The sequence below is a fragment of the Colias croceus genome, chromosome 6 (genome assembly GCF_905220415.1).
Source record: "Colias croceus chromosome 6, ilColCroc2.1".
In the NCBI taxonomy this organism is placed as follows: Eukaryota; Metazoa; Arthropoda; class Insecta; order Lepidoptera; family Pieridae; genus Colias; species Colias croceus.
Genome location: NC_059542.1, coordinates 6,533,212 through 6,605,300, shown reverse-complemented (window position 1 = coordinate 6,605,300; position 72,089 = coordinate 6,533,212). Strand labels below are relative to the sequence as shown.

The following is a 72,089-nucleotide window of genomic DNA, read 5'->3' as shown; positions in this document are numbered from 1 at the left end:
AGAAATTCATTAGTTTAGTTAACTATAAATTATGTAATAGGTGGAATATTGGTGTTAAGTGGAGGAATATTTTAAATTGTAATATTTTATCAGGTACAACTCATCCTTAAAAGCAATTAAAACTGGTATTAACTTTATATTTCAATTTATAATTTTTAATTTGCTTGAAAAAGAACTATTATTGAATCTTCACAAAGACAATGTAATTCAAAAGACTAATCTCGCCGTCTGCAGTAAAGGGAATCCTTGGTTGCAATTTATGTCTGAAATTGCTTGCAATTGTTTGATAAGCTTCCTTCAACTTGTGCCGAGATTTAATGCGAACACGATAGACAGAATAATATTAATTAGTAAGAATATTGTTGGGGTTTGTTTTTAATGATTGTGTTCTTTATGTAAAACATGGTACGAATAATTATAAGGAATATGATCATTTCATAACTTGAAAAACTTTAAGGGTGCTTTTCCACTAATAATGCTAGGATGTACCTATAGCGAGGAATGTGCTTGTAAATAACCAATAGTATCACTGCAAACGCTAAACGCTTCAAACTATGCTGAAAACTGCAAACTAAATGAAGCGATATGATTGTTTTTTTCGAAAGTACCCTAAAACGGAATAGAATATGAACTAGGTATATCGGTGAGTAACAATAAATTTTTATTGATTATTTATAGTTCAATAAAGGCACTATTTTAATAGTAAACATCACCCTGATGCCCTTGATGTGATGTGACGCGGAGTACTGAAGCGTCATGACATCTACTGTGTTCATAATGCATTGTAGTATCGATTACATAATTTAAATTCTTCAATCTAGGGCTCACAGCTTCCCTCATATAAAAGTGGTAGCCTCCCTAAAGTGGTAGCACAGATAATATAATACTATAGGACATAGGTGGTAAGTAGTATGTATTCTATCAAATTTCCTTTAAACAGATATTTTTGCGTGAAAGTGGCTCAAAAATCGTAGTCTTGCTTTAAAACTTGTACCTTAAGAAAAAATTTAAAGTAAGGAAAGGAAGTAAATTGTAGATACCTATGTTTATTTTTAGCCCATTCTTTGATTTGATTCTTTTGTAACTCTCGATATATCATTTTTGGCAATTAATTCTTGATTATCAATACAAAGCCGATAATATCTTTTCAAGGACTCACTCAACATCAGTAGGTGCTTATATTAATACACGAAAATCTCATTAATTTAAACAATTGAGATAAAAACGTTAAATAGACAATTTATCGGATAATGAAATTCCTGATTTTCTCATTACGAAATTTCAGGTATTTACAATTTTCTAATTTTCCTTATTTAACTAATCAAAGGCAGTAGAGATTTTTTCCACGCAACGCTTTTGTATAGCTATACAGTTTTCTGCAAGACTTCCTTACATTTTGATTGTTCGGTTTAAAAATTTACCGACTTATTTATTCCCCGCTATGGTTTATTGACGTTATTTGGCGCGGAAAATATGAAAAGGATTACTAGAGCAATGTAATGGAACAACGACCGTATTATTATCCATCAGGTGTGGTTGTACGCTTAATTGTACGGATGATTGCTTTATTTCTCGTGAAACATTACTCTTTTATAATTGCATTGGTTCGCAGTAATATAACTGATTGTACAGAACACTTTCAACCTTCTGTTATATAAAATAACTTGATATCTTATAATCTTCTGAAGATTTTAGGTAGACCCGTTTGATTCAGTGGTCCTGTATATTTATATTTGTGGTAGAAACATTTGTGCCAAACAAACTCGTTGTGGGTTCGATCCCCATTACACGTTCATCCAAAGAACATCTCTTTATATGTTCTGTGCGTTCATCGTTATGGCAGGTTTTTTAATTATTATATTACCTACGTGAATATTAACAAAATTAATATTCACATAATATAATAATAATTAATTTAAAATTAATATTAAAGGATGGACTATTGAAATTCTGTATCTGCCGAAAGTTATAGAAGAGTGTCATCAACTCAATATATCCCATAATAACAAAATATCAGTAAATTTATCAACATACAGACACATTTAGGTAAATACTTTATATATTTTTTATGAGTATGTAATTGGAAAGCTAAATTACTTGAGGTTTTAATTATGTGTTTAAAAATTTACTGACAATCATAATATGATGGAATGTCGAGTATAATTAAGTTGGCCAATCTGCTTCCACCGCAGGGGTCTGCAAATATAATTATTTAAGTTAGGTAAGGTAGTTTAAAACTAATTTTCAATCATTCTAAAGATACAATCTACATAAAATTTAAATCTTATAACAACGAAATGTTCTTTGTCAATGATAAAAAATAGTGACCATCCAAGATTACTAAAATGTCTTTTTCTTTATATACTGATAAAAAAAACCTTTTAAAATAAACTAAAATGTTCAATTACGAATTCATAAACAAAAAAATGTTCAGATATTACAATGTATCAGTAGTTATATGTTCAATCAAAATATAAATACAAAAACATAGTGATAATGTTTTTCGAGCTTTTAAATACCATGTATGTATATCAATGTATTTAAATATAAATTAGCATGGCAGGCCTGTACTATGTTCTATTTCCGTAAAGCAACATGGGTGGCTGAGTCATAAATCAACACAATTTGTTCCGAGAATCTGACTGACGCTTCGTAAATTATGAAAATATGGTATGAAATTAAAAGAGCGGATACTGTCGATTCCCTCCATGTTGAAGACATAAATATTTCACCATTGTAAACATTCCCTTTATCCAAATGACATTATTTGTAATTTATAACACATTTTAGTTGTGTCATATCCTTCTTAAAATGTTTATACCTAATAATAGGTGTATTATAATGTCATTGAGAATAAGATATTTCAAAATAATAAAAACAATCTTCTCGTCCTTTATAATAATTAATACAAGTATTAATCAATGTCTAAGTAATTATTTTTATATTAGCTTAACTTAACAGGAGACATACCTAGACGGTCAACAAGACCCACTTCAAGCGTCAGATATTACTTACCTAGATCAAGTCAGCACTTCAGTGTTCTATTGGACCGTGTGTATCTAGCGTTGCTTTATTTGCACTCATTTATTTTTACGTAGGTAACGAACCTCAATAATTAAGAAAAATATCGCAGTTGTAAACGTGTTCCTGTCAGTCCATTTTCTTCAACAGATTAGTCCTTCTGGAACTATTCACACGCTCGTTAACGTAATGGACTAGAGCCTGAGATAAATACTTTCCACTACGACAACCCTTAAATTAGAAATACGACCGGTTGTAAAATTTGTACTTGATTTACTTCACTTCCCACCGAGTACATATTATAGAAAGTAGAACCCACTTGCAAAAATTTTAGACTCTATCGTAGGGTAGAGATAATAAAAGCTTTCAAAGTTATCGTCCTCGAGCGGCTAAGTTCCAAGAATTTCCCTAATCTCATCTGCATTTAGACAATTTGGTAACTTAAAAAGATCTCAATCTTCGTAATTCAATCTGTACTGGATTTTTTGTATCTGGCGGTCGGTCATGTCATCCCTAGAGTGGAATCAATTATAAAAATACGTTTCCAAGCAAATGCGGGAAACCAATGAGGTCACGCTGAGAATTTCATATTCTTTTCGGTTATTAAAATTTTCGTGTTCATTATTACTAAGTAAAATACTTCGTTAAATTTTGCCTTTGCTTCGTACGTCTATATTTCATAACTTGCTGAAAGAACTTACAATGTGAAATTTTTCATAAACATTTATCCACTCAAATTAATACTTCTGAACATCTCTTATGAACGTGTGTTGAACATTCTTCGAAACAACACAAATTGAAAGTGAAAATATTACTTTTAATTGGTGTGCATATAATATTATCATATTATAATAGTATCATATCAACTATGATGTTTATATATTATCAATAATTTGAAGAAAGAGTTAAATAAATTTACAAAAGATTGATTGAAGACATGTCTTAACGTAACATTTTAGAATCACGAAAATATAAGAAGAAAATATGAAAAAATACCTTGATAATATAAACGGTTCAAAATTATCTGAAAAAGTATCAGGTAAATTAATAGATGGTGAGTCCTTCTATTTCCGCAGCTCACATAAAAACAGCATTAATAGCGTCATAAATTACGACCTATTTTCGATATACTTCATATTATTATGGTTGGGGATGTCTCTATAGTAAATGCCAGATAATAAAATAAGAACACATGTTCGTGATTTAGTAATGATCTCGTGAGACCTAGAATTGCTTTTTTCTTTATGGAATTATGACATTATGCTATAATGATCGCTCAAGGTAATGAGAACACATAGGCGCTCTATTTCGGTACCTATGACCTATGCCTATTGATTGCCTATTAGTTAAAACAAATCAAATTGTGGAAGTAAACAAAGTAAGTACCTAACTTATAATTTTTTATCACAATGATAAACTTTATTTTTAGATATTTTTTTTTGTATATTGCGTAAAAATGTTTTATGGTAGAGAGAAAATATAAATATATTTCAGATCTTTCTTTACCTTTTATCATTTATGAGTACAGACTAAACTATATTGTATGGTAACCCAAAATAACAAAATATAAACATGTATCACAAACAAATACCAATGCAAACAATTTGCTACGAATTGAGAACCTTCGTCATTTTAGGGAATGTCCGTTGAACGAATTTCCGTTTTTGCTTTGGTAAACAGAAAAACGCCTGCATAATTACCTCTCACTTACAGTTTAATTGGAGAAACTAATCTTTGTTTTATACTCGTTTTCCATTCGTAGCGTAGTAGGATAAACTTTTTATTACTTTATTCGCCACTATAAAGGCAATCTTGTTTAACGCGTTCATTTGATATAATAATAACTTCAATACGTATTCCGCACCTTCAGGTTAAATCTTGAATTAAATACACAAGTGCCACTTTTGATATCCAATTTATTCTAGCTTAGCTCAAGCCAAGATTTCTAGGTAGATATTACATTTTAAAGAGTTTTCTCGGGGACTAATAGCTTCTCAAACACCTCAATTTGCACTTTAAGATAGCGTTGGAGATAACTCCTTAAACTATTTTGTAAAATGAAATTTAACGTATGATGTATTTATAAATAACACACACCCATAATTGTTAGTGTGTGTATCTATATCATTTAAAGTTTATTCATTTCTTTACAATAACCATTTTTGCACCAAAATTACCTACTTTATTGTCTAATTTTTGCACCAAAATTACTTTGTAATTTATTTGTCTGTAATCATTTTGCAAAATTGGTTGACTTTACACATACCTACAAAACTGCTCCTCTATGAATAAAATTTTTACACAGTACACGTCACTACTGGACTATTGTTATATCCGACTATCCACATGATTTATAAGCAAATAATATTTCAAAAACTATTAATGCATTTTTATTTAAGAAATTCTGCTATTTTATGCTAGACTACGAACTAAATTATCGTGATTAAACTATAGTATTGGATATCGTACACGTATCGGTAATATTGGTTATTGGCTCTATGAACAATATTTTTACTATATTTGTACTACCAACTGCAGAAAATATCATGTGTTTTAAGAATTTATTTTTTAAAGTATGATGAAATTGGCGGATTAGAAAAAAACAATCTACTGGTATTATAATATAGGTAAATGCTGTGGGTAAATGCATTGGGGAAATGTCAAATACTATAGGTATGTATCCTTTAAACCACGATAAGGCCATTGTTGGGCATAGCCTCACCACAGAAATGTACTTACCACAGAATAACTTGTACATATTTATTTAAAATTGACTTTATAATTTTTTAATTTTTGCTTATCAAACTTCATGGAATAAATGTTAACTTATGTTATGCTATCCTCACAATATCAAAGTAAATAAAATGGAGCTCAATTCATGTATAAAAGCTTAAGTTACCGTGATGTACATCATCCGCTTTCCATTCATCGTATTTCTTTCGTGTTTTATAAAACCGTCAATCCCCAACAAATGCGTAATCAATGGGCTTCGTGATATATCGCCAAACATTTGTCCGCTCATCGCGGCTGAATGGATATGGGAGCTATTTAGGCTGATAGGTTGATTATATTGTATGTATAATCCCAAGAAAGCGGTCACCACGCAGCTATAATAAAATCAGTGTTCGTGTTCCCACAGGAGATTAACATAACGAGAGAACGAGTTAGGGAAAGTTACAGTATTCTGGAATCCCACGGGATGGGCTGAGTCGGAAATAATGAGGAACACACCAACTTTTATCGCTTACTGAGATTAAGGCCTTTGAGATTTGCCTGTACTTGGGCCTTGGCCATTGAATTAAAAAACATGCCGCATTAATATTTATGTGACAGTTCAGGTTATTATATTTTTTCAACTCAAACTCAAACATTTATTCATTAAACTAGACTTTCTTACTTTCTCTAATGAAGAGCTTTTGATTCATCAAAAGAATACAACACTGCACATAATATGAGGATTTAGAATATAATTCTTATGGCTCTTTTTTGTATAATAACTTTACATTTACGGCTATAAAACACAATGTTTTGTTTATTACTAGCATAAAAGCGGTGCGACACATTATTATCTATTCAGTATAATATACTGATCGGAACAATACCAATGTGCTTAAAACGATCTCTTGAATCTCGAACTTTCAAATAACTAACAACTAATAATAATACATACTCGTAAATCGTAATACTCGTATATAGAGTGCTCTGGTCTCTATTGTAGCACAAATATTGTTTCAATATAGCTAGGTCTAACCACAGAGAATAATGCCGTATGACGTGGGCTTATACTAAAAATTGCAAAAGTAAGCTAATGCACACTACGTTTTCCAACTAAAGATGGGCTTTGAATTTATTTTATAGATTTATCATCTTTCAAACATCAGATTGCTTGGCGATTTTGCACTTCAAAATGATTACTGTACAAAAAATTAAATACTGTCAATAAGTACATAAATTTAGATGATATTAAATTCGTTAGATAGGTACCTACCTTTCCCATAACAATAAATTAATTCGTCTTGTAATATTGTAATGCATTCAAGCGATACAATAAAATCGGAAAATAAAAATGTTTGTAAGTTTACAAATATATCAGACCTAAGTGACAATGAATGAAATTTAATTTAATTAAGCCGCTACTAAAATACGCAATTAAACAATGAAAGCATTTTTAAAGAGTCGTCCTAACTGGCACTAAGATTGAAACATTGCTAATTGCACGTAATTAAACTAAATGATAGCATTGCAGGAGCTAAATAAGGTGTTAATGAACGTCTTGATTTTCCTTCTCGAAACAAAAAGTGCCTGCAGTATTTCACAAATGTTATATTTAAGGATATTTTAAAACACTTTGTGTACTCGTAGTCTATTTTATTACACAGACACTAGAGCAGAGTAGAAAATGATTACCCTTGTAAAGGCACGGGACTAAAAGAGAGGTGCATTTTTACTCGTGTAATTCAATTTTGTTTCAGTAATATGCAATGCAAAAATATTAAACCACAATAATGCCTATAGCTTATGAATGTAAATATCTCGCCGCTATAAGCCCGTTCTTATCTTATAAGTATATAGCAAAGTTTTAAGACATAATATATTCAAGTATGCATATCCCGTATTGCTTATACAAGAGATTACAGATCAACACATTGAAATTTAATTTTCTCGTAGCAACTACGCTTCTCTCCATAATTTGAGTGCGAAGTCACTAATAAGTAATGTAGTACCATTGTAGTAGGTACGCATAATAATGAAACATTTACCTGTCGCCGAGACGCAGGTGACTGACGCAATACATTGCCTCCTTTATTTCATGACTGCTATTTGAAATCTCATCATCCCCGGTAATATAGAGCAAGTTTTTACTTAACGATTTTTTAACGACATTGGAAGGTATAAAGTCTGTACTTATATACGCGTAATATATAATGTGCTAGATGAAAGACTTTAATGGAGTACTCTTTGTGGCATTACAATGTTCACTGGTTGAAAAGGAATATTATTTTATAGAACTGTCTAATATGCGATTTTTATCTCATGCTCATGCTTATGTGGTACAAATATTACCTATATTACGATATATTATAGAGAGAGATAATAGGGAAATAAGTATTTTTTAATATTTATGCTTATAAATAAAGATACAACACAACCTATCTGTAATACAACAGTACAATACTACACACTTTACAACAGTAAAAATAAATTCTTATCGTATTATTACCGAAATTGCACAGAGCAAGTAAAAAAATCTATAAGTTTAGCTCACCGAAGCGCCATTTGTCAAATCAAAGGTAATTATTTCCTTCATACTCGAGTTATCATGCCTCATGGTTGATTTACGATTATTCAATGCCTCTTAACTACCACCATAAATAATTAAGTTTATTATCCTTGCTCTATCTTTTATTTTATTGCCCTGTTCCGTGAATCTAATATTATATCTAAGATCTCTCAAGGGAAAATTGTAATAACATCAAAAGTAAGGATTAAAACTTGATAGTCGAATAAGGATATTGGAAACCATCAAACTGTGAATAAACCGTTGATTGCCACTTCGGTTTTTAATGAAAATATATAATTATGGGTTCATATTTTCAGTAATAAAATTTGAAAAATATATTTTAAAATAGGAAATCTTTATCATATTATACTTTAGTAACTATAATAGTCAATAAGTATTTCATATTCTTCGGGCTACAATACAACTTCGATATCAGTTTAAACGAAATATTGACGTTTACTCATTCGCAAGTCTTTAAAATAATTTGTGACACTGGAATTTTCAATTTTCTTTGTGCAATTATTATAAAGATTCCATGTAAGACTTCAATGAATAAGGGCTCAGTAATGTTTCATAACATCTCCCCTACCTAAACATTCCAATTAATATTAACCTCACATAACGCTCTTAGAAGTAAAGTACGAAAAATAAATAAGAATAAGAACGGAGATTATTTCTGGAGACGACATAGCGACGACGTTGAGGATTGTTTTTCATACTAAGCTCCACTAGCGAGTGGGACGTCCCTTTGTCCACACAACAAAAAGCACTGCATTCCGACGCCACTACATTACATGTAATATCTTCCTGAGCTCGTCACCATAATAGTGTATAACCGCTTTGTAGCTTCCTCACACGTTAGTTTCTAAAGAAATTGTTTTGCATTTACCCAGGTATGAGGCAAGCTCACATTGAAATTTACATTCCACATCCAAGACGAAATTGTACTTTATCTTTCATAAATTACAATGTTAAGAATAAACTATCGAATACTGGAAAGTTCTTTAATACATCAAATATGAGATGGTAATTTTTCAATATAAATTATATGAATCATTCATACGGATGGCTGAGGATTTAAATGCGGATATTCAATTTCAAAAGTCAGTCGTAAATTAATAAATCGCTCTATAATATTTTGATAACATATTTACGACATAGAGAGGCGAGTTTTATTGGTAGGTAGGTACACTAACAATTAACTAGGTTTGATCAAGTGGAATAATTTATTTATGAAATACAAGTAGATATTAAACTTAATTTTGATTCACGTGGGCTTCAAATCTTCAACCCAGATTCAAAACTTATAATGTAGTTTACCCAGCAAAGGCTCCAAGACGGTTAGTTTAGATTAAAACCTTTCACCAATATCCATTCCTGTAACAAATATTAAAACAATTATTTGAATAATAGGTAATTAATTCATAACTGAACGTAACACATAAATGCAATTAAATAAATGTAAAATAAGACGCACTAATGTACTACGCTTACATAATGTAGCTATGTTCATAATATTTTATGACTGGCAACACAGAATTTGTAGCGGCGACCGGTCGTATTGTTTAAGCTTTGGGGAGTTCTGTTGTTCTGTTTTTCGTGGATAATTGGAGCGGATAAAATTTATATAGATTAATGTTTCCACCCTTGCCAATTGCTGACGTGTTTCGTTAGTTTTGTCTGAACGTGAAAGTTGATAATAATAAATTGCTTGCCAATAGATATACCCACGGCCGGATGATGGGATCAATAAAGAATCGAATCATGCTTTGCTGCGAGTTAATAAAAGAAACAATAACACAATATCATTCGGTGTAGCTATTTTTATCGATGAAATGGAAAATAGAATAGGTCATCGAAAATCTGTATAAATAATAAAGATTTTTAAGGTCAATAGAAGGATCTCAATGTGTTTTATTAGTTTCTTTAAATTTAAATATATAAGTGCTTTTTATTTCATAATTGTGTGCGGTAGATATCTTTTATTTAAATTTATAGTAAATTTTTCCATTTTCTCTAAATGCTAATAAAACTTTCAAGACAACAAATATCTCTACCAACATATTTGAAAGTTAGACACATATTATGAGGTAGCTTCCCAAGGATAGCTTGTTATTACGGTACCTTGTCATAAATTAAGCAATTTAGTTTATTATAATCGTATAGGAGGTAGCAACGTTGACAAGTGAGCATTTTAGTATAGTTGGTTCTTTGATATGCTGTTCCTCTTGCTATTTCGGTTACAGTCCGGGCTGTGTGGCTAGCCGCAGTGGTTGCGTTTATTAGTGCGCATCTTATCTGCACAGGAAAATATCCTTAATTTAAAGTCATTTTTAACGCGTAATTTTTAATCTTTTGCCTTTAGATAGATCAATTAGACATACATTTTTTATTGCAAGACGTTTTTTTCGTTGTTAAATAGATGCCAGACGCAATTTTTATTTCAAAATAATTAAAATATCATCGAAGTAAGTGAAATTCCATCAACATGAGTCCCAGTGAAGGATAAGTAATCACTGTGTTACTTATACTATATATAATATTAATTTTACTATTTACAGTTTTTTTGCAACAATCTACCATATTGCCTCCTTTTCCCAACGAACCTTAAATAGGACGTTAATGTAAACTTGATAAAAACCAAATATCATCAAGAAATTAAAGACTTTTTAACGGATTTTAAACGCGATTTATTCATTGTATTATTTTCCCAAGTCTTTAATTTCAAAATGTATAATACTCGCGTAAAATCAAACACTAGAAAATACAAATATCATCAAATTCATATTTATACCCAAAAATGTAATAAATATGAAACCATCTATTAAAAATATTAGTTTACTAATTATTCAATATAAGTATTAAAAAAGGATAATACAATATAAATAATAAAGTTATTACTTACCTTTTAAGCGGACTCATGTTGATGTAATTTCACTTATTTCGATGACATTTTAGTTATTTTGAAATAAAAATTGCGTATGGCACCTATTTTACAACGAAAAAAACGTCTTGCAATAAAAAAATTATGTCTGATGGATCTATCTAAAGGCAAAAGATTAAAAATTACGCGTTAAAAAATGACTTTAAATTAAGGATATTTTCCTGTGCAGATAAGATGCGCACTAATAAACGCAACCACTGCGGCCAGCCAGACAGCCCGGACTCTAACCGAAATAGCAAGAGAAACAGTATATCAAAAACCCAACTATACTAAAATGACTTTTTTTTAAACGTTGCTAGCTCCCGTACCATAAGGCCGAATGACCATAAATCCTGAAACCCGCCATAAACAAGCAGTTCTCCAGCGACTGTCAATCGAAATGCGAAACATACGAATATTGTTTCAGGTACGAGCGTATTTCGTATTTCTATATTCATTGCAAAACGAAATCGTCCATCATCGCGTCTGACATTTTTAGATCGAACGATTCCAATGGAGATACAAATGAGGGCAAATTGGTAACATCAAACCAAAACTCCAAATCAATCAAACAATTTAAGCGACAATTTTTGTCTCGGAACATTTTGAACTAGCTGGATTTGGGTGTATTTTCAAAGAAGTTCGTTATTAATCACGGTAACGAGTAGATAATTTAAAAAGGTTTTATTTATCCAAATATTTGGATAAGCAATTTAGCAAAGAATTCATAGTGTATAACTGAAATTAAAAAGTGCAATGTTTCTCAAGCGTTTGGAATTAAACTGCACTTTGCAGTTTTCACAAAGAAATTCTTAGAACCCAAGCAATATTCTGCTTTTTTTTGCACAATATATAATTTATATATTCGTGTAATGTTTTAATAATAATCACATAGTTCGACTTGAAAAATCTTAATTGAAATGGCTATTATGTACTTATTTGCTTATTGCCTACTTTTATAACAAAATGTATAAAATGGTTTTAATCCACGTTTAATATTATGCCTTCAATGTTTGCATTTAATGCGAGAGGAGAGTACCTACGACATGCTACAATATATTTGTTGGCGGAACAAACATACGAGTCCACAGGTTATCATTGCCATCTATAAATACTAGAGGTATTGCAGTTGTGTACATTATTTGCCTGTAGATATATGAATATATGTATATTGACGTGCAAACTCCTTGCTAATGCTTAGAATTGTGCGAGTTGATATTATAAATACAAAATCAATATTGTGAATCAATATTGTGCCACAATATACAGATATATCTGTCAACTGTGATTGTGCTGAGAACCATTGTTGAGACTTATGAGATTATGAAAACTTAGATGTATAGATGTATATATATGTAGATGTAGAAACTAAAAATTCAGCTTCACTCACAACGAAATACTCTTTTTGCTTGACGCTTTTTTGAGAAAGTAGATCTAGTGAATCGTAAATTCGTTAAATACAACTTTAGTATTATATTGCTTAAGTTAGCTACAGGTGATTAATTAACAACAATTGAAATAATGGCACAAGTTATGGTAATTATAATGTGGTGTCAATTATTGCATAATTTATATTCACTATTAAACATTCGGTTAGTCCGTCCCAGGGGTCGACAGTCTGCGCTCTGACCGCTCATTAGTCACTGTTCCCAGCCAACCCGTTGGTGTACCAGCGTGGCCGAACTTTAATGCAACTATTTAAAAGTTACGAAATTAAATTATTGTTATTATTGCTTTTGATTCTGTCCTGAAATAAAACTTTGCAAGCTATAAAATACTTGATAATATATTTTTATATGTATATTATATTTTATTAGATTGTACCCGCATCAACCGCTCATCTACCGCTTCTCTTTTTTTTGATTCTTCATAATGTTTAAAACTCGAAATAAATTGTTACAATTGTATTTAACGAATTTATTATCATTATCCGGGCCAATATTAAATTATACAACTGGTAAGAATTGTTTAACTTTTCAATTAAGTAATGGCCGAGTATAGGGACAACGAACCCATCTTCTAGAATAATATTAAGCTCACGAAAAACCTGTTAAAGATTTTTGATATACTTATTTCCTCCTCCATAAGAATCTACATCTCACGACATTAAATATTAAGTATACATAGATACAAAAATGAATGATGATGCAAATTGCAGGAAATAAAGAATGTTTTTCATAATCATCTCATGCCGACGCGCGGCGAGCCGTTGACTCTCTCAATTTCCGGATAAATCCCGTCGGAAGCGATCACTGAATCGGTCACAGCTCGCGACAGCGTTCTTGTAAACAATTACTGATAAATCTTTTTAATGGGACGCCACTTAATAAAATTGGGTTAACCATCCTAAAGGTACTACGCGGTAAATATCAAATTTTTATCTTCTTATACGGATATAATAATTATTCGATGCATCGAGTAAGTCTATGCAAATGTCGTGTAGCAAACAGAAACATTGCGGTAACGTCTGGACTCTGAATCAACCTCTTTTTATAAAGTGAATCCGAATGAATAGAATATCCTGTTAACGTGTGCGAGAAGCTCTAAATTTCAGCTTGGTGACATCCGGTGTCGGTGAGATTCTTTGTGTTCTGACAGTTTATTATGAGAACAAAGGATGTCGCTTTTAAACAGGTCTATTTAGAATCTTTCTAAGTTCATTTGGATTTATATGGCAGATAGAATTAGATTTACCTTGTACATGAAATTATTGTTCGATAATTTTTTTTTCTTTTTGTTTGAACCATACAATAAAAAACAGTAGCACTAAGTTGATTGCTTAAAGTGTTTATACGCCCTAAAATATATTTAGGAAATATGTGTAGGTATGTAGCACCAAATGAAGTAAAGTTGTTATGCAATATTTGTTCTGGGAGTCTCATATTTTGTCCTTATGAACATCAAATGTTTTGGGTGTGAGTAAGGATCACCCTGAATTTAAACCGCGTTCGTTAATTATTTACTACAATATATTTCGGACAGGCTTCGGCGGTAGTAAAGGAAGCGGAGCCGTCGTAATTACTTGAGCCTTCACTTTGTAACCATCAACACTAATAGCTCTCCTCAACATAATACCTTGCTCACCTAACCCATTCAAATATTATTATGCCGTCCGTCCTGATTGCGAACAACCGATAACCCTATCTAGTGAAGGATATTAACATAAGGGGACGGACAAATTGTTTATGGTTAATATGATTTGAAGACAACCCACTTGATTAAGGAATGTTGGCATGTTCGGGAACACGTTCATCGAAGTTTTGTTTATAGGTTTCACATGTGTCAAGTTATTAATTACTTACCCGAACGTCAAAATTGAAGCTTTTGCTAATAAAGCTTCGAGCAAAAAAAACGGTTTGCAAAATTTGTCATATTTTGTTCTCGCCTACAAGCTCTACTTCTTTGCAAACAGCACTTGAAGATGATGGCATCGTTAAGTTAAAACGTGTTTGTGAACATCCAGTTTTGCACTTCGTATGTTTAGTTTTATTGCAGCCTGAAAATCCGGTTCGAGTGCCAAGTGACTACTACATGAAGTCTGCAAAATAACCTCTATTTTTGTCAATCGTTTCGAACAAAAAGGGGACAAGGCTGGAAATATTGTGTTATGGAGCGTTAATACGTTGTACGTATTGAACGCGTTACAATATAGCATACAGTTGGATAACAAACGAGTGCTGTCATTCTCACACAGCGCGCTGGGCACTGTTTGCAGAGAATTAATGAGTCGGAGTCGGCTGCCGGACGCACGAGCCCGACTTTCGCTGGCCACCCGTCGCCCGCCGCTGCTCACTAGCTACGCTTCACTAATAATAGTCAACATCCTATTACACTCAAGGAAATTGAAATATCCACTTTGAAGAGAAACATTTATTGAGCTTTTTGTATTCGCTACTTCACTTATAAGCTGCCCTCGCTGTTTTTAATTAAAACAAAAGCAATTATTGTTTTAAACTAATCCATCAAACGTTGTTTAATTAATTAATTAATTTAAAATGTTTGTTAGATTAGCTCTGACGTACAGGCAAAACTAACGACGGATAACGTTTTTAATCAAAAAAGAGGCTGCTATTTACCAGTATAAGACTATATATTTCTATTTATCTTCACTCTTTGGTGGTAGAGGTCAAAAAATATGAATACATATAAGTATGAAGCATATGAAATTAACATTCAGCTTTAGTCTCCTTATTCCAGCATTATACCTATTCTATATGTTATTACATCATTCATCACTATGGTAGCTTTTCAACTTACCGATTTTTTTTAGCCTGTCAATATACAATACCTTTAAAAATACCGTGTTCAACATTAAATAATATGTTACCTATAAGTTACCTATCTATTAAGTAAGCTATTTAATATAAATATGTTTATTTGAAGTACAATTATTTCTTTTATCTATACATATATTAAATCTGTAGAAGGGTCAATTCTGTACATTGAAAATATTGAAAAAATAACTAGCAGGGGGTGTTACTGGATCGATACCAAACCCAAATATGTGATTAAAAAAATTTTTGTCTGTCTGTCTGTCTGTCTGTCTGTCTGTCTGTATGTGAAGACATCACGTGAAAACTACCGGTTCGATTTCGATGAAACTTGGTATAATTATACCTTATTATCCTGGGCGTAAAATAGGATACTTTTTATCCTGGAAAAATACGTAGAAAAAAAATTAATCTCAATTTTTCAGTTATCCATAGACGTTGTTCTGTAGTAGGTACCGCGAACACACGTTGCGTATTATTATAGACCTAGCCGTATTTGGGTCCATAGATACTTATAACATGTCATTGTCCGAGTTACTCAAAATGGAGAAATAAACCATCCACGCAAAGACCGACATCCGCGCGGACGGAGTCGCGGGCGGAAGCTAGTATAAAATACGTGTAGATAATAGATGAGCAATAGAAAGTCCGCAGAGGCAGATATATCTCAAATTGTTTTCAATATCTTTTACGAGCATTTGACAGTACAGTGAAAAATTACCAAGGAATTCCATTCGATATTTTCATTTCACACTGATGTTATTTATTTGGCTAGCCCAACTGAATTATATTAAGTTCAATTTATTTAGTGAAATATTTAAGAAAAACCTAAGTATAATAGTACATGTAGGTATTTATTTATTTATAATACATGCTTTATTGTACAAAACAATGTGGGAAATGTAGTACAATCTAATAAGGTACAAAAATTTTGCACAATAGGCGGCCGTATTGCTACACAGCAATCTAAACTCAAACTCAAACATTTATTTATTCAATTAGACTTCTTTTAGAAGCACTTTCGAATCGTCATTACATATTTTTAATATTTACCACCGATTTGGAAAACAGTCTAGTTTAACTATATTATTTTAATTAATAAAAAAAATAGTTTATTTCGTTACTGCTGAATATCTAAACTAATATTATAAAAAGGAAAACTTTGTTTGTTCGTTTGTTTGTTTGTAATGAATAGGCTCATAAACTACAGGACCGATTTTAAAAATTATTTCACCATTTGAAAGCTACATTATCCACGAGTAATATAGGCTAGGTTTTATCCCAGAAATCCCACGGGAACGGGAACTATGCGGGTTTTTCTTTGAAAACGCGGGCGAAGCCGCAGGCGGAAAGCTAGTATTGAATATTTTTACATACGAGTATTTGTAAGGGTAATCTATGTAATTGATATTAATCAATTAACTTCAATAAGAAATGAAAACGAATTTTTATTTTTTTCACAGAAAAAAACAGTATAAGCTAACAACAGGATTGTATACAAGCATAAGAAACGGTGTAACAAAATAGTTTATGCATTATTATTCGTGGAGAGAGTAACGCGCTCTGTATTTGCTGCCCGTATGGGAGCTCTGAATTTCATCGGCTCCTGTAAAACTTACCTACCTACATCCTGCTGATGTAGCAGCGCAACTAGCAAATAGTCATTTGCTCACAATTTAGTTTGGTTTTAGCACTAGGTTACTAACCTGCCTCTGCAGTCATCTCCTTATAATATCGTAATAATATATATCGTAAAATTGAAACAATAACATAACTACTTATTAATTATTGTAACTTAAATAACAGTTATGAACATAATTATCGATCACCTTGTTACTTTACACGGACTTTAAGAGAACAAGCAAAAACAGCAAATAATTTAAATTTACAATAGTTAATACTTATAAATAAAGGAAGAGAATTTTTTATATAGGTATATCAGTTATTTGATCCTTCAAAGAAAAGGGAGGGCAGTAAGTCATCCTTTTAATAAAAAGTTTTTATTGCCCCTTTGTTATTTCAATAGATTGTACCTAATAAATATATTTTTTTCGGAAAAGGGCCGGTAATTATGTAAGAATACAAATGAACCGCTTTTAACAATAAATTAAAGTCATTTTCATTAAACATGAAATAGGAAACTCATAATAAGAATACGAATAATATAGCAATATGGAATAACTCTCTGTGGAATTTATGTGAACATGTTGAAGACTTACAAATTATACAGTGTTACAAACATTTAGAAATAGAAATATAACAGAGAGGTGAGAATAGTTTCATAAAAGGCCTGCATACAACATCTTTTCGAAAAATATATATTAATTAAATTATGAGGTAGCATCATACATTCTCGCAATTATCATATTTTTTTTCCTTTTATAATTCTATAATGTAATAATAACGTAATAATGAGAGCTACTTACCATCAAAGCAGCATTTCACGTACTCACTTAATCCCTACTTTCTTTCTAATATAAGCTTTAAGCGTGTTTGTTTGTAGTTTTATTCAGTTGTGGGAAATTCCAAACAATACAAAATGTATTTTCGTTCAAATAAGAGCAAATCAAATCATAGATTGTGTAGCTTTCATATTATATATCTTACTGGCTAAAAAGGTACAGTGGGTAGTTTTCATATACGGCAGTAATGGCCCATAACAGAAAGCTCACGATAAATGAGCCCGTCTGATTCGTCTAGCGATGTTGCACTGACTCCGCGCCAAACCGCACACAAACCCAAACAAATTGTAAGAACTGTTCCCTATTTATGATTCTTTATTCATACTACAAGCCTGGTACTAGTGTATAATATAGTAGCAGTAAATAAAATCTGTCCACCGACATGCAATGAATTTAATAATCATACCGTAACTTTAAAAAGTGTTAATATCTTATGAATAAGACCATAATGCTTGGCCATAATCTTCTTGGACTAGCATTTAGCAAATACAAAGGCAAATAATTGAACAATTTTAAAAGGCTTGATATGCTATGTTTTAAACTAATTATCAGAGCAAAAATAAATAAAATTGATCGTTTCTGAATACCACTCATACATTTAATGCTTATTTTAGAATATGGTTTTAACCACAAATAGATTTCAAATAGTTACAGGAAGGAATAGTTGATATTCTGCGTGGATGTGGCAAAGTTGGGAGCATGACCTAATTCATGAGAAATCGTGCTATGCTTCGTTCCAAATTGTCATCAGCTCACTAGCTACTCAGCAAACTGCGGTATAGTTTCTAAAATGTACAAAGTATTGCGTAGTTTCAAGTAGAACCCAACTAAACATAGCTATACATTATATTAAATTATACTGATCGATATTCTCAAAACATTGCATCGTAAGACTTTCTAACATAAATAATGTTATATTAACGTTATCATATTCATAGAGTTTCAGGTTGAGCAGTAGGTACCTACATTTTTATGTGTTAGCATAGTTGCTGCATGTTTCATAGATAGCCAAAGTTTTAAACAAACAATTTTTTATTGAAATTTGTTCAACGGATACATTACATTATAGTAAGTATAGAAACATTAAATAAACTTAACAATTTGTTAAAAACTAAATATTCATTGCAAAATGAATATTTTTCTTTTAGTTTGTTCGTACATAGATATATTTAATATCAAGATGATTATTTGAAATTTTGAGAATACGATACAAAATGCTTTTAATTAACTTTTATATTAAAGGAATGATTTAACACTAATTGATGTTCAGCCTGCTGCAGAGATATTCAGTCGGCTAACCTTAATCAACTGGGTAACTGGTCGGGATAGTGGTTTTGATTGGGTATTGCTTTAGTAATAGAATAAATGATACTACTGCGATAATAGGTTTATCACAGCATATTAATACTAAGCAACTAAGCATGTGGTGGTGCTTAGTGCTTTAGCTTAAGGCACACTTTAGGTCCGTTGTAGCTTTAGCCTCATTGAAGAGTTGTTAATACTTTATTGACAACCATTTATTAGGTTTTATAGTTCCGAATAGTGATACTTTACTAAACTTGCACATCTTTTTATGTAATAATCAATTTTTACTCTATCTAGATTATTTTTATTTTCGTGGTTGACTTTAGATATCTAAAAGATCTAAAGAAGATGTATCTTCTTTAGATCCAGATGAGTTTCTAGTAGCTTAAATAATAGAGTCATAACAATCCTTATATAGACAAGAAAATAATAATGAAACTGTGATATTTATACGGAAACCTTTAAAGAAGTTGGTATCACAGCTTAAACTCAGTTTAGTTATGAAGTTTCAAATGTCAACAGATTATCGTCGCTCAAAGAAACGCAAAGTTTTAACAAAGCATAATCCTTTTTAGCAGTTTGTACAGGTAACAATTACTCGTACTTACAATAAGAAAACATACTTAGAATCTAGAATTCTAGACTATGAACAATAATACTTTTCATGTGAATGCTGTTTGAATGCATTTTGTTGTTGTAAAATACAATTCGAAGTTTTATCTTTTATATTTTAAACTACAAATTTCTTTATATAAGAAATAAAACAAGCTTTTAGCTACCCATCAAGTTATAAAAAATGATCAAATTTATACTTTACTAGCTGTGCTGCGCGGTTTCACCTGCATTGCTCCGCTCCTGTTGGTCTTAGCGTGATTATATTATATAGCATAGCCTTCCTCGATAAATGGGCTATCTAACACCGAAAGAATTTTTGAAATCGGTCAAGTTATTCCCGAGATTAGCACGTTCAAACAAACAAACAAACCCTTCAGCTTTATAACATTAGTAGTTATAGTAATAAAAAACTATATATATATTTCAATAATTTTTCTGTCAATTTTTTTTGAGGTTGAACAGAGCTCTATAATGCGAAAACAACGAGGAGACCTTTCCTAATCTGGTCTGCCCCATACATTTGTCGAGAAATAAATGAAATAAACATTCCTTCACTATATAGGTAGGTATTAGGTACCCTTCCTTTGTTAGATAATTGGTTGATGCGACGCTTCAAAAGAGTTTCTTTTGATTTAAATATCTTTAAATGAACTATCCCTTTTTAACCGACTTCAAAAAAAAGGAGGAGGTTATCAATTCGGCCAGTATGTTTTTTTTATTTTTTATGTATGTACACCGATTAATCCAAGGTTTCTGAACCGATTTACGTGATTCTTTTTTTGTTCGATGCGGGATGGTGTCGAATTGGTCCCATAAAAATTTTATTCGGATAGCCCCAGTAGTTTTTATTTTATGAGCATTTTTGTCTGTATTTGTAAATGTTGCAAGTGCAAGTTTGAAGTCGGTTGTTTTTAACGCAGTTATCACTTGTTATCTCTTAAGTTTTTTTCGGAATGTTTCCTCACGATTTAATATATTGTATGATACGCTGGAATATAATTGATTTCAATGTAATCCACTCCTGTTGACCGTAGCATGATGTTATACTTATAGCCTATAACCTCGATAAATGGGCTATCTAACACCGAAATAATTTTTCAAATCGGACCACTAGTTCCCGAGATTAGCACGTTCAATCAAACAGACAAACAAACAAACTCTTCAGCTTTATAATATTAGTATAGATTTTTTATTATGATAACTTCAACAGCAATTTAAATATTACGTGACATTTGCTTGAAAATTTATTTAACGAAAATTCGTCCAAATTCCGAAACTATAATGGCATTCATAAATAACATGACGTGTTATCATTCCAATATAAATATATGCCAGTATAATTAAAATATTACTCGACGCATAATTTAAAACGTCTGCTCGCAGCAAATTTAGACTTTCACAAAATTAATAAAACATATTTATCTTAATTCATGTAAATATAGCAGTGACATCGCAGTTGAGTGCTATGATTTAAAAACTTGTTCACAATAGACGGTATAGGTCGGTATAGCAATAGTACTTGGCAATCCAACAGTTGAATAATGAAAGTTGCCCTAGAAATAAAAATAGCCTTTCTTATCTGTGCAAATTGAATTTATTCATAACAATATAAAACATTGTACTTATTGTATAATTCCATACAAAAACCAACAATCTTGTTTGCTTGTTTTATTGTGTCAACTATGATATACTTCTGAAAATAGAAATTATAGGTAACTAATATAACATACCTACCTACCTTTTATCCTGATTACTCATTACCTACAATTAAAAAATCTTTAAATCTAGGTTTGCATGCATTTTGATATTTCAATGCCTTGAATGGAATCGATTTTATCATAACATACTATAGACCTACATAATCAAGAGGGATACATACCCCCCTTACATAAACACATTTACTTTTAACTTTAAATTTATGCGCTACTTCGTCAAAACGTTCTGTTATATTTTATTAACAAATTCATACTATTTTCTCGCAATAGCACTCTTCACTGTAAGCACTGATTCCACCGCTTCTCCGACAACATTCAGGCATTGAAGTCATGGGCGTAGCCACGGTGGGGCAGGGCAGGCTGGCTTTGACCTGGAAGGTACCTTAACAAATGTAAAAACTGAATTATCTAGGTACTATCTACTAAACTTAATATCCGTAAGAAAATTCACACTCGATTCTCGAAAGTCGACACAGAATTATAAACATTATTATTTACATAATTATTTACCTCTAAATTGACTGATTAACAAATTGTCATACGCCCAGCGACCAAACGGCTGAAGATAGGGACAAATTTTGGATCTATTTCATGGTACAAATGCCATCGCGAATGCCATCGCGAATGCCGTCGCGAATGCCGTCGCGAATACCATCGCGAATGCCATCGCGAATGCGATCGCGAATGCCATCGCGAATGCCATAGCGAATGCCATCGCAAATGCCATCGCAAATGCTATCGTGAATGCCATCGCGAATGCCATCGCGAATGTCATCGCGAATGCCATCGCGACCCTTTATCTCAGGAACATTTGCTGTTAGCTTGTAAGCTTTTCTAAAATTCAGATCGACTGCCGTCCCTTGAAGCACTGAAAAAATTAAACTACTCACAAGTCTTATATTGCATTTTGATTCCTTGTGACATGCGAATGTCACAAAAGCGGCTGTATTTTTTGATTGTGTTGGTTTGATTTTTGCATTTCTTCAAGAGACAGTAGATTTTAGTATTCAGCTTGATACCGTATTATTAATTTCAGCTTGATACCGTCACGCGTTCCTGAGAACTTTTTGGGTCTTTTTAGACAGACAGACGAACAACAAAATGACAACAAACCTTTATGGGATTCCTTTTTTCCTTTAGAGGTTCGAAGACCGGGTATAACTTTCGGTATAGTTGGTAGCTTAGGTTGTTAGTAACATATTATTTTTTATTGTTTCCCACCTTGAGCCCATGGCTAGCTACGTCCATGATTGAAGTGCCTAAAATATAGAGGTAATATTGTGTAATGGAAAAAATTAACTGCGTTAAAAACAACCGACTTCAAAAACGGAAAAGTAAAAAATAAAAAAGATTTGATATTATTAATTGCTACATATTATTTAGATGTGCTATTTATTAAATAGGTTTGATGTCGGTGCACGGGCTTTCCGTTTTTGAAGTCGGTTGTTTTTAAGGCAGTTAATTTTATTTAATACTTTTTAGTGTAATTTTCAACACGAATCAAACGAGCCCAAACTCGATAAAGTTGAGTCAATATATTACTGAGTTCCTATGGCCACCTTCCGATTCCATCATCAAATCAGCTCTATGTCATGATAATGTTTCATCGCTATCCAATTTACACACTTATACAAAATTTCAGCTCAATCGGTTACCGGGAAGTGAATCAAAGTTACTTGCTACATTCCAATTAAGTCATCGAGTACAGACAAAAATGCTCATAAAATAAAAACTACTGGGCCTAGCCGAATAAAATTTTTATGGGACCAATTCGACACCATCCTGCATCGAACAAAAAAAAATCACGTAAATCGGTTCAGAAACCTCGGAGTAATCGGTGTACATACATAAAAAAAAAAAAAAAAAAATATACCGGCCGAATTGATAACCTCCTCCTTTTTTTGAAGTCGGTTAAAAAGACTAGACTTACGCACGTTAAATTTTCTTTATAAAAACTCTGTATCATATTCTCCTACGCGGAAAAGTAACCCAAGTAAACAAATACAGGCTTATTTTATTTTGCTTAGTAACGAGCACATATTTCAGCACAATCTGTTATGTAGAGTACGGACTATGGTTATTATGATAACATAAATATCTCTTAAGACAAGCACGGGTAAATGCGACGAGATATGACAAAAGGACCTTGACGAAGTAGTGGCGCCTGTGCGCGGTTCACATGAAGCATAACGGGTAATAATATTGTTATAGCGACAAGAATTTTGCATCACATTTTTCTTTCTTGGGAAAACTTGTCATTACAAGAAAACGGTAAGGTTATTCAAAAGTTAGTTGGTACACATTTTCAGCTAAGATTAAAAATATTATTTGTTGATGTAGACGTTATAATATTATAGTATGGATTAGTCTTTTATACGATGATCAAAATCTTGTTTTATCTAAAAAGATATATATATAACCAACATGGCTTTTAAGCGGCATATGGAAGTAGTCCTTACATTTAAGTTCAAAAATAAAAATATGAATTACCTACTAGCTTTCCGCCGCCCAGCGGCTCCGCCCGCGGTTTCAAAGAAAAACTCGTTCCCGTTACCGTTCCCGTAGAATTTCCGGGATAAAACCTATCCTATATTACTCGTGGATAATGTAGCTTTCGAATGGTGAAATAATTTTTAAAATCGGTCCAGTAGTTTATGAGCATATTTATAGTTATGTGTGCATGTTTGTTACTCTTTCACGCAAATTCTACTGAACCGATTACAATGAAATTTATCACACATATAGAGGGTAACTTGGATTAACACATAGGATAGGTTTTATCCCGGAAGTCCCACGGGACCAGGAACTATGCGGGTTTTCCTTTGAAAACGCGGGCGAAGCCGCGGGCGGAAATCTAGTGAATTATAAAACGGTGAACATTGACCAATGACCACGCTCATTCTGAACTCTGTAGTTCAGAGTTTAAAAAATCGACGCCAATTAAAGTAATAAATTACTTAAGTTTTAAAACCCATTCCAGGAAGTACTAACCTACTCGTTTAAAGTATTCTGTGTCCACTCGCAGTGTCGGCGTTAGGGGGGGGCGAGAGGGGGCGATGGCCCAGGGCGACAAATTCTGGCGGGCGCCAAGGTCTGAAGTTGGAGTATCTTGCCTCTCCTGGTGCAAACCTCCAGAACACCTCAAGTGGGCGCCACAATATTTTCGCCCGGGGTGTCAGTGGCCCTTACACCGGCACTGTCCACTCGAACTCGATAAATTACTCTTTTGCGTATATTTATCAGATTCTATTAAATCAATTTATGCCAAACTATCTGTACAAATAAACATAAATCATCTAAGCAAAGTAAAGCTCCGAACGACTGCAATATAATGGTTAGTTATCTATTATTTTAGATCTGATAATATAAAATGTACGAACTGAAAATTTCAACCCAACCAAATCAAAGGCTAGTTAATAATTTTTAATTATAATGTAATATATTATGTTACAATACATACAAGAAACAATGCTATTACATATTTACAATCTACTTCAATTTTCATGATGAGATTTTCAGACACTTTTCTTAATAGCATTGCGTCGACGTACCTAGGTTTTATTTTTTTTCAGCCGCGTTCAATGTAAATTGCATTGGTCTCTTGAGACGCACAAAGCTTGACAGACGTCTTAGAAGCTCTGTCTCTGATGGAGATTTTTGCAATAAAGCGTTTCTTTGTCGAATGCCTCAGATTTGATTTTCCCTTATCACCTGTAAATATGTGGTAAATATACTGTATATATTGAAGATAAATTTCATAATGTTTATAAAAATTTACACACTAGGTACAGTAAGTTTTATTGGTTTTTAATGTGATTACTGGACTTCATGTTATGTTCATTCTATAAAAATATTTCCCTACAAAATAGGTAATAATAACGAGAATATTGTGTAGGTATATCACACAATAAACGTTGTTATACCTACCTATTTTATAAGTATTTGCGATAACAAACATAATTTCTCTAACTCCTAATATTATTACAGTGTTAATATTTCAAATCATTAATCTCAATCACCCGTCTAAAAGCTTTGCTTGTTTTGTAATTCTTTCAAAGCTTCTGATCCAATTTTGGGATTACAGTACGGCGTAAAATAATAAAAAATACCTTATGCGTTTACTGGAAGTGTAAAACAATACTTAGCGATGCTATAGTCAAGTTATGTTAAAACAAGTTAAACGGTGCTTTAACTTGAGGCAATATTATTGACCTCATTTTCTCGGAACAAACAGTTCATGTCGAGCATGCATAATTGAAACTTTGTTTTTAAAAACAAACGCTTCCGCAACTTTTCATGTTGAAAAACTATTTTTAAAATTTTTGAATAATTTGAAAGTAAATAAATTATACCAACCATAACGTCTAATATAGGTACATACCAGAATTTGCATTATTTTTAGTATAATACCTATAATAAATTATACTAAATCTACAATCTAACTACATAATATAGGTAAATTATTCCCAAATTTTAACAGCAATTACATCGGTGTACCTACCTAAAAGATACCCAGTAGGTACCTAGTACTAGTACTAGTACTTTAAATTTCATAATAAATAAAAAATCAGGTAAAATCTGGGTAATATTTACCTACTCATTTACAAAATAGAGTCAACTTTGTGGGTATAATTATTATAATCAAGTGAATTACAATTTTAAAATTGCCTAATACAGGCTTTCGGTAGGTATCTATCTAATTGATAGTACCTAGACATAATATCACTTGCGAAGAACTTGTCGATTTGCCTGTCTTGAAAAATCGTTTATAATAATTATATGGCCTAAATAATATTATAATAGACTGTGATCATGATAAACAAAAAATAAAATAAACCTAACATATTCAGCTGTTTTGTATTTTGTCCCAAAAATTACTTTATTTTTATGTATCAGATAGAATAGCGGTTCTCATAGGAAAAACGCTAAAACAGAAATGAAAATTTCCACAAACCGACAAAATTCACGGAACACGATGCCGAGGGGATGGTTTTTAAATTACGTTACGTACCAATTTGGTATTTACGGGCTGTAAAAATTAATGCGCCTATTTGAGTATTGGACGATAAATCAAGAAAAGCCGCTCATCAAAATGTTAAATATTCCATTTATATTATTTTTTGTGGTAGGTATACCGTATTTATAAGCAACTATGTATCTTTCTAAGTTCTTTCTTCAAAATAAAAGTAATTTATGAATGGGAATGTGTTGCATATTATGTAATAATTAAGACGTAACTTTATACCGCATTCAAAGATACTTATTATAAAAGATCTTATTCAACTCAAAATATAATCTTGACGTTGATAAATGAAAAAACCCCATTTATTAAAGTAGGTACGTGGCATGATTAATGCCGTGTTTCTATAAATCGTCATACATCTCAGCATGACACTCTTAATAAACATTATTCAATTTCTCACTTATTTGTTTTTAAATATTGTAGCCCTTGGATTATACTGATAATAATTATTATTATTGTATGATGAGAACTATATTATAATAGAAATCAATTAACTAAAGGGCTATCAAGCCCGTGCCTAGTGGGCTAATTTCGTAGTGCGGTCCCTTTATTATAATCTGGAATAAGGGTACTTTTCCACTAGAGATATGCTAAGCTACGTTGCTAAGAACCATTTTTAGCTTAGAATTGGTGAAAACGGTGAAAACGGATACAGTTAAGCTACGCTTTTTATATGCAAGGATGCTGTATTCTATAGATTGCGTGCTTTCACGAGTGGTTTAGCTATGTGCGGGGCCTACTATTTGATACATTACATAGGTTGAGCTGCGCATCTTCGACGCACAGCTTCTTTGGGGCGGCGCATCTTCATAGCAGTTCTTACTCGCACCGCTACATAGCTTAGCATTGGTGGAAACGGTTACACTACAGATATTACATTTTCGCAGCATAGCTGCATAGCCACGCACATCTCTGGTGGATAAGCACCCTAACTCATACACAACTTATATATTTTTTACTTATGAATTAGTTTTATAAAAAAAATATTTTGTTTGGGCTTTTCAGCAAAAATATACAATGTCACGAACAAACATATTTTTTAATTAATTTCGTGCGATTTCAAGCAGTAATAATTCTTCTCGGTTGACGGTTCTCGGAGAATGAACATGTCGGTCTGTGAATGGGTAACTTTATTTTATTAGTCTGTACGACAGAAAGAGAATGACGTTTCGGCCATTGACATTGACATTTTTTTTTGTGTCAAAATACAAAATATAGGTGTCGAATTTTGTTCATTTTTTAATCAAAATAAGCATAATAATTAGAAGTTCAAGGTATAATTACAGCTGCGAAAATGAGTATGAGACCGGATGATCATCGTAGAAAATGGGATAAAGATGAGTTTGAGAAAATTGCTGTCGAGAGACTACAAGCGGAATTGGAGGAAGAAGAACGCTCAAAGAAAAAGGGTAAGATTATAGGTAATTATTTAATTATGGCACAATAATGTATTATTAATGATCAAACATCAAAACAAATTTTATTGTTCCAGCTCCACCAGTTAAACGAGAACTTCTCAAACAACGTGATTATAAAGTTGACTTAGATTCAAAACTAGGAAAAAGTGTTGTAATAACAAAAAACACACCTACCTCACAAACTGGTGGCTATTACTGCAATGTATGCGACTGTGTTGTCAAGGACTCTATTAACTTTCTTGATCACATTAATGGCAAAAAACATCAAAGGAATCTTGGTATGTCCATGAAAATTGAACGAAGCTCATTGGATCAGGTAAATTTCAATGTTTGTATGTTTATGTTTAAAATGTGAATTTTATTAAATTGGTACAATAAGCTTATTTATTTTATGAACAATAAATAAATCCTATTGTTATAACTACAAACTTTAGTATCTTTTATATTTATTATTATACAGTAAAACCTGTTTAAGACGATTTTCCAGGGACTCAATCAAAAACGCGTCTTAAGCGGGAAAGCGTAATAAGCGGGAAATAAAAAACGGACTACTACATACATATTATGCATTAATATTTATTATGGTTTTTCGGATGTATGTATATTGTACATTTAAACATAATGTACCTACGTTATACAAAATGTCGTGTATTTAAAGAAGTTACATCGCGTCTTAAATTATTAACTGCTGATAATGCCGATGGGCGTGTGTCAATATCGGAGTTGACACATCTTCTTCTTGATCATTACCACTTTGAGCCTCTTCTTGAGTGTTATTCACACTCTCAATAAGATCTTCAATAGATTGAATTTCTTATGATGATACATTATCATCGATAAATATCCAGGAAACCACTGCAAGCAGTCATCGCGTCAGTTCAGTCAGTTGGGTTTGAGTCGGCCGCAGGGACTGATGCAAAATGGCGTATTATACGAGAAATCGTATTAAGCGTGATCGTATTAAACGGGTTCTACTGTAATTACAAAAAAAAATAGATCTGATTTGAGACACATTTTATGTCTTTATGGTGTTATATTTCCATATCTTTCAAATACATACACAATTATTTACTTACAATAAAAACAACATTTCAGGTTAAAGCACGGTTTGCACTAAACAAACGTAAACTAGAAGAGAAGAAAAAGGAATATGAACTGGACACTCGGCTAAAAGAAGCTGCAGAAGAGGAGGCAAGACTGAAAGAACTCAGACGCGAACGTCGCCGAGACAAAAAACGTAAACTACAGGAAGACGATGACACTGAAGACACTCCCGCACAGTCGGAATTAGCTCAGATCATGGGATTTTCTGGTTTTGGGGCGACAAAAAAATGATCCCTTAATTTTATTAGAATAAGATATATTCAGTATGATGAATAAACAAATTCTCTTTGGCTTTTACTCTATCATTGGGTGATATCCTCATAGCTGATAGGGGTGATCCTGGGTGAACCTAATTTAAAAAAAATTAAGATGATATAAATATTAAATTATCTGATGAATAAGCATGGAAATGTTGTTGGAGCTCTCTAATATATTTCTCATAAGTCATAATGATTCATAATTTGTATCAAGCTTCACCTTTTTAGTCAAAACTGCTTTTCTCATGCCATTAATGTTATTATTTATATACCATTATTAGTTTCATACCCGGTAAAACGCGACCTCGTTACAAGACTTCGCAATTTTGTCTGTCACCAGGCGAAGAACGAAAAACGACGTTAAGCATTGGTTTGCGCGGTCTTAAATTGGATGGGTCCCATCCAATTTAAGACCGCGCAAACCTGCGCACCCATCCGGTGGGTGTAGATTCTTTTAATGCTAAGACCCTGAATGAACACTGCGAGATACACAAGCCAATTAATAAAATATTAGTAACATTTTCAGTTGCATGTCGACTTCTGAATGCAAGTTTGCAATCAGAAGTTGGATCATACAATTAGTGATAACTGCGTTAAAAACAACCGACTTCAAACTTGCACTTGCAAAATTTACAAATACCTACAGACAAAAATGCTCATAAAATAAAAACTACTGGTCCTATCCGAATAAAATTTTTATGGGACCAATTCGACACCATCCCGCATAGAACAAAAAAAGAATCACGTAAATCGGTTCAGAAACCTCGGGAGTAATCGGTGTACATACATAAAAAAAAAAAAAAACATACCGGCCGAATTGATAACCTCCTCCTTTTTTTTGAAGTCGGTTAAAAATGTAAATTTTGCAATATTGAAGTAGTTACTTACTATCTGTATACATATTATATGCACGCTATGAGTAACCTACCCCTTCGTTTTATGGAACGCCGCGTTTACTCAGTTGCTTTCAAACAAACATCTTAATCTTAATTTCTCATATCGGTCTAATTTTCTGTGAGACCAGATTAATCTTAAAAACGGCTAAACAGATTTTAATGAGACATACACAAGAGGGCGTTATAGTACTATTTTTTCCACAAAATCAAGATATACGAGACAATAAATATACCTAGGCACAAACGAATGCATGACGTCTGTGTTTGCAGCCTTATGCAATGTTTCTGACTAATCTCTTTAAATAAACTCTAGTGCTTTTCACAGTTTGTTTTGATAGTCATCAGCATAACTAGCCACCTATTGTGCAGAAGCTATCATGTGTAACAAAGGTCACTACTATTCACTATTCAAATATCCGTTATGCATTCATACTTCATACTAGTACTTGTATGACTATTCTAACCACATAAGTTTTTTTATACATAATATATTTATCGTTATACCTAGTTAATATTCTTATCACCAGGAATTCCTAAATGATAAATACCTAGTTGCTTACAAAATGCAATACTTACGTACTTACTTAATTTTAGTTTTATTCTTCTACGTAGTTAGGTACCTGCTACCGTTATTTTTAAAAATTAATAGACGTACCAAGTTTAAAATCAAATACATACCTATAACGCCATATAATATTGTTAATCCTCAGTCTGTAATCTATTAATATTATAAAGCTGAAGAGTTTGTTTGTTTGAACGCGCTAATCTCAGGAACTACTGGTCCGATTTGAAAAATTCTTTCGGTGTTAGATAGCCTAGCTAGCCATTTATCTAGGAAGGTTATAGGCTATATTATTAATTATTATATCATCAAGCTAAGGCCAACAGGAGCTGAGCAGGAGCGGGTGAAACCGCGGGGAACAGCTAGTGAGTGATAAAAATACTTATGTTCTAAGTTTTAACTCCTTATTAAATGTATTTTAAGTATAAAATTTGAATGAATGAATCGTAATGAATTTGATTGGAATAAAATATTTAAGCACTTTGACATTCAAAATATTATATTAAAATTTAAAATTATTATTATATACTTAATAAAATAGTTTAAAATTATATAACTATTATTTTTCAGCAAATTGACATAGGGTGTTGCTCAGATTACAAAATAAAAGATTTGTAATCTAAGGGGTGTTGTATTTTCCTGTTATTGGAGGTGACCATTTTGTATTCAATTGTAAGCTATGTAGGTAAGTAAAATAATATATATAGACTGTATCCGTTGTTGGAAAATCATAAATATAAATAAATAAATATATTTTACTTTCATAGTGTTGGGTTTTCATGGCAAAAAAAATTAGGAAACTCGGTAACTACCTACCTAGTCCTTTTCCAAGGCTTTGTCTATCAAATCACAAATATCATCAAAATCGGTACAGTAGTTCAGGCACAGGTTCAGGTTTAAAAATAGTCTCCGACTTACTTTTTACTTATTAATTAATAGAACAAAACTGTAGTTATATTTTTATTGTAAAGGCTTTTTAATTTTTTACGTTAAGGTAGCTAGGAGTTTGGTGCCGAATGTTTTTTTTTTTTAAGTTTTACTGCAGCTGCTACGAGAATTAAATAGGTAACACAACAAAATTTTGAGCCACAGTAATACATACAATGGTAATATCTAAATATATGTAACCAGTGATTACAAGTCATGATTTCCGCTACGATCGTGTAACCACGCCTTCCTATAAAACGCAAGTTCAAAGTCAGGAGGGCTGTTGTGGTAAATGTGAGTGTCACCATTAAGGTCGACCATAATGAAGTACATACTTGTGATTTTAGGATTGCTATATTTCTTTTGCATCAGTTCTGCGTTTCAAGTAAGTAAGATTTTTAATCTGGTAAATATCTATGTATTTCCAATGCAATCTGAATAAACTGACTCCTTTAATCTGAGTTATCTAATTATAGGTAAGTAGGTAGTTACCTACTGTTACTTAAATAAAAAATGAAATTAATCACTGAAATGTTACTAATTAGTTGTTAATTACATAAACGCATACTATATACTTAGGTACTTACTTATTATATTGTTATTATCGATATATCAAATCTGCTGAAAAAAAACAATGTTTTAATTTATTATCCTCTTTTGTATTGAATTCCTATTTTATTTTTTCAGATATCATACGATTCTCCAAGTAAGTATTAATCTATGAGCTGAAGAGTTTGTTTGTTTGTTTGAACGCGCTAATCTCGGGAACTACTGGTCCGATTTGAAAAATTCATTCGGTGTTAAGGCTGGTTCACACTTTGATTAGTGCGAGTGCAGGTGATTAGTGCAGGTGTTTAGTAACTACGTGTGGACAGCGACTGTTTAGTGCAAGTGTTTAGTAGGCTGTGTAGTAAAGTGAATAGAAGCGTGTTCTATTTTTTTGCGAGTGGACTGCGAGTAGCCACGTCCCGCGCGCCCTCCCTTCCCCCTCACTCGCAGTGTGCCTGCCTAAACACGTCTGGACACGAGTGTTTAGTGTTTAGTGTTTAGCGTAGTGTGTAGCGTCGCGAATTGCACCATTGACCTGCACTCCCACTAATCACCTGCACTCGCAGTTGAATTGGACACTACTCGCACTACACACCTGCACTCGCACTAATCACCTGCACTCACACTAATCAAAGTGTGAACCAGCCATTAGATAGCCCATTTATCGAGGAAGGTTATAAGCTATATATCACCACGCTACGACCAACAGGAGTGGAGCCAAGGGGGTGAAAATATGATTCTTGAGTCTGGTATTAGTTGCGAGGCCAGAGAGTGACATAGGCTACAATCCCATGGGGATTTCATTTGACCACGGATTATTTTTTTAGTTTCAGTTGGAATGCCTGTAACTTCAAAGTAGCTGCGTGTCTGTCGGCTGAATCTAACTAAACAGAACGATAAATCTTATCATCATAATATTACCTATTAACTACGCTGTTTCATGAACTTACGAAAATTGTGATAGTCCTACTTATTTAAATACATAATAATATTTTCAGACAATTTTGGAAATTCCTTAGCTCGGGAAAAAAGACAATTGGAAGATTTAGATGCTGATGAATTTTCATCTGGACTAACAAAAGATGCCCAAGAAGAACCAAGTTTTTGGGATAGAGTTGTCAAAGTAGCTTTGAGATTATTTAACAAATTTATAGAATGGCTTAATACATAAAAATATGTTGGATACTAATAAACTTTATCCAGTAATAACCAGTATTGTTAAATCAAACCAGTTATAATTCTGACTGAAATTGAAAGATAAAATATAAATGTTGGCGATTTATTATAATATTATTGAATAAAAAAAATGTTTTCTTACCCAATACCAGAGATAATATAATACTACATATATTATTACCCAATACTAATTTCTAAGTCAGTTTTATATAATATATTATGCAGTATTGTAGTGTGGTAGAACATAATTACCTATGTGGAAAAGCTTCATGAGGTCACAGAATAATAACTAGTAGTACCTACTACTAATGAGGTGTTAAAATAAACAACTTGTTGGTTAATACATTATATTTAATTTTCTTAAATTACCTACTATCACAAATTACTTATAGCTTATACTATTTTATAATATGCATGTTCTGCAATATCACATCTAATTATTAATTTGAATACAAAAAATATACCGGCCGAATTGATAACTTCCTCCTTTTTTTTAAGCCGGTTAAAGAAATAACTATTTCCTGTGTTTTACAATAAATAGATCAGAACAATCATATTTTTATAAGTTTATTTACCAATAATAATCACGAAGAACTATGTAATGATTTTAAATACTGCTCCTCAATATTTAGTGGATTATACTGCCCTTGATTAGCCAAGTATTTAATAGTTGTAAACTCAGTACTATTGGAAGCTTGTGAATTAATTTTTATCCCTTGATCAAATAAATTCATATCTTTAATTAGTTTTTTGAGTGTCTGAGGTTTTAGAAAAGATTTACTTGCAACGGCGATATCATAGAGGCATTTTTCAAAGATAGCTTTGATAAACTTATTTTCTGGTAATGGCTTTCCTTCCAAGGCATTTGCCAAGTAACTGTAAGCTGCTTTAAAATCAACTTTATTAGTACAAACCACAGGCGGTTTATCTTCGAATTCAGCAATTAAACGCAATGCAAGAGCTATTTCAGTATTTAATTCATCAAACGATTTTGTATCCGTTAGTAATTTCGCCCAACTTGCGATAGGTGCTATAGATGCATTTGCTGTTCGTTTCTTTTTCTTACTTAGCACCGCAGGGTTCTGTAATGCTTTCCGATTGTAAAATTTGATTGCGTCTTTTATTTCTTTTGTAGTTTTAGAACATATAAAACTTTGAATCTGATCTATGTCCGAACACCCATATTCGTTTAAAGCTTGCAATAATTGGAATTTTTCTTCCTTTGTCCAACCCTCCAATGTCCTAGATTCAGTATCAGAATTATTATCCATCTTCAAATAATTATATTGACTATTTAATTTTATGAAAAATTACAAAGAAACCACAAACTGTAAATAGAAAAAGTTTATTTTTCTCAAAAATTGTTAGTTGACAATTTCACAAATAAAGCACAGATTATACATCGCTGAATGCTGATTTGACAGAACTTGATATAGATTATTAATTAAACCTGACTTTGACTAAAGCTACCCATCAACGAAGGTACAAAAATCACATTTTTATAGTCTTATTGCAAGTTGTTAAATTATCACAGTTCGTGGTTCATTAGAAATAGGAAGTTACTAAATGGGTTTTTTGGTAACTGGTTAGTGATAATGGCACTTCCAGATACTAACGTGGAGTTTAATGAACGTGAATTAAAATGTGGACAGCTTTCGCGTTGTTCACGTGCATTCCCGTGTTCCCTGACTAGTCGGTAGGTATTTATTCCCACGACAGGTTTCGCGTTTACGCATACAAACCCACATTTGCAATCGTCCATTTTACGACGGATGATTTCGAGCATCAAGAGTAGTATAGGATAGGAAAAGTCTTCTCTAATCGGTCAAAACGAAATTTTTAAGGATTTCAATTTTTAGGCAGTATTTTCTAATAATAACTAGATTTCGTCGATCGTCGATATAAATTTGAAAAAAAAAAGCATAAAATATATTTCTTCTACCAGTTTAATACAGAAGCTAGTATTATACAGTTTTAATTTTTAATCTTTACATTAATATTTATAAAACAGATACATACATTGTCTAATAAGTAAATAGCATTAACTAATATTTACAAAAGTCATAAAACAACTATACATTTTATTAAATTAAAAATAATTTAATAGTGGGTAAAGTGGACAGACAACTGTTTAAAATTCATTCTTTTTAAACTTTTTACTAGTTTCAGTCACTAAATCTTCAAGTTTATTAAATCTTCTTGCTTTTAGAAATGAGTTCTCACTTTCACTAACACTCTGACGAACACAATTTACATTGGATACATTCTGATTATGTACACCATGTTTTTTATCACCCATAGTTTTATTCTTATTAACTATTAAAGTATTTTGAATGTCTTTAACAAAATCACCGGAGTGCAATTTTATTGTTATTTGATTATCATTATCACCCTTTTTTATAAATTCTGGTTTAAATTGAACCACGGATCTATTTTCGGAGTCACTCGAAAGCCTTATTGTTTTTCTTAAATGAATTGTATCTGATGAATCAGCAAAGTTCCTCTTTAACAAAATATCTCCAGTAGGCATTTGTTTTAAAAAAGTTAATGTAGCGCCTTCTGAGTTTCTTGTTTCAATTTTTTGTTCTTTACTTGACCCTCCCTTTTCATTCTCAGGACCATCTTCTTGTTGCTCTTCATTTTCAATCAATTTACCTGGATAAAGTAAGGCAAATGTTAAATTGAATCAAATATAAAAAAATGTTGTGTGGTTTTATGAAACCATCGTATTTGTACGATAATTATCGTACGTATCGTGCGTCACGCGACATGCGCTACACAGACCAAAAAGTTTGAGACAATGTAATAAAAGTTTCACTTTAATAAATAAATATTTCGGGACTATTTTCACACATGGCACGATCTGATCCCATACTAAGCTTTTGCTTGTGTTATGGAAACCAGATGGCTGATAAACATACATATATAATTTTAAATAAATACTTATATAGATATAATTATTAACACCCAGACACAGAGCAAACATCTATGTTCATATTCTATAAATACTACAAACATTAATTTTATGCAATAATCATAATTATTTATATCTTACCATTTAAAGTAGGGAATGTGATATCAGGTAATGTTAAATGCGAATCTGGATTGTATGTATGCATTAAGGATTTGAGCAGATTTGAGATTTCTTCTCGTTTCCTTGTTACAACAATTTCATCAAACCAATTTGCCAATTGTTTTATGGGTAAAGCATAATCCAATATTGGATCCTGCAAAAGAAAAAAATCAATTTAAGTCCATATTATTCCTCCATACAAAAGTATTCCTAAATTATATAGAAAAAAATATCAACATACCTTAAAAAAATGTTCAACATATTGTAAAAGATATAAACCACAGTCTGTAAAGTTATTTTGTTGGGGAATTTTAGGACAGCTACCTTTAATATTGTCTTTATTAAAAATTTTTTGTTTTGACATCTGAAAAAGACGAAAAGGCATTAAAATTTATCATAATATATAATATTGTTAAATATAATAATATACATATATCTAATAATACAAGATAATATAATACCTTTGCTTGATATTCACAAGTCAGGTAATCGCGCAAAGTAGCCACAACCCTTGATCTTGAAGCTCCAGCAAGTGAATCAAAAATTAAAATACAGGGGCTGAAAACAAACATTACATTTATATTATGATTATGTCAAACAAACAAAAAAAACTATAATAACAACTAAAATATATATAGTAATAAACATACTGTTTTATTGGTTCATTCTTTCTGACAACAGGTAGATCTGGTTTCTTTTCCACCGTCTTTTCTGCTTCATCTTCATCTGAATCACACTGCATGTCTAAGTCACTTTCCTGATAATTGAAATTATTTAATATATTATTAAGATTATTATAAATTATTCATTTTAAATATTTACTATTTCTTTTCTTATCTACTGTGTCAGTATTTATTGAAAGGAAACACTTCACAAATTTCAAGTTACCAAAACTTTCTAACTTTATTGATAATCTATTTTCCTATAGATTCAACTTGGTACTCTATGATGAATTAACAATTTAAAAATCAGATACACAAATAAGTGCACTGTAGTACTACAATTATTTTTGATAGTTTTGATAGCTGTCCTACTAAAATTATTTATCTCGAGTTTTCAAAGATAATAGTAACTTTCTAGCACTTACATCTCCCTCAGCCTCATCTCGCTCACTTAAATTATCTGAGTCACAATTTAAAGTCAGTTGTTCCTGTTTTACTAGAGGTGTAATTGTTGTGCTTCCTATCTGCATAGATGATTTACGTTCTGCAAAATGATAATAAAACAATTAAGTTTCATATTTACATAACACTGTTAGCTAAATAGTATAAAGACGAATTGCTTACCTTTTCGCCTTATCGCCTGTGGAGCTACAATTCTATTATCAATCATACTACGACATCCATCTAAACTTGGAAAACATATGATCGCCACAAACCAATGGCAGTTTTCATTTATAGGAACTACAATGAAGTCTTTCTCAAAAATGTTTACATTCTTTGTCCACGTTTTGACTCTGGCATGTCGCTTTTGTGCTGGTGACAAACTGCTGTCCCATTCATGTGGATTTGAACTTCTATTTACTTTGCTTGGTTTTGTAGTTAATCTTTTATAAAAGAAAGTACTAAAAATATGAGTCTTTTCTCTCTGACTGGCGGTTAATACATCATGAACTAAGTGTTTCAAATAGAAATCAATTATAACATCATTTAAGAATTGATCTTGGGCTAAACACATGTAGTCTTCTGTATTTATAGGAATACCACCTTTACCTGGAGGGTATATTAAAATTTGTCTGATCTCAGCTGGATTTGAACTGAAAATGTAATGAATATTAGTAACCTTGCAAGCAATTTAATATGAAAACAATAAAAATACAGCAAATCTTTAAATTATATTCACCTTTTCCCGCCAGAAACATTGGAAGCACTTGCAGATCTTGTTGTCATTTTTGAAATATTATTGCTTTCTTGTGGACATGTTCGCACTAGAATCTCATTAGCTTCTTTTGCGTTCAACTCATCCATAACCTTGCCAAATAAATTTTTTAAAGCAGCCTTAGTGTCATCAGTAATAACATTGGGTAGTAAGGTTATCCTTTTGTAGGGGTCTATCTTTGACATTGGATTGTAATATGGACCTAGAGTATAAAAATACATATTAATACATTTAGCCACTCATTCCTTATTATTTCACTAAACTATTGTCATTGCATACATTTTGGTTATGTAATATTGGGCAAACTATGACAAAGGATAATTTGGATTACTTACCTAGGTCCTCAACCATGTCCAACATTTTTCTTATATAAACGCCACATTTGCTTTTAGTATATAGAAAAATAACTGGTAGTCCTTTTCCAAAATGAATCAATATCCGGACTACTTCTTTTAATTGTATTTGGAGAGCTACTTCTTTTGATTCATTTTTTAATGAAGGTGCAACAATCTTTATGCCCCTAGATGATATGTAAACCTTTTCTTTTGGTGTATATCTATATGAGCCAATTCTAATAGTCCTACAGTTTAGAGAAGCCACAATGCCTGATACATTTTGACTTATTTCTTCCCTGCTCTCATCTGTAACAAAAATAAAATAATAGATTCTCTGATGTTGATTTTACATATTGATATAATATACATACAGGATACAAGCAGGATTCCAACAATAGTTTTGCAGGGCAGTGTCGGAGTATCAAATTTGTTGGATTATAGAGTGCTGCCTAGAGATCCCCCTATAGTCCGGATGTTTTAAGCAAAAGCATCTTGTAATTGGACATAATAAATTATAGACCTAATGATAAGATGTAATGGTTCAGTCTGTTTCAGAAGTAGGTACAAATCATACTTCATTGTATATGTGTATGTAAAACAATATCTTCAACCCGTCCGACTATGGCCCTTCTGGCCTCCTCCACTCAAGCGACAGCCCAAGCCGAGTTTCGAGATCCCCGTAAAGGGGGGACGCCCTTGCACATGTCACTACCATTCGGTTCACCCACATGTCCGCGTTAAAATGTAGAAGCCCTGCTGGCTAACATTGAGAGACACCACACAAAAAAAAAATCTTCAAGTAGAGCACAGTAGTGACGGCTCATTATTTTTGTACATGTTGTACATTGTTCAATAATGCATTATCGGTGGGAAATTTGTCAAAAAACAGGTATTCAATCATCATAGACATGACGGATTACAGGAGGCAACGTTAGGCCAGGGGCCGGAGTAATGCAGGCTGTATATTGTTTTAATTGTACCTAAGTCTATCATAAAAATACAGTCAAAACCGTTTATGGCGACATCGTTTAGAACAACATACCGGTTAAATTGACCAAAATCAAAGGTCCTGGATGAATTTTATATGACCGCCTTATCGAAAACATTGGTTTTTACGACATTGTTTACTACGACATACCGCATTAAGCGACCACATTTGGTTAATATTTTCGGAGTATTATATCTGTAGAACGACCGGCTCAGCTGTATTGTAAAAAATTTGAATAGGTAACTGTATCCACATCTGGCACGGTATAAGAGTCAATGGCTATTATCGTAAAAGTAATCAAAGTTTAAGGTCTTTTGTAATTAGAAACAAAGCACATGCATGCAGTAGCCTCAAGGCCCGCTTCTTCATCTCTTAAGTCAGTTTGTTACTTATCTTTACACAAGGCACACCAAAACATATTGTTGAGTTTACTGTGAAAATTGTAACATGTCGCAAAAAAGAAAACAAATCAATATCGAAGAAAATCGCGTATTATTTAAAGCTAGAGAAAGGATTTCCAAACAAACACTTGACAATTTTAACCGTTTGGAAAGAAAGGGAGAAAATTAAAATCCGGTTGTTACAACTATCGGTTTTTACGAATCAATATGAGTAGTCCCTTCGATGTCGTTATAACAGATTTTGACTGTATACTACAATATATCATATAGATATAGATATGTCGCGGCTAATTACAAAACACATACTTAAATATAAGAAAAGTCAAAATTTATTTAATATGTATACATTTTAATTGAAAGTAAAATATTGCACATCTGTAATAAATGTTATATATAAAATATATACATATATATACCTATTAAGCATAAAATGGAATTATTTTTTTATCCTCATATTCAAAATTTCAAGAAAATTTGGAGTACTGTGATCTGGTAACTATTTAACCATATAACTTAAATAATAATATAGTAGGTATAAGATTAAATAATAATAAATCCAGATTTGTACCAAATCCCAAATGTAATAGTGCAATTGTACAGTGTAGATACAATTATAATTTTAAGAATTCCTAGTTATTAATTACGTTATTACATCCTTTAATATCCAGATTTTCTCATGGTACATAAGAGCTCATACTTTATAGGTTAAATGGCGGTTGGCAACAAATTTTCTCTACGAATTGTAGTCGTGTTCTTATGGTAGAGTTTTAAAACAAAAAATACGGATACATAATTCATGATAAAATGCTATAATGATTATTTATTTAAAAACGCGTTGTTTATTGATTTTTGCATTTACTTTTTATTTCAAAAACATATTTGTTCGTTTATCACAATATTGCATACCTCTATTACTACGACTGTTTTTATTATACATCTTCATTAGATTCTATTGATTTGGACTTGATTGATACTTATTTTATCATCACAAAGTCGTTTTACACTATTTTACAACATGTACGCACTTTTCAACATATCAAATTATCAAGGCAAAATTTGACAGCTGCACACTGCCAGTGTTGAGCAGCTTTTTCACAGATTAAAAATTTTATCGGTACAAAGTGACTGGCGTCTAGGAAGTCTATGGATTAAATAAAGAATAGTTCACACTATGTGTGGTAAAACAAATATTACTTAGCAGAAAACGTGATATTTAAGATATTTATTTTTACATCAGTCAGTATCGACATTCGAAATTCAAAATTTAACAATAATTCCAAAAGTTTTCAAACTTCAGTCAAGTTTAAAGCCCGGCATTCACTACGTGACTACACGCACCGCGAGCCGAGCCCCGAGCCGTACCAATCCGTGGACAAATCCGTCATCGCCCACTTACTACACGAGCGCCGAGTTGCAGTCCAGTCGACTGTGAACTTTGGTGAGCCTTGCACGTATCTATCCTACCACGAAAAAAAGCTCTCTGGCTCTAGTAGTCGGTGCAATGCTTACGCAGAAAAAAAGCCGCGTGTGGGCAAAGGAATAGCTGAAACAACGAAGATGATTTAAAGAACTGAAACTTTTTAACGTGACAACGTCTTATAATTCGATAGAGCCGGCTGCACGCTCGAAAAAACATGACTCATGCGGCGTTACCTCGCTCTGAGGCGTTCCAGTGCAAGCGAGAGCGTGGAACGAGCGACAAAGAAGCACAATCGTTGTCACGTTCAACTATCGTCAGTAAACCGACTTTACAAACCAATTTTTTTCTTTTTAAATACTTACTAGAGACGTTACTCTAAAAATCGAAATCTGTTATCTAGAATCCACCATAAATAAATAAATGCGTTGTGATTTATGAATTCTTTTAATCCATACTAATATTATAAATGCGAAAGTAACCTTGTCTGTCTGTCTGTTACTCAATCACGCCTTAACTACTGAAGCAATTTGCATGAAATTTGGTAAAGAGATATTTTGATACCCGAGAAAGGACATAGGCTACTTTTTATCCCGGGAAATAGGATAGGTTTTATCCCGGCAATCCCACGGGAACGGGAATTATGCGGGTTTTTCTTTGACTGCGCGGGCGAAGCTGCGCGTGGAAAGCTAGTTATTTATAAAATTAATTATGTATATATGGCGAATGACTGACAAGTTCACCGACAAATCCGCGCGCGCACACACACGTACGGATTTGTCCGGCGCGGCTCGGGTGCGGCGCGGCGCTCGCGTCTCCAGATGGCGATCCCGCGCCGAGCCGCGAGCCGCGCACAACTACACATACACACGCAGATTGGTCCGCGGACTTGTAGCCAGCTACAAATCCAGCGGATGGGTGCGCCTGTGAATGGTACCCATAATGGTTCATTGGGACGACAATAAAGCGCGTCACACACGGTGAAGATACTATAATATTTTATGTTAAGATTCTCTAATATAAAACGTTATAGTATCTTAAGGTATCCGGTATCAGCGTTCTAACCATCATTTTTCTTTTTGTCATTGCGTACTAAGACCCCTGTAGAACGGAGAACCACCATCCTGTTACAAATGACCTGAAATCTTCTGGGTCATTTTGCAACCTTGTCCGCAGTCCGGAACATTGTTAAAATTGCAATTAAATTATTTTTTTGCTGTATGGTCGTGAAAAAAATTCCAAAAGTTCTGCAAACTTGGGGAAGTTTTCGATATAATATTTCATAGCAACCAATCTAAGTGTTATTACGTTTATAGAATTCCACGTATCTCGATGACTTTTTAGTTATTGTGTCAATGAGATACGTGAAATTTTATACACCTTTACTACCTGTTTCCTGCCAGTAACCACAACCCAAACTTGATAATCGCAAGTCGTTCTTATCTGTATCGGAGACATATACAGAGAAACTTTCAACTTTTCTAAAATAAGGATTGTCTGGCCGTCGTGGGCTCTTGGGTTATAACACCCATATTTAAAAAAATATCACAGCCAATTAACACTGTCTTTGACATCTGTTATAAGACGGATATTTTGAAAATTTCAAGAATATACTGTATGTGTAATTATATGAAGCAGGTAGGTATAATGTTTCCTATTTGTTTGGTTATAAACTCCTTTACCTCTCCTCGCCCCAATATTGGTTGAACAAGTTTTCATACATTTTCCTTTGATTTCGCGTCCAGTGGTTGATTCATCCAAGCTAATTAGTAATTTTTACTGCACTGGGCACTGGCCTTTAATCTGGCACACACACATGGATGTGTCGCCGCCATTACTAGGCTTCACTCAATGTTTATGCGATATTCCGTCCGTCTCTTTTTTTAGGCCCATGATTATTATTAGGGATGTAACGATACCAATACCGATACCGATATAATCGGCAAGCCGATATATCGGTATCGACGATATTAAAACAACCGATACCGATATCAAACAATTCAAAAAACCGCGCCCAATGAACGATGCGGGAGGCCGACCGCGCGTGCGCTCTTTGTTTTTTGAAAAAACTCTACCAATAGTAAACTTTTATTAGGTACTGATTGTATGTGTATTACTTAAAGTTTAACTGACTTTGTAAAATAATAATACTAAAATAAATGGTTTTGTTGTTTTTCGATTTGGCATTTTTATTTAAAAAAATACGATTAACAGTTGAGTCTCTGTTAAATGTTGGTACCTACATATATAACTTTTTATGTATAATTCACTATTTATTTTTCTACCAAGCCACGATATCGGTATCGGTATCGCCGATACATTACTACAAATATCGGTATCGGTATCGTATCGGCAAAATCATGTATCGTTACATCCCTAATTATTATAATAAAAAAGGTTCATTACGGCAGATTCTTCACAGCATAGTATAAAAAACAATTGTATTCTGCTATTTGTTTGTTCTTTGTATTTTTAAATCTTTAAAAGTATACATATCTACAATAGTAGCACCCTGCTAAATTAACACATTTCGGCGGCTATTTCTATTCAGTATCAATATTCAATATATTTTTATTCAGTATGTATCCAATAATCAAAACAGGATACTAGGGAACTATTTTTTGGACACTGTTAGGTAAACATAAATACCTATGTTGAATGCGTTGGTTGAATAGTTTCCTTTAGAAGTTCATTCATTTGACAAACAAGTTAATGAAATAGTTTTTATTACATATATGAAGTTTTTTTCTACGGCAACCCTATTAGTATTCATTCATAAATACGTTCCTATATTAATAGAACTTTATATTCACTTATATCGGATATTAATCCGATATAAGTGAATATAAAGTGAATAATAAGAGAAAAGAATATAAAGTGAATAATAAGATGCACCGGTGTATGTCGACAATCACCAATTACCCTATTAGTATTCATTCATAAATACGTTCCTATATTAATAGAACTTTATATCACGTATATCGGATATTAATCCGATATAAGTGAATATAAAGTGAATAATAAGAGAAAAGAATATAAAGTGAATAATAAGATGCACCGGTGTATGTCGACAATCACCAATTACCCAAACACTGTAACTGCTCTGAATTTACTTGAATGAGAAATACAGCGGTGAATGTTAATTTAATTGATACAAAGATGATACAGTTAATCTTAGATTTAGATTTTTACAATTTGTGTTAATGTTAACAAACATTGACCAAGTCACAGTATTACCATATTTCCTACAGTATGGCGACGAATGTACGTGTGCAGAGAAACGGAGGGGAACTGGCGGGGGGTCGGGCGACGCGGGCCGCTTAATGCAATCACGCTGAGTTTGCATTAACTATCGCGAAAGGACGACGTAGTCGTATTTTTTGTGTACCTAATAATTTTATTATACATAGGTACTCACATATTCTATTATGGCGCCAAAAAGTGTTCCGTTTACGGAAGTATCTACATTGAAATCCCAGAAGGAAACAATATTTCAGAAAGATTGTATTAATTGTATCTGTTGAATTAAAATCCCAATGCGAATGCATTACTTAGTTAAATGGTATAATATACAATTAAGAACATCCAAAAATAAAGTGTCCACGTAAAAAATATTTAGCAGTGCTGTACTGTGACCAAGTCGTCCTGGTCTATGATAACAGTCACCAGTGAATGACCGATGTCGTCACGAAAAGGATTAATAGCGACCATTCACCAATAACACAGAACAGTAAGAACATAATAGAAGTGCTATAATGTCATAATTCGTATGAAAACCAGTGTCGCCAAACCCACACATTTAAACCGATAGTTATACAGTACACTACAAGTAAACTATGCCTTTGATTGGACAGCTTAATTTGAGTAAAAACTGACTTAGGTTATAAATTCAGCATTTCAATATGTACCCTAACGAACGAAGTTACGGTTTATTTTAGTATAACATCCCTAGGTATATTAGCTGTTTTGTTTCTCTTTGCTCAGAAATTCCAAATTCGAAAACATTCAGCTATTCCACAACAGAGGGCGTTGGTTTTCAATACATATAACTTTGAACCTCAACACATAAAGATAAGGTTGAAATTTGTGTCACTCTAAATTAATGACATTAACTTGACATTAACCTGATGCTATGCTCTAAGGGATGTCAGCCTTGTTATCGATAATTCACAAATAAATATATTTTTGTGCATTTTTTTTTCTTTCTATTATATGAGTACAGGAGTATAGGTGTCACATTTTGGAGTATGTTTATTACTACTAAGTACGTCTTTTCATATTATTATATTTAAATAAAAAACGGAATAGAATAGTATAAATCTATATTTACAAAACAAACAGAAAATATGCATTATTTTAAATCTTGGAACTGCCGTAGGTTTGATGTATCGGTGGCCTTTGTTAGACTGCTTATTGCTGTTCGGCATCCAGTTAACTCGTCATGTTGCATTTATTATCCATTTCTCTTTTAAATTAGGCTCTTTCGAAAATCTATAAATAAATAGGACAAATGAAAGCTAAGGAAAAATAGAATAAAATTTAATATTTATAATGTTTGTCTTTTCTAAAGTATCGATAGTGTCGATATGCGCTACAACCATCACTAAACCGACATTCGTTTGTTTATTGCAATAATATTCCAGAAAGTCTTGTTTGCTGTTCAATCTATATTAGTACTTATTTCTTATGGATTAAGGTTCATTTTGACTTAATATTTTTATAAATTTTTGACAAATTACGACAAGCGAAGTTGTAACATAAAATATATTTAAAATAAATTAAATAAGACTTACCGATGGTATGAAATGCCTCCATTGCTGATATTATTTCGTCTGCTATCATTTTTCCACTCTAATACCGAACAACACGCCCTAATTAATGAATAAATACGGAAAAAAGGTTTGACAGCTGACAACCGACTCGAATATTTTTTCTGCGCACAACTGAGAGCGAGTTAGGTGATCTTACCTTACTAGTGACACGTGGGCCACGCCCACATCGCACTTCTATTATGTTCTTACTGTTCTGTGACCAATAACTTTAGTGAAAGATCTGTCATCAGTGCATCTTTAGATAAACTGCATTTCGTATAGTCACGGTAACATTATTATTTGTTATAAAAAAATGTTTTACTTTTTTCTGTTTCTTGGTTAAAGTTTCAATAAAATTTTAATAATAACCAACAAACAATTTACTATGACAATTAAATTCACAAAGTAAAAGGAAAGGTTAAGTATTTTGTTGAGAGGAATGCTATGAAATGCAATCAAATGTATGGTTTGAAAATCTCTATTTGCCTTTGAAAATAAGATATCAATAAAAATACACTTACCATCCATATTATCAAATCCAATGCCGCTGTCTGGTGTTCCACCTTCTATTTCACTTAGTGATGGTTCCTTCATGGTTGCCGACTGTTCCATCTGGTTAATAATACACACTATTGTATTAATATTTCAGTATTATTGTGTCATAAAATTATAATGAAAAGTTAAATTATCCTTCAATGTTTGATATCATTTTCTTATAGTGATCGGAAATTGATATAAAAAGTAGTATTTATTACCTGATTACTTAACATTGAACTATTCGAGTCTTCTTCATCAGAACTTAATGTTAATATAACCGGTTCAGGATCAGGCTGTTTTCCTCTTGGCTTTCTTACTCTTCCCGGCTTTTTCTCTTGTACAATCTATTTGAAATATTCACAATAATCAGTAAAAAGAAAATTGAGTCCACTTATTATATTGTATATTATGATCTGGAAACCTTTGGTTAGATAATAAAAAAAGAAAAAATTCTAGAGAATACAATATTATTTTCATGTTAGCAAATCCATATATTATGTAAATAAATTAGGTCTATTCATGACCATGAGTTGTCTGAGTTAACTTACCATAAAAAATTATTGTAACCAAGTTTTCACATAATTATTTCATAAGATTATAATGCATGTTAATTTTGAATACTTACAGTTTTATTATTAAATGTTTTGATGGAAGGTTTTAGCAAGTTCAGCTTAAAGCTTTCACTGCATGTTCTGAAAGAAAATATTAATTTGAATTAATGTGGATACTCTGTGCATATTTTCAACACAAATACTTTTTTGTGTAGTATATTACATTTGTTTTTCTTGGTGAGTTTTTTCAGCTTCTTTCTTCTTTTGTTCTACGTTTTTACTTGCTAATGGAACACTTTTCGGTTCTTCTGTGAAAACTCGTTTACACCTGTAACAAAAATATACATTCATTAAAATAATCATCTTTGATAAAAAGAGTAAAAATCGATAAAATAATTAAGAGAAAATAATTACACCAATCATCATAATGAATATTGACAATTGGGTTTGTGTTAAAAATATTGCACTTCTCTCTCACTTGTTTTTAACCGACTTCAAAAAAAAGGAGGTTATCAATTCGGCCGGTATTTTTTTTTACAATGATTACATTAGATTACGTCTGATACGTTAAAAGCACAATATACAGATACCAGTAGGGAAATTTCGTATGGTGTATTGGCCGATTAAGGAAAGCTGGCATCTTCACAGTACTCACACTTATGCAATTTTACTATACAGTATGTTCAAAAATAAATGGGACTCTAGTTTAAGTGTAGACTTGCATTATTTATTCTCATAATCAATTGTAATATAGTATTGATAATCATTCAATTGTCAAATAATAATTAAATTTCATGTCATATTCAAAATAACAATACAAATAACACGTGCGCTCACTACCAAGAAACAATACAAGCGAAACCCTAGCACGTAAGAGATAAGGCTACATTACAATAAGAGCTGTATTGTTCAGCTATGTATGAAAATTTTAACTTACGGCGTTTACATTTTGTTAACAAAACTTATAAAATGATTACATAATTTTACCTAGGTAAAGTAAAAAAATATTCTAATCCGCGTGCCGCGAAGTATCTCATAGAATACAGTAAGTAGTAGATATACCTAACGTCTTTGTTTAAATTACATCACCCTGTATTTAAAAACAAATGCAAAATAAAAGCAATAATTGTCCCCTTCATCCTCATAAGCTAGTCTGCGCGCGAGAGAGACGGATAGACTTTTCATGATGCGTATGCAGTATGACGTCACGCCGCGCGCGTCTTCACAGACACTACACATGTGCAATGTGTTGACGTTCCAGCTCTTCTTAATCGGCCAATATAATATGTCGTGGCCATATCGTAGATTTGCTCATTTAATGAAATGATCGATCATTTCGTGAAAAGCGGCCGCTGAAGAAAATTTAATTATTCGCAGTTAAAAACATTTAATAATTTAATCGCACGCGCGCGTATCGGTCGACCGGGTCAATTCGTTTCAGTTTACACATCGACTAGTCGAAGATTTTAATTAGTTGAACGACTATAGTCGAGCCAATTTAATAGGCAACATTTGACGTCTATCAATTTTATCTTCATAGGGTGGTAAACTGCTTAAAAACATCGATTAAAGTGAATTAATCGATACGGACTTGAAACATTTGTCAATCGAACTTGAAACACATGTCAATAATTTATGATAATTTTTATTCCCAAGTAATCAATGCATTCGATTCTAGATGTCAGATTTCGATTTTTAGAGTAACGTCTCTGGTATTTAAAAAGAAAAAAGGTTTATTGACACAAAATTGTAGCGACGTCAGTTCTTTAAATCAGAAATTGTTTATTTTGTTTAGAATGGTTTATCAGTAAAATCAAATCCTAAAATTACTTGTATCGGTCATTATTATTATAAATATGTAATCGTAATTGAAAAAAGTTAAGCAAATGTGCAGTTCTAACAAAACGAAATATCATGTTATTCTATGTCGTCGTTACTAGGTTACGTTGTTGAATTTTGTTGAACTGTCAAATGTTGCCTATTAAAATGGCTCTACTATAGTTGATGATCGACCTTTAACGATCTAGTCTCGTTGATGAAAAATACGCCGACGACCCATCCCTAGTGAAGAGCGTCGCGATTAATCACGCGAGTAGAGCAGTGTGTGGCCAGAGGGCAATGTCGCGGCGAATAACGGCAGCGCGATGAGCAGAGCAATGAGCAGCACGAGGAGCATAGTGTGGCGGCGACATAATAATTTAATAAAAATGAATATACAAACCGTTGACAGCGACTAAAATCGAAGCCAGTGTAACCGCAAGACTTGCATACTGCTAGTTTCCCATCTACAAAACGCGGCGGGGGTGATTTAGGCGACTCGGGACTATTGTTAGCTGCAAAAAAGGTATTATGTAGCTGATGTATATTTAATATTTATCCAATTTATCATATCTTAGAAAATTACAAACTTTCGCCAATAACATGGAGTCATTGACAAATTACATTATATTTTAGAAAAACTAATGATAATTTGTTTAGAAATGCTTTTAAAATGTATTAAGAAACTAAACTATTCTATAATAAGTTATTCTATAATAACATACAAGTATCGGGACCGGGACCCTTCTCCGGTGTGGACATTTCACTATTTTGAGATTGTGTAGTCACATTAGGCGAACTTCTACTGCTAATATCACCCACTAACATCTGCAATATATAAGATTATTAGTAACATTATCGAGGAAAAACGATTATACTCAGTGATGTTTCTACATACCGGATGGTTCTCTACCATTTCTTCTATTCTTGTTGTAGAACCTACTGATACAAAATAATCAATTTCACTACTGGTATTTTGCATACACTGTATATGAGTATCTTCCGTAAAGGGTACATTAACCTGGAACAAAATCTGTTATAAACAATTTTGATTGAATCATTGAAGATTTTAATAAAATATCAACTACATAATGTTATGGTGTTAGTTTGAAATTTTATTAATTTTAAAAAGAGGATTTTTCTTTTTGTTAATGATACATATTGTTAAAATACCTTATAATTGAATACAATGAATATAAAATGAAAAGTACCTGTTCCAAAACTTCTTGAAGTGTACAGCTTTCCTTTGGCAGTGTAAAAGTAATAAGTCTTTGTTCTCCATTTTGGAGAAATATTAACATTTTTGCAGATTGGGGCTCTGCGGATTGTTCAGATGGACCACCAGTTTCGTTGTTTTCTGTATAAATAATATAATATTTTGTAACAGTGATAAGATCTTTCCTCAGAATTAAATAACGAAATAATACAATATATTTGGTACAGAAAGGATAAAATCTTATACATATATCATAATTTGTTTAATTGGATTTGAAACAAAATATCACAAAAACACCTAATTTTATCCACTTACCGGAGTGAGGAGCTTGTGGTTGTGTCTGCATTGGTGGTACTCTTTGCACTGGTCTTTGTTGTTCCTTACTTTTAACTAATGTCTGTCGGCCAGTATCCCTGAAATAGTATAATTTAATAATGTTGTATAGCTAGACAAAAGGCTCTAATGCTTATAAAAAACCATTCTTAACTATACTTTATTGAAAGGTATCCGAATGATATTTAGAAACCATCATGGTTTTGCCATAGCAGACCATAGTCTGTGAAAAACTGAAAGATATTGTAGCATTGCTATTCAGTGTCTAACAATCTAATATGTTGCCCTTAAATCCAAATTAAGTTTGAATCAATAAGTGTTATTATAATAAGGAAAACATATTTACCTGGGTTGCTGCTGCTGTTGTTGAAGTTGTTGCTGATGCAAATGTTGCGACATAACTCGCGACGTCTGTTGCGACATAGCGCGCGACGTCTGTATCCGCCTGAACTCCGCTAAAGTAATCCTTTGTCCGTTCGATAATGTGAAAAACTGCCGTTCTTCATCAGGATTATCTTGTTCCATCAACAATTGGGCTATAGTTTGGGGTTGGTGTGGTGTTTGTTGCACGTGAGAGTTTTCGTACACTATCTGATTCTGTGGAAAGTTATGTTGGGGCACATAATTTATCTGATGCTGTGGAACTCCGGAGTTCATAGACGCAGGCGGCACTGTACTCGGTCCCTGTCGCAGAGGCGGAGGCGTGTGGAACTGTTGCGACGTATTCATATTCTCATTGACGATAGACTTCTGAACTATCGCCGCTGTAATACTTTCTTCGAGATCATCCATATCATTGGCGTTATTGGGTTGAACAACAACTTTCTTCACTTGTATCTGTTGCAACTGCTGGTTAGGTGGGTGTTGCTGTGCAACATTTAAGGTATTTTGTTGAGGTAGTGGTCCATTATTTTGGCTTGATTGTGCTGTGTGAATTGAGATAGGCGACTGATTGATACATTGCGTTACAATAGTACCCTGTGGAGTGATGATGCGTGCTTGTTGACCATGTTGATTTTGATTAAGTAAAATTTGTTGTTGCTGCAAATAATAATGAATGTTAAGTATTATTTTAATATGTGAACACATTTTTTGGATGGTGGAAGATATAAACTTACTTGTTGTGTAAGTTTGAGTTGATTTAACTGTTGTTGTTGTTGCTGTTGCACTTGTTGGCCAAGAATGTGTTGTGCTAACTGGTGATGCTGTTGTTGTTGCTGCTGTTGTTGCTGTTGCTGCTGTTGTTGCTGCTGTTGTTGCTGCTGCTGTTGCTGTTGTTGTTGCTGTAAGAATATGTTCGTGATTATCAAAATTATATCTGCAAGTGTTCTATATACGATGTATGGTAAAAGTGACAAGCTTTAAAGTGAAATATTAAGCAAGTATGGAATTGAATAATTTTAGAAATGAAAGCCTCTTATGTGCAATTAAAATCGAGTTGCAGTCAGATTATTTAAGGTACAAGTCCGAGACGGGCCGCAGACCGCAAACTGCAACCGCAAACTGCAAGCGACACCACTTGTTTCTATGAACATCTATGAAATTGATTCCAAGCGCGGCAACACTGCTGCCTGCAGACGCAACGCGCAGCGTGCGGCCGCGGCGCGCAGCGACCGCAGACTGCAGTATGCAAATGCCACCTGCGCGGAAGTGACAAACTATCTTTGTCTTTTTTGTTTATATCATTTAGACACGGTTCTGTGCATTGTGCAGCCACGGCATGCAGCCGCAGTTGGAATAGCGACCGCAGGCAGCATTGCGGTAACCGCAGCCGGTAGCCACAGTGTCGCCTGCGGTTGCAGTCTGCGGCCCGTCTCGGACTTGTACCTTCATAAATAAGCGTGTAACGTAACTTTAAAATAACTTTTTTAATAAAAATAAGATAACCTCTGAAAAACGCATCAAACATGTCAGAAATAATTTAACTATGGAGGAAAGAAATAAAGAAGTAATTCCTCCATCGGAAGAGGGAAGCTCCTCGACCAGTCTCCGCGATAGGCCGGCCGGCAAAGCCCCGAACGATGTATTTGTGGCAGTCAAAACTCGCTACCGATCATAATCACGTATGACTTCTAAAATCAGTCAAAAACGAACTGACGCACAGGCGTCAGTTCGTTTCGACGCACAGGCGGCATAAGGCAAAAACGTTTTCTTGCAGTCAAAAGTGATTTTGACCGGCAACGAGTTAACTAGCTCCTTCAGATATTTATTTATAAAGGTAACAATGTTACATTAAATAAAGGCGCAAAGGGCAGCCTGATCACTGTGCAGTGACCTTTTGCCAGACCACCACTGGGCGAAAGGTGACAAAATAAAATACGTGTGGCACTCGGGGACTGCCGTGGTAAAACTATTGCATAGCATGCCTTCAAGCCACACCTCCGTGCCCGTCGGAGTGGGGAGCGTGAGGTTTTTCGTTACGCAATTTCTGGATTCAGTCCCCGCGCTCAAGGCTCGCGATAGAAGCTATACAATAGCTTAATAAAAACATTTTTTATAGATATGACTATATCAGTTTACGACAAAACACTCACCTGAACCTGCAGCAGCGGCGTCCTCGGCCTCGGCGGGCGCTGTTGGCCGTGCGCCGCGTGCGGGTTGAGCACGCGCGGGGAGCCCGGCCGGGCCGCGCGCGCCCGCACCGCGCCCGCGCCCGCCGCCCCGGGGGACGGCGACTGCGACTATACACACATAATATATCAAATTCTGTAAATTTATAAAGAGTAGATCACGAGGCAGGACTCGAACCCTCATCCTTTCTCGCCAATCCGGGGCGGACGCTTGGCCAACTCAGCCACCCGTGAACCGCCAGAGCGATCGAATTTATTCAATTTTTTCAGTTTTATCTGCTAAGTTCAGTTTTAGCTGCTATTTCATTTATGGGTATACGCTTTTACAATAGAATTCCTCATAATATTAGAGAGTTTAGTAGTTCTAAATTTAAAACTTATATAAAAAATGTACTAGTTCAGAGAGCGTACTACAGTATTCAGGAATATATGGACGATAAAAACCCATGGAGGGTTGTCGCGACCACAGGACAGTTCTTTGGTATATTATGATATATTATGTAATATGTATTTAGATATAAGTTACATATTATGTAATATCGACATGATTTTAAAAGAGCAACTATGGAGTTTCTTGCCGGTTCTTCTCCATAGATCACTGCTTTCCGAGTCGGTGGTAAATGTTAAAATAATTATGTAACGACGATTCGAAAGTGCTACTAAATAGTAGTCTAATTGAATAAATGAATGTTTGAGTTTGAGTTTAAGGGACACACCGCGCCCCATCTATTCAATATATCAAATCCTACTGATATTATGAACGCGAATATTTGAAATAATGCAAAAACAGCTGGTAGAGTCTGTATGAAATTGGGTACAGAAGTTCTTAATAATATTATTAAATGCGAAAACGTGTTTACTTATTTCTCTTTTTATTTCAATTCAATTAAATGTCATCATTAAAAGAATGGGCTTATCATTCAAACAATTAACAGATACAACCAGATGACTGCGACATATACACTACAGTTATGAAACTGTATGCCTTCAATATTGTTAAGTTCTATGAAATAATATTTGGCGCGTTCTCTTGTATTTCTAGGTCATTTTATAATAATCCGCGGTTTGAAAACTAGAAGCTGCTGGTATTCATTTGCTTAAATAACAATCTGTTTGTTGATATTTCTATTTACAAATATTTATATTTATTTACAATTGTCTAAATGTTATAATACTTATACATTATGTAAATTTAACATTTACTTACTGAATACTTAAGTTTCAGAAAAGTAGATAAAAGAGAAGTTATTAAATAGACCAGACACAATAGTATGAAATAATATTTATAAATAAAACAGGTAATCAATTGGAATTTTTCTTAATTTTCAAAAACTGAAATAGACCCAATTTCAGCAATTCTTTATTAAAAATACCTAAGGATACTGTTTAAAATACATTTATATTAAGATACGACATTATAAATTTGCATTTATGATTTATAATTATGAAATTTGGCACTACCGCAACAATGTTAACAGTTAACACCTAAAGACTTCTGATCTTACCTGTTGTAATATTTGTGGATTGAGAAGTCTAGCAGGCACTTGTAACGGTGGCGGTGTCATCGTTGCCCGTAAGGGTGGCCGTCTTGGTCGAACGGTCCTCACTGGAGTGCGCACTAGAGTCACCCCACTTTGGTTGTTTAGTGCTTGATTCAACAGCCGCGGTGGAGCTTGGCGTGGGTTACCCTGAAATGAAATGTATATGTAATGGGTTTTATTTTATGATATTGAAGCCAAATTTTTTATAAACAGTTATTATAATTAATTTTTGTGGTAATGATTTTAAACTACAATAAGTACATATTATTGTAAATACAAAATATAATAAAAGTAATAAATAATCTGAGAATTTTAAAACATTATATTTTTATAATGAAAAAAAAAATGTTTGCATTGAGCTTGAAGCCCATTACTGATATTACTATAACATAAAATAGATCCATATTTACAGGTTGATTAATGTATGCTGTTTGCATTACAACTTGTTGGTGCTGAATCTGTTGAGTCTGCATGTGTTGTTGATGTTGCTGTTGTTGAAGTTGGTGTTGCAACTGTTGCTGTTGCAATTGTTGGAATTGGATTTGTTGCTGGTGTTGCTGAAGCTGTTGCAAAAGTTGTGGTGATGCCCTTGCCAACTGTGGCTGCTGTTGATTTTGCTAAAACATAAAAACATGCCCCCATATATTAGATAGATATTTCCAATCATTATGGTTTATTATTATTAGCTTTAGACTAACTTTACTTATTTACAAGAATAAGCATAAAATGTGTATATAAAATACAAGACTATGTGCCTATTCATACTAAAAATAGTATCCAGTGCATTGATCTGCTTGATTTGAGTGATTCCACATACAATAAGTTTTTTTACGGGAGGTCACTGACTTGAGACACGACACAGGTAATAACCTAGTTCACTTAACTAACTTACTTTTAATTTTTAATTTTATTAAAGTGAAACTTTTATTACATCGTCTCAAACTTTTTGGTCTGTGTAGCGCATGTCGCGTGACGCACGATACGATAATTATCGTACAAATACGATAATTTTTAGTTAAATGTCTATAGTGTGAGAAAAAGTTTCACTTTTACCGTGGTTTCATAAAACCACACAACATTTTTTTTTTATTTGGTAATTCTATAGTTTATTATAATTACATACATTTTGTGGGGGTCCATGTTGAGGGGTAGGTGGCGGTGGCGGAGGCGGAGGTGGGGGCGGCGGTTGAGGCGGTGGCTGCTGACCCGGATGTAACACAGACGGCGACGAAAGTACATGCACGGGGCTCACCATCTACAGGGTGCACATATTTTAGTAAATAACCAAGTAATTAGGGTCATTTTATACTCTTATATTGTACTCAGTAGGTTGGAGTACTTTTTGTGGTAGGAATAGACTGAGCTATATGTGGAATGTATCTCCCAAAATTGTAGGGAAATATAGGTGCAAACTAGGGATAAATGATTTAACTGGCTGTGACTTTAGTCCATAAACACTAGATGATCAAGATCCAGTTAATTAGACCCAAAAGACAGCAAATGGACAATTTTATAAGCATCAAGTGTGGGTTTTATTAAAAATGTAATGAAGGGTTAGTTATCCCAAGTAAAACGAGACACGTAAGCTACAAGATATTCTACACCTATAAAAGCAAATAAAAATATTGTAAACCTTCTCCCACTTATATACATAAATGGTTTTTGTTGAAATGTAAAAAGGATTATTTAACCAGATTAGTGTGCCTTAATGAAAACTTTGATCTCTTAAGTTCTTCACAAAAGACTTATTGCCACCTGTAGCAATAATCTTCTATCACCATCATTATTTTCCAGTAATCCTGTTGTTCTTTTCTTGTTTGAAATTTTATTTCAGTATTTTTACACATACAAATCCAGAACTAGTTGATGGTTACCAATAGCATAGGAGACTTTTTTCATTTTGTTCTCATGATTTTTCCATAATAGTAGAGAAGGGAGACATGTACAGACATGTAGAACAACTATAATATATTAAATTAAAATGATCCTACAGTGTTTGGACAAAGATCAAGACACATGGCGACATGTCAAGCCAAATTTGATATACATACAGCAACACTTCTTAAATATAACCATTAACCAAACCCATTTTTATTAGTAGTGGTACATTCTGATTATTTTTATACGATAATCTATTAGTTAGAAATAAGCTCCAACATGCACATAACATAAGGAGTTAATTTCAAGTTATTAGTAATTATTATATTACAGTAATATATAACAGAAAACCTGTTTTATATTAATCATTTACTTTTTGTATATTATTCTTAGTAATCATATTATTGGCAAGTTGTGTACTAGTTGTGAATATATATATTTATAAAACAATAATAATTAAGGGGGAGATTTTACAATTCAAAATAAAATAGATTTACTTTCACAAAAACCTACTTCACTCTCACATAATATAAGGAATTTCATGCTTTGAAACTCAATTTATTAAAAATTGATATTTTGGTTACATTTAAAACCAAATTGCAAAATAAGAAACTAAATAAACTGCCAATTTAAGAAACAATATATATAAATAAAAATTAAAATATAGCTTAACCAATTTTGTAAATGAAAGCAATTAGGACAAAGTATAGTGGTATAAAATGTATGTACACATGCCAAATAAGATTTTGAGCAAATCTTACAGTCATACAGTTATTAGCTATAACTATTTCGTTTCATAAACATACATGTTGTAGACGCTGGGAAGATGACTGTTGCATCAATGATGCATCAATAATCTGTGGGGCTTGTTGCAACACAACCTGAGCGTCTACAGGTAAATCAGAAGTGTAGTACACCTAAAATAAATGTTTCTTAGAGACACAACTCTAAACCATATAGTACACAATGTTTGTTGACCTGTTTCAAGAATTACTTTATGCAATGCTGTTTGCATAAATGTCATTAAAATTATAACAATTTAAAAAAGAATCACTTACCTGATGTCTAAGCAATGTCTGTTGTTGATGTGTCTGTTGGGACTGTTGCTGTGATTGTTGTTGTTGAAAATCAGGTCGGTTGGGCTGTGGTGGAGGTTGGTCATGTCTAATGATATATTGCTGCTGATATTGTAAGCCATCTCTAACAACTAATTGAGGCTGAACTTGAACACCTTCACTAACTATGATATCATTTGGTTGATCTGCTTGTTGAACTACCACCTTTCAATAAACACAAGTTTTGTCAATTAATTTTCTCATGGCTCATTTGATTGGAAATAATTTCACAGTATAATTAATGTGTACATACTTGTTGTGGTGCATACTGCTGATCATCTTGATTAACTACTATTCTGCCATCTAAACATATATTAGGGCAGTATCTTTGTAAATCTTCTAGAGTCAATGAATGTCCTTGGCCAACAGCTATTTGATAATATTGAGCCATGGCAAACAATTACCCTGAAATATATCATCTGTTAAAAAATGTATATAGATTTCAAAGCGATAAATAAACTCAATTCACGCAATCTGCACTAACAGTACTGTAAAATCGTATGAACGTTGAATATACGTGTGGACCGATCAAACTTATTGACGTAATTATTTCACAAATTACTATCATTGTTTACGAAATCAATAAATATAGAAAGATTTCTTTCGATTTCTAAGTAGAGCATTTAAACACTAAATTACAATATGATGATTGAAGTTCTGACGAGCAACTGTTTCTTTGACACATTTCATATAGGTACACCCTGATACTACGTACAACAAGTAACAACAGCAGGATTGACTCTGTGGAGCAAGCGAACATTTTAACTAAGGCGACAAATATAATTTCACTTTTCGAAACAGTATATATTTGTGAAAAACACTATCAACATTTAACAGGAACAAGCTCTTCATTTATTTTGAAAAACACCTTTAAAAACGCACTAATCATGGAAATGAATGGCTTCGATTCTTATACTCCAACCTAAATAAGCTCGAACTGAACTGTTTACCACCTCACTAAGTTTACGTTTTACTTCTGTCTTACCAATTTTTACTGAGGACATTTTAAATGCCATACATTTACGATAAAAGTTAACTTTTAACATCAAAATGTAAAAAAATTAACTCAAACGCCAAACCTAGAAGCAATTTACATTATGGCGTGTGTGTCACTTTGAACAAATGTATTATTTTTTTTTATTTAAATGTTGCCTGTATTTCCGAATTTAGCAATAGACAATAGCACTGATTTCAACTAACCAAAGTAAAAAAATAAAACATGTTCATACTATGTACGTACATCATTTAAATGAAAAAAAAAAATTCAAATTTCTCAAATATTAATTCGTGGTGGTGTAGTGCAAATTTCTAGAAATGAAATAAATTTAGAACATTTTTTTGGGATGTGATACTATTTCGGATTCCAGTATTTATTAAATCTTATTACTTACTGAAAATAAGATGTGCAACCCATAAGGTTATAATACAGGATATGTAAGAATATTATCTTAATATATATAAACCTCGTGTCACAATGTTTGTCCTCAATGGACTCCTAAACCACTTAACCGATTATAATAAAATTCGCACATCGTGTGCAGTTCGAACCAACTCGAGAGATAGGATAGTTTAAATCTCAAATCGTTTTAGAGAAAGCGGGCGAAGCCGCAGGCGGTAAGCTAGTATTATAATAATTTTCATAAAATTACATTCCGAGGGCCATTAAGGACCACAGTCACCACAGCTATTTATTAATTTATTTAATCTATACTCATATTATAAAGCTGAAGAGTTTGTTTGTTTGTTTGAATGCGCTAATCTTGGGATCTACTGGTCCGATTTGAAAAATTCTTTCGGGGTTAGATAGCCCATTTATCGAGGAAGGTTATAGGTTTTATATCATCACGCTACAACTAACAGGGTTGGAGCCACGGGGGTGAAACCACGCGGTGCAGCTAGTAGTAAAATATATCGGAGTGTAGCAGGAGTATGTATTGTTTTGTTTTTTCCCGAAGGTATTATTTTTATCGAAACGTATTTAAACAATTTAGTATCGTCATTCTTTACGGGACTGTAAGCTAAATCTTTGCCAATTTGCATTTTTCCCACATTTTCCAAGAAAATGCGTAGGTACACAAACTTTTATTTTTAGTGCGAAGTTGTAAAATATAATACATTCAAAAGTCCAAAAAACATTCCTTTTTGGTTCATTGATATACTGTTGCCATCAAGTTGCCATCATGCTATAGGTCATTACCACAGATCATTACGTCTGACTGTAGCAGTGAATAAAGTTTGATAATTATGAGCCTAGCCGCTTTACTAAACAGTATAATAGGGCGTATTCAGAAAGAAAGCTTGAAACTTATAAGCGCTTATAAGCGCTTATCGGCGCTTGTCAGCGCTAGTAACCCGCGCAGGAAAATATATGAACACGCGCTGATAAGCGCTGAACGGCGCCAACAAGTTCCGACAAGCTTCAACAAGCGTGGTCAGCGCTGGGCGCTGCCATATAAATTTTGTTTTGGTCTGCTTCAACCTGCTTCCTTTGTGTAGAACGAACCAGCGTTGACAAGCGCCGATAAGCGCTTATAAGTTTCAAGCTTTCTTTCTGAATAGGTACGCCCATAAGTTAAGTCCCGTAAGTTTTCCAATTACAGAGCATAATGCGACTCAATGGCGCACAATGCCGAATTTAATGGGGAAAAATTTAAATTCTGTCACTGAGTTGGCGATTGCACGCATCACGATTCACGCGCATTACTTTTAAGAGTGCTCGATTGTGGGAAGCATTGCTGTAGTTGAAACATTCAACCACAGCATTCAACGTTTAAGCATTATGCCGCATAATGCGCTCTAAAACTACCTAAGGCTGCGACCTTGCTGCGACATTAATTGTAAATAGTTTGGATATTTGTAAAGGGCAGATTTTCAGAACGTTTTCCTAGTCAAGATTTTATCTTTATTAAACTAGTCTTTTGTTTTCATTATCTAAGAACAAGGCATAGTAGCAGTAGAATCGAATGTGAGTAGAATAGCAAGGCATGTTGTGGACTGTGGTTCGTGTACAGCACAGGTGTACAGCAAGATCAAAGGACTCGTGTCTATAGACGATCTACAACTTATGAAAAAATAAACTAATCAGAAATCTGAATTTCTGACTGAATTCGGAATTCTATAGGATTGAGGTCTTTGAGGTCTTGCAGTTGCAATTAAATTTATTTGGTTAACTTCTAAATACTTGTTATTGCATTCTAGTAAACGATACATCCAAATTAAAAAAAAAATACGGATACTCCTTTTGTGCAATTTTATAATCATTAAGCGATATTTTCATTTTTTTATTTGTTCATTTTTGATGACATTTTGTTGCTGTCTTTAAACAGTGCTGTGCAAATGGATGATACAGTGATTTCTCCAGGTAAATTATATATTTTTACAGTATAGTTTGTATTATAGTGCGCTGTGATTAAATGTAAGCTTGATTTTAGGACACAAAATGGGCGATTCCGCTTCAGAGAGTGATTCGAGTTCTCTAGACGGCGGAGCAATGTTACCTCCTAGCACAGTTTCTAGAGACCAGCTGCAAAAAAGGATTGAATCATTACAGCAACAAAATAGGTAAAATTCTGAATATTCCATGTACTAAAGTGTATTTACAATAAATATTTTTTCAAACTAATGGCCAGGTCCGCAATTCACGTTAATCTAATCCATCCAATCCAATTTTAATTACAAGTAAAATTTAGTCTCGCTAAAATACTAAAAATGTATCACCCCTTACCGCATTTATGAAAATTTAATAACAATGTATTATAAGTTTGGAATATTCAATACACAATTTTTTCGTACCTATTCATTATAGAGGTTTTAAATATGTATTTGTTCAAGCATATCAAAAAAAATTATTGAAAAAGATTGCCAGTAAGTTATTAATTATACCAAATAGATTATATGACAATATAATAAAATATGTACCTGTGTGCACTGTTACTTCTCACATAATAGTTTTTTAACCTAAATTACATTAATTATTTGTCCATTGAATGTATCATACATACAGCACAAGAAATTTGTTTGCTGGGGTGGGATTGTGTGTGTACAAGGCTACTTAAGCTTAAGGCCATGTAAGGAAAAAAATGTTAGTTTGAGTCCAGCCTCACTATATGTTTTTCTAAAAATTTATTAAAAATGTATTGCTTTACATTATTTCAGGGTCCTTAAGGTCGAACTTGACACATACAAATTGAGAGTGAAAGCATTACAGGAAGAAAATCGTGCATTAAGGCAGGCGTCAGTGTCTATAGTAAGTATCCTTTTCTAATCACAAACCATGTTTAGTAATAGTCTTGTGATAGTAACCAGTTTTCATCTACTTTTAATAGATATAACATCTTTAGAATAAGTTTTGGAATTCAAATGTTAATTTAAATTATCCTCCATAAGTCGAAATCCTCACTGCTGAGGGTGGTGAACATTTTGGAGTGTTTTTAGAGTGATTTCCTAGTTATAATTAAATCATAATATTAATGAAATAAATTGTTTTATCTAGCAAGCAAAGGCAGAACAGGAGGAAGAATATATATCCAATACCCTATTAAAGAAAATTCAAGCTTTGAAGAAAGAAAAGGAGACTCTCGCTCATCATTATGAAAGAGAAGAGGAGTGTTTAACAAATGATTTGTCTAGGAAGTTGAATCAGGTGATATAACTATTATATATTTTCAATATAATTGTCAATGTTAATTAGTACTTTACATTATTATCAGTCAATATATGCAAAAATATGATTTTCTAATATTTTATACTGTCTATAATTGATTCAATAATGGGTAAACCTAATTATTTGTGAGAATATCCTTTTAAATGAAAATTTGTTAAATAAAAATCATTGTAGTGTTGGTTTAAGTAGTCCCTAGATGGTAATGTGTACATGATATGCGTTTATGTGAAATGTAATGCTGGCTGAGTGACAATAAAAGATTTATGATAAAGCTTAGCCACCTTTTAATGACCGCATCAATCTAAAAAATCATTCATGCATGACAACACATGATGCATCCCATATTGCATTTTCTAGGGTCTACATTATACATATAGCACTTTGGATGTTGATAAAGTTATGTTTTACTCCACCCTAAGGATTAATAGAATTAACACATTATTTTCTCATTACTTAACTACAGGATTTTAGGAGGAATGATAGATGTTTTAGATATTGTACATTATAGTAAAATTGATGTCTTCTCTAATTTATAAGTCCGAATTTTTATTATTTATTACAGTTGCGTCAAGAGAAATGTCGATTGGAACAAACATTGGAGCAAGAACAAGAATGCTTAGTGAATAAATTGATGAGGAAAATCGAAAAACTTGAAGCAGAAACTCTTGCAAAGCAAACAAATTTAGAAAGACTCAGAAGAGAAAAGGTGAATTGAAAACTTGTTCATTAAAAGAAATTTGTATAAAAAGAATATCAGTTTAATTAGGTATATGCTAAAAATCTAAAAATATACATTATATATATAAAAAAAAAAAATATCGCTAATATTATGTTCTGAATATCTGCCTTGAGTTATATATGAAAACCTTATTTTAATTTTTTAAATAGGTTGAGTTGGAGAACACTTTAGAGCAAGAACAAGAAGCATTGGTGAACAGGCTATGGAAGAGAATGGATAAGCTTGAAGCTGAGAAACGTTCCTTACAAATTAGGCTTGACCAGCCTGTGTCGGATCCCGCTAGTCCGAGGTAATATACTATCTATTCTGTAACTTTTATTTGCTTGTATGCATCTTGTGTATTTTTTTTTGAAGGGGTGGTTTCAGATTAGCATATTCTTCTGAGTGTATACTGTCGTTTTAGCATAAGCACTACAAAAAAAATGGACGCGCGTAAACGGTCATATTTCGGCGTTCTCGTTCGCAGTTTCGGGTTAGTGTTCACATGCACCCTAACAAAGAAACATTGCTATTTGCTTGAGAGGGAGATTCTATACGAGCTTCGAAACGCCTGTGCTATTAAATGCGCGCCTATACGCGCCTACGTACGTTTTCAACAACGACCCTAAACAAGCGTATAAATCGGTAGTCTGAAACCACTCGAAAATAACAGCTAATATTAACAATTTGAGAAAAATTAACAAAAACAACATGGTGAAACATATTATGTATTTAATCTGGTTTAATTTTAAATTAATATTTTGTTGATGTTTTCTGTATTATGAACAATATTAATTTGAATAATATTTCCATTTCCTGTTAGGGACATCAGCAATGGTGACACTGCATCAAATCTTAGTAATCACATTCAAACTCTACGCTCAGAGGTTGTTAAATTAAGGTAATGTAAAACAATATATTTAATTATTTTAATTTCATTTGCATGCTATATTCATATTGTTGTAAATTATAATATTTGAATTGAAAGGAAAGGCAGAGGTACTGAGTCTTTTTTAAGTAAATAGGAATAGCCTTGAATATAGTGTTTGATCTATTAACTGCAAAGCAAATTTGACAATGATGTTGCACGATCAATGAGTATTCATATAAATCTGTGAATTTGAGTGTAAGAAAATTAAGGAGAATATAACAATACCTCGATTGATGAGTTCAATGTTTTCTAGACTTTTACTGTTTTTAAATAATCGTATAATAATGTTACTTATTTGCAATAGAAATCAATTGGCAGTATCACAGAATGAAAACAAAGAAAAAATGCAACGTTTTGCCTTAGAAGAGAAACATATCCGGGAAGAAAACATTCGCTTGCACCGAAAACTGCAACAAGAGGTTTGTAGTTTAATCATATATTTATTTTTTCCATTTCATAATATAGATGGTTTTGAAAAAACTTTTCTACTCGAGCTGTAGCTCGGTTTTTTTTATTTTTATTCCTAACTCCCGCCCTGAGACCCTCAAGGAAGAGGAGGTTCGGAATCTCTATTTATAAATACTGTGTTACCTAGCACCTTGCTTATGATAGTGACTGAATGTATAGCCGCTTGTTTTTGCAATATTTGTATGTTGATGTTCGCGTCTAATTTATCTAAGTACTTATTTATACTCTTAGCAACGATTCCAGTTGCTCCTATCACTACTGGTATAATCTCTGCAGAAGTATTCCATAGCCGGGCTATTTCATTTTTAAGAGGATGGTATTTGCTTAATTTCTCTATTTCTTTTGGTCCTATATTATAATCGGATGGTACTGTTATGTCTATTAAATATGTTTTATTATCTGTTTTATTTATATATATAATGTCTGGTCTATTCATAATATAGTATAATATTTGTCTCATAAATTGCATGTAAATTTAAAAATTGAAAAAAATTCACTGTATTTATAGAAAATTTTTACGCAAACAGGTTGAAAGACGCGAAGCGCTGTGTAGACATCTCTCTGAAAGTGAATCATCTTTAGAAATGGAAGAGGAAAGGCAATTTAATGAAGCCCTATGTGTAAGTTTTTAAAATATATTTATGGAAATTTTTTTGTTCTTTATTTTTTCATCTCAACTAAATATAGCAAACTAAAAAGTTAATTAATACACTTTTTGTTTTATATGTATATTAAATATTTTCTACAATATTTCTCAATAAAAATAAAGAAAGTAAAATGTAACTGCTTTGCGAGTCAATATTTCGTATTCGAACTGCTACATAAAGTTCCAGAACATTCTCGAACATTCTCGAACGTTCTGGAATGTCACGTATGTTGTGTGCAGGCGCGGTCGCGTAGCGTGTCGTCGCCGGGCGGGTCGCGGCCGCTGTCGCCGTACGCGTCGCCGCTGCTGCCGGGCGCTGGAATGCCGCTGTCTAGACCGGCGCTGCATTTCAACTCGCAGGTTTGTTGTTCATAGATGCATTTAAATAATTGTTGTTTTTATTTCAAAGTTTTAGTGAGAAATTAATATTTTCGATATTCTATACTATAGAATATCGAAAATATTAATTTCTCTATAGAATGGAACCTATGGATGGATAAGTATCAAGTATCTTGATCAGTTCTCTTTATTGATTAAAATTCTCTCGAAAAATGTGACGAGATTTGAAGTTTATCCAGTTAAAAAAAAGTTTTTTTCGTCGTAACTAAAAACATTTAGTACGAATTAGTCAACTAATAAGGAAATAATAAATTAACGATTCCAGTATTTCGACACTGCATCCATATTATTCCCTTACATGTTACATAATTATGTAATAATAAACTGTAAAATAATCGTTAAATCTCCATCCAGCAGGCGCGTCGCGCCAGCGAGCGGTTCGTGAAGCCAGCTGTGCCAGGCGGAGGTGCAGGCGCGCTGCGGCCGCTCGAGCCGCCGCCCTTCAGCCCCGCGTCCCCCGCGCCCACCTCGCCCGCGCCCTCGCCCGCCATCACCCAGCCAGCCAGCCCCATGGACACGTCCTCGAAAGATTAAACAAAAATGAACGCGTTCTAAATTCAAAAGCTGCTTTTTTCGCCATCCAGCCAGCCAGTCCCATGGACACGTCCTTGAAGGATTAATTAACGATGAACGCGTTTTAAATTCAAAATCTGCTTTTTCGCCATCCAGCCAGCCAGTCCCATGGACACGTCCTCGAAATATTAAAATTTAAAACCCCTTCCAGACGACACAATTTTTCGTCCAATTTGACTAGATTGGCAATCAAATTGGGTCGTCTAGACGGAAATATGAAATTCAAGGTCATTGGGTGGTCGGGATCGGCCGATTTGCGATTGCCTTGGAATTGCCCGATCAAATTGGGTGGTGTGGACGCTAATTGGCCAATTTTTTGACGTATTCAGCGAGGAAGCGGCGTGTAAAGCGGATGTTGTCGTTGATTTTGTCTTCTCTTTGTTTAGTAATGTATGGGCTTACTAGAGCTGATAATATTATTCATTAAAAGTGTCATGGTCCATCCGCATACAATTTGTGAAATCGACACTGTTCAGTTCTATAACAATATTTATATGACTTAGGCGATTTCTTTTAAGCAACCATTCTTTGCTCCATATCCTTTTTCTTTTTCTTTCTTCTAAATTTGTAGTTACAGCCAAAATCAGCCCCAATTTTTGTTTTTTACTAAGAGGCATGTTGCAAAATAAAAGTCCAGTCAGTAACGGAAACGGAGCAGAACTAAAATTGGCGATTTAATTGTGTACGTGTGGATAGACGATCAAATTGGGCCCGATTCAATCGGCAATCAAATCGGCTGATTAAATTGTGTCGTCTGGAAGGGGTTTTAACAACGATGAGCGCGTTCCAAATTCAAAATCTTGCTTTTTTCGCCACCCAGCCAGCCAGTCCCATGGACACGTGCTGGAAGTATTAAATAACGATGAGCGCGTTCCAAATTCAAAATCTACTTTTTCGCCAGCCAGTATCCGCCAGGAACTTGGACACGTTTTCAAAAGAATAAACAGCATTGAGCGCGTTCTAAATTCAAAATTAACTTTTCACCAGTCAGGATACCCGCCAGGAATTTGGACTCGACTTCTACAGATTAAACATAATCATACAGATTACAGAGCATTAGAAAATCAAAATTAGCTTTTTGGTCAGCTGGCTTACCCGCGACGACTTTTAAATACTACAAATATGAACACTAGTACGAATATGAGTGTACTGAATTAAAAATTGTCTTTTTCGCCAGCTAGAATTATTATACTCGCAAAATATTATGGAAACGTGTGCTAATTAATTATTTCTATTGCATTGCAGTTGCTTGCAATTTCTATTGCATTGCAGTGCATTTCCGCCAAATCAGAATAAGTTCGTCGTAATTTTTATTTCGTCAGTAAGTTACGCCAATATGAATGCTGGCTGCAGTTTTTAGACGTCATAAAAATAATACAGCATAAATTGCATTCTATATATGTACATCATTTCATGTACATATAGAATGATATCACATTTTGTCGATGTTACCAATTTGATAAAAAATAATTAGACATTGTATTGCCATGTTGATGCCAGGAAAATCTATTATGGGTTTATTCAAGATGCTCAGAACAAAATTAGGAAAACAACATTTTTATGCTTTTGCTAGTTATACTTAACATTGAAGATATTTTTCTTCAGGCTTCACTTGAGATATTTATTAAAGTAAAGTCTTGGAATACCTACTCACATGCTTAAGTTTTAACAGATTAAACATTATTTATTTTTTAATATTTTATTTCCATAATCACTTAAAATTTGCGCCCAATAGGATTGATCTGAAATGTTTTCATTTATAAAATGAACGTTAACAGCACAATATTAATATGCAAAGACTGTTTATGGCTTTCTCATATCGTAACCTTGCTTTTTGTCTGTTTAATTGTTTATCTATACATAAGTATCTTAAATTAAAGTGTGTCTTGTGGTCAAGTGTTGAATAATAAAATTGGTCTTTCTAAATACCTAATTGAATGTTCTTTAAAATTGTATGTATTTCGAAATGTCGGATTTTTAAATATTACAATTCTCAAACAATATATATTTATAATTCTGTAAATTGTCGAATTTAAAATCTGAGTGATGCAAAGTAAATGCACTTACGCAATATTTACCTAAATGATAATAATATAAAATCGGAATCTTGTAGCACGAGTATTGCATTACTTTATTATAAATTATTATTATTTGGATTCAGGACTGATAGATTTATGGCTGTGCGATATATGACAGGCGGGATATTTTCAATGTGTGCAAATAATATAAAAAACAATTCAATTATATTAAATAACATCGACAATTACAAACCATTGTTCCAAGGGCAAAATGAATCTAAGCTCGAGAAAGCCTTTCATTTTACTTCTATTTATATTATTTCTTTATTTAATATGTAGTTATAGTTAACAATTTTTATCGCTTATTTTCTAAAGAAAATTGGAACTCTTTTTGGCATTACTAAATACATTGAATTGTCTTATTGAGGGTTTCATGTACGATGGGGTCATTAATGTTTGTTTCATGTGATTTGTTTTTGATACTAAATATATTTATTCTATTTTTGTTTAAACTTAGCGCTATCGGACATTTGACCCGTAATAATTATGGCAACATTAAGGATTGGAAATTTAATTTCTATCTTATGTCATTGATCTGATCGCTTATCTATACGAATGCATAATAGTCCTATTAAGTATGTTACTTATCTTAGAAAATGAATGTATTAGGGCGTTATTTCGAAGTAAACCGTAATACCTAAAACAGCTTTGAATGAGGGTATGTTTGAAGCTTAGTTAATCAAATCGTCAAAACACTGAATCCAAAATAGGATACAATAAAAAACTGATAGGCGGTCTGATCAAAGGTTACTTAAATTATTATTGTTAATAACTCCTTGCTGCTGGTTACGTAGTACGAGCTAGCTTACGGCTTAAATAATATAGAAGTATTGTGTTAATACTGCAATTATAATGCGGCTATAAGGCGATACTTTGTAATTGTGCACACTATCTCTTGTTGCGTCCTCGTGTATAAACGGTGCACATCGCTCACTGCCTGTTCGATTTCGTACGACCCTTACGATGTCGCTTCTAGAAATAAAGGGTCTATGTAGTGTTGGATATCAAATATGTGGCTTGACATGACCCTAATGCATTTATTGTTATTTTTATTTGTTTTACCAAAAAATTAATCATCATTGGAAATGCACATGCGTTTTTTTAACGTGATTATAGAAAGGTTTTCGTTTGTTTTATCTTTTTTGTTTGTGATTCATATTTTACGATGTTTTGTGAAGGCTCAAGTACAAGATGCCTTTAAACAAAGTTAAGGGTCGTGCAAAATTGAAACTACTCAGAGGTTTTGATAAATATTATAAGGCTCGTACAGTATAATCATGTTTAGTTAGTGTTGATCATTAAATATTGAGTATTATATTCGGGCTTGACTGTGTATGGCAGTGGGTTCTGTATAGACTGTGTTAATTAAACGTAAGGGTTGTAGCTGATAAAAGATTGTAATCTATTTGATATAATTATCTCATCGACTATAAACACCACTTTCACCAAACTTATGTAATTAGTTAGTTATTATTAATCAACAATTAGGCATTTGTTGTAATTCCGAGGAACGAAAGTGGTGATTGAAGGCTAACTCCATTCTATTGCGATCATTTTCACTTAAACAGTTTATTTTTTTTCATGTTATTAAAAATATATATGCATTAATTATTAAAAGTGTTTTATTGATTACCTAACCATTAAAAGATGATTCTGTAATAATCTTACATTAAATGACTGATAAAATAATATTAACTCAGTATTTTTTGTCATCGACATCCTAGATAAATGCTAAAGAACATCTAACTCCCTACTTAAAATTAATAAAGATAAAATGCATTGATGGGATCACATGGCAAGGTATTTGCAAAAATGTTATTAGATAGTAGATATGTCGTGGTCATATCGTAGATTTGATCATTTCATGATATGAGTGGCCATTTCACGAAATGGTCGCATATCGTGAAATGGCCAATTTAGTTTGGCCACATCATGATGTGGTTTGGGCAGATCAATGATAAGAAATCGTTTCACGATATGGCCAATTAACGCACGGTTTTTTCATGAAATGATCAAAATTATTTGATCATATCGTAAAATAGTTACATTAATCGTTGGTAGAGGCGCTGCAAGCTCTGTGTTTATGTGATAAGATGGCGGCCGCTGGCGAAAATTAAATTATTCCCAGTTAAAAACTTCATAATTCGTTTAATAACAATATTATGAAGAAAGTCTTAGCAAAGAATTTACGACGAAGAGGTACGAGTACTATGGAAAATGTGGATATCTTATATGTATTTAAGAAAAAATGCGACTTAAATAAAATAATTTAAGAAACTACTACTATATTATTATAATTGTTTGTTTTTTAAAAAGCGATCCGCTTCTGGCACTCGCCGGCCGCTGCCGCGGCACGCTCGCTTTGCTCGCTCGGCTCGTGCGTTGTTTATCAAAGTCTAACCTAACCTAACCTAACTGTTTTCTATTGCAAAAATGATTCGCTTCTGGCATTCGCATTAAACAAGTTTTTAGGATATAGTTATTCTGAAATTTTTTAATATTTTATGGACTCTTTATATTTTATACGATCTGGCCAAATGTGGATGACCAAATCGTGAAACGTTGACGATTTAACGATCTGATCAAACTATGTTGGCCATTTCACGATATGCGACCATTTCGTGAAATGGCTACTCATATCATGAAATGATCAAATCTACGATATGACCACGACAGATACATAACTAAAGGGTGTTTTTGTCCTTAGTTTAAATAATTATTACCTATATGAATGTCAAAAGCCTTTTAACTTTTTTTTTGGTTCACAGTTCCCGTTCCCGGGGGATTTTCGGGATAAAGCTTATTCTATGTTCTTTCACAGGTCTATTTCTGTAAAAAAATTAATCCAAAACGGTTCATTGATTAAGTGAGAATATGAGACGGACAGGTACCTACTTTCGCATTTTATAATATCCATTAGTTAGGATAATGTCTATCTAGGTGAGATATTTTATTTTATTTCTTATTTTTTTTTTATTGAATCTGCATAAAGTCTTATTTATTTTTAGATGTGGAAAATTGGAAGGAAAATTTAAAAGTCGATTAAAAAGACAGAAGACCACATCGTAGACAATCATTAGACACCTTCCTCTTATTTTGAAGGTACGTTGATAATTTTAATTTTTTTCTTATAATTGCCAAGCCTCTTTTCCTTATGTCATACTAGTGGTCCGCCCCGGCTTCGCCCGTGGTACATATTTCGTAATAAAAGCTAGCCTATGTCCTTTCTCGGGTATCAAAATATCTCCATACCAAAGGAGATTGCCCAAGTGACTATGGCACTTGGTATCGCAATCAAACTTATTGTGTCAAGATGAAATATAGCTCAATGTAAAGTTTGATATTAGTACTTTTAGATATGATTAAAGTTTTTATGTAAATAAGCCGCAGTTCGCGACAATAAAAATAAAACAATAGTTTTATTCAACACTTCAAAAAATACTTTATCGAGTTTAAACTAACGATGAACGTTAAGTTTTACATTTATTACATAGGTAATATTTTAATTTACAAGACAAATGTGAAAAGTAAATCGTAATAAACATTATTTCAAAATAAATAACGTCGAACAATGCGTCGAACACATTAATTTCAAATAGAAACATAACATGACGCTTGCAAGAGAGATAGATATATGTGTCAAAAC

The 72,089-nt window shown here is 32.9% G+C and overlaps 5 protein-coding genes across 11 annotated transcripts; 3 read left to right on the top strand and 2 right to left on the bottom strand.

Annotated features, from left to right (window-relative positions):
• The first annotated feature begins 27,797 nt into the window (after positions 1 to 27,797).
• LOC123692459 (zinc finger matrin-type protein 2) lies at positions 27,798 to 29,430 on the top strand. Of its 2 annotated transcripts, none has more exons than XM_045637208.1 (3): positions 27,798 to 28,037; positions 28,109 to 28,350; positions 29,130 to 29,430. In XM_045637208.1, the coding sequence occupies exons 1-3, from the start codon at positions 27,911 to 27,913 to the stop codon at positions 29,367 to 29,369; spliced, it is 609 nt and encodes a 202-aa protein (XP_045493164.1). In that variant the 5' UTR covers positions 27,798 to 27,910; the 3' UTR covers positions 29,370 to 29,430. The 2 variants fall into 2 exon arrangements, with proteins under 2 accessions (XP_045493164.1, XP_045493165.1); XM_045637209.1 differs by having other exon boundaries at positions 27,800 to 28,025.
• A 2,504-nt stretch (positions 29,431 to 31,934) lies between these two features.
• LOC123692857 lies at positions 31,935 to 33,802 on the top strand. Its single transcript, XM_045637656.1, has 3 exons — positions 31,935 to 32,165; positions 32,468 to 32,486; positions 33,328 to 33,802. The coding sequence occupies exons 1-3, from the start codon at positions 32,103 to 32,105 to the stop codon at positions 33,498 to 33,500; spliced, it is 255 nt and encodes an 84-aa protein (XP_045493612.1). The 5' UTR covers positions 31,935 to 32,102; the 3' UTR covers positions 33,501 to 33,802.
• A 36-nt stretch (positions 33,803 to 33,838) lies between these two features.
• Positions 33,839 to 35,023, bottom strand: LOC123692855. Its single transcript, XM_045637655.1, has one exon. It carries the CDS (start codon positions 34,774 to 34,776, stop codon positions 34,090 to 34,092), a length of 687 nt encoding a protein of 228 aa, XP_045493611.1. The 5' UTR covers positions 34,777 to 35,023; the 3' UTR covers positions 33,839 to 34,089.
• A 410-nt stretch (positions 35,024 to 35,433) lies between these two features.
• On the bottom strand, positions 35,434 to 59,063 carry LOC123692853. Of its 3 annotated transcripts, none has more exons than XM_045637648.1 (28): positions 58,953 to 59,063; positions 58,221 to 58,372; positions 57,911 to 58,132; positions 57,659 to 57,769; positions 56,098 to 56,229; positions 55,385 to 55,591; positions 54,939 to 55,121; positions 53,398 to 53,544; positions 51,982 to 52,146; positions 51,210 to 51,904; positions 50,846 to 50,943; positions 50,526 to 50,671; positions 50,213 to 50,347; positions 50,040 to 50,142; positions 49,718 to 49,829; positions 47,720 to 47,824; positions 47,571 to 47,637; positions 47,164 to 47,289; positions 46,930 to 47,020; positions 38,792 to 39,097; positions 38,421 to 38,658; positions 37,865 to 38,334; positions 37,666 to 37,784; positions 37,229 to 37,335; positions 37,040 to 37,136; positions 36,820 to 36,942; positions 36,561 to 36,732; positions 35,434 to 36,160 (listed from the first exon to the last, which is right to left on the bottom strand). In XM_045637648.1, exons 2-28 carry the CDS (start codon positions 58,356 to 58,358, stop codon positions 35,637 to 35,639), a joined length of 5,139 nt encoding a protein of 1,712 aa, XP_045493604.1. In that variant the 5' UTR covers positions 58,359 to 58,372; positions 58,953 to 59,063; the 3' UTR covers positions 35,434 to 35,636. The 3 variants fall into 3 exon arrangements, with proteins under 3 accessions (XP_045493604.1, XP_045493605.1, XP_045493606.1); XM_045637649.1 differs by having other exon boundaries at positions 50,213 to 50,335; XM_045637650.1 differs by lacking the exon at positions 57,659 to 57,769.
• A 2,020-nt stretch (positions 59,064 to 61,083) lies between these two features.
• LOC123692854 (coiled-coil domain-containing protein 6) lies at positions 61,084 to 70,060 on the top strand. 4 transcript variants are annotated; one of them, XM_045637652.1, is made up of 12 exons: positions 61,084 to 61,328; positions 61,399 to 61,528; positions 62,123 to 62,213; positions 62,460 to 62,609; positions 63,193 to 63,336; positions 63,519 to 63,658; positions 64,172 to 64,249; positions 64,584 to 64,698; positions 65,275 to 65,367; positions 65,634 to 65,753; positions 66,147 to 66,325; positions 67,134 to 70,060. In XM_045637652.1, coding segments are annotated over exons 1-12 (1,266 nt in total). In that variant the 5' UTR covers positions 61,084 to 61,303; the 3' UTR covers positions 67,135 to 70,060. The 4 variants fall into 4 exon arrangements, with proteins under 4 accessions (XP_045493608.1, XP_045493610.1, XP_045493609.1 ...); XM_045637654.1 differs by having other exon boundaries at positions 64,181 to 64,249; positions 66,147 to 70,060; XM_045637653.1 differs by having other exon boundaries at positions 66,150 to 70,060.
• Positions 70,061 to 72,089: the final 2,029 nt, after the last annotated feature.

Bases quoted from the DNA above. Each gene is read 5' to 3' on its own strand.
- LOC123692459 (XM_045637208.1), top strand. From the start codon at position 27,911: ATGAGTATGAGACCGGATGATCATCGTAGAAAATGGGATAAAGATGAG. The intron at 28,038-28,108 runs GTAATTATTTAA...TTATTGTTCCAG, and splicing joins GAAAAAGGGTAAGATTATAG to CTCCACCAGTTAAACGAGAA. The intron at 28,351-29,129 runs GTAAATTTCAAT...ACAACATTTCAG, and splicing joins AACGAAGCTCATTGGATCAG to GTTAAAGCACGGTTTGCACT.
- LOC123692857 (XM_045637656.1), top strand. From the start codon at position 32,103: ATGAAGTACATACTTGTGATTTTAGGATTGCTATATTTCTTTTGCATC.
- LOC123692855 (XM_045637655.1), bottom strand. From the start codon at position 34,776: ATGGATAATAATTCTGATACTGAATCTAGGACATTGGAGGGTTGGACA.
- LOC123692853 (XM_045637648.1), bottom strand. From the start codon at position 58,358: ATGGCTCAATATTATCAAATAGCTGTTGGCCAAGGACATTCATTGACT. The intron at 51,905-51,981 runs GTAAGTTTATAT...TATTATTTGCAG, and splicing joins AACTCAAACTTACACAACAA to CAACAACAAATTTTACTTAA. The intron at 36,161-36,560 runs GTAAGATATAAA...TACTTTATCCAG, and splicing joins CACATTCCCTACTTTAAATG to GTAAATTGATTGAAAATGAA.
- LOC123692854 (XM_045637652.1), top strand. From the start codon at position 61,304: ATGGATGATACAGTGATTTCTCCAG. The intron at 61,529-62,122 runs GTAAAATTCTGA...ACATTATTTCAG, and splicing joins TCATTACAGCAACAAAATAG to GGTCCTTAAGGTCGAACTTG. The intron at 64,699-65,274 runs GTTTGTAGTTTA...TTACGCAAACAG, and splicing joins ACCGAAAACTGCAACAAGAG to GTTGAAAGACGCGAAGCGCT.